The sequence below is a fragment of the Mytilus californianus genome, unplaced genomic scaffold (genome assembly GCF_021869535.1).
Source record: "Mytilus californianus isolate M0D057914Y unplaced genomic scaffold, xbMytCali1.0.p SCAF_14, whole genome shotgun sequence".
NCBI lineage: Eukaryota > Metazoa > Mollusca > Bivalvia > Mytilida > Mytilidae > Mytilus > Mytilus californianus.
This window is the reverse complement of record NW_026262626.1, coordinates 11,919,698-11,991,786: the sequence shown is the minus strand read 5'-3', so window position 1 is coordinate 11,991,786 and position 72,089 is coordinate 11,919,698. Positions and strand designations below refer to the sequence as shown.

General features: G+C 32.9%; 1 protein-coding gene across 1 annotated transcript; it reads right to left on the bottom strand.

Moving 5' to 3' along the window:
- Positions 1–59,633: 59,633 nt before the first annotated feature.
- On the bottom strand, positions 59,634–63,585 carry LOC127724893 (t-SNARE domain-containing protein 1-like). Its single transcript, XM_052231896.1, is given in 4 exon segments — positions 59,634–59,842; positions 59,845–59,873; positions 60,233–60,683; positions 63,468–63,585. Coding segments are annotated over 4 exon segments (807 nt in total).
- Between the last annotated feature and the right edge of the window lie 8,504 nt (positions 63,586–72,089).

The following is a 72,089-nucleotide window of genomic DNA, read 5'->3' as shown; positions in this document are numbered from 1 at the left end:
AATTAACTGTCAGTATAATCTTTTAAAAAACAAAGATGTCTGAGTTATCTCGCAAAAAAAGACTTTGTTGGGGAAAAAATTAAATCAAACGTAAAAAGTCTATTTGTAAAACAGTCCTGATAATACGATAAACCACATTTTAAATTCTAGATGAAATGTTTTTGAAATGAATTTGATTCCAATTTTTAGGTTTGCATGTTTTATTAATGATCTAGACTGATTTTTTTCTGCTTCTTTACAATCCAAGATATCAATAAAATTAATCTGGCAAAAAGATTTATTTGAAAGAAAAATCTAACTGGACTAATTAGAATAATCTTAATAGATTTTTGTGCATTCAATACAAATATATGACTATTTAGAATGTTTCCTTCATTATCTATTTCATTCAGTCATATCTTTGCAATTGAAACAAAACCAAAAAGACATATAGAAGTCCACGAACAGTCTGAAAGAATCGACAATAAGTATTAAATATGACAATGATTATCAATTCCAGGAAAGAAAAAAAAAGAAATGACTAAAACCAACGAGGTTCCTGTCTTTGGACTCGTTGTGTGAATAAACTTGTGCTAAAAGATCCCGTGTACCCCTTGTGTCGGAGGGGTGCTGTTTCATTGACATATACCCCACTAATTGTCCTTTTGTTTATGAGTCATTTTTAGCTTTTTCGACAAGCCCTGGATCTCAACTGATATAAAAAGACTAATACGTAAGCGTAACCATGCTCATAAGAAAGCCAAAACCCGGAACTTAGAATCTGACTGAATTAAATATAGACATTATGCTGGTACTCTCCGTTGCAACATACGGGTATCTGAAACACCCTTGTTGTCTGTTAGACCAAACAGATAAAGGACAGGGAACCAGTCAAATATAGACAACTAAGAAATGAGGTTGTAAATGCTGTCCCCAAGCTAAGAGACAGTATCTAATCCAGCTTCATAACACCTTAGCTGATAAGTCAGTCCCACCAGAAAAATGGTGGCGATAGCAAAAATATATGTAAATTCAACAATAGAAGTACTACTAATAGTCCTATTTAATCAAATGGGAAAATTTTAGTACATCCTATTGAAAAAACTACAGCTATTAATGAATTTTTCTGTTCTGTGTCAACATTCGACACAGAACCAGACTTACCGCAGATTCCTCCATTGGCCTCCTGTGTGCTGTCAGACATAATGGTCTCTGAGTAGGTTGTGATTGATCACTTCCAAATTCTTAACATTAATAAACCAGCAGGTTCTAACAAACTTCTACTAAAATTTCTTAAAGCAATTTTCTAATCGCTGGTTACACCTCTTACTCTGTTGTTAAATCAAAGCTTAGTCAGGAATAGTACCCAGTGATTGGAAACTAGCAAATATATCTGCCATGTACAAGGGCAAAGGTGAAAAAGATAATGTCACAAATTATAAACCTATATCAGTTACAAGTTGTGTTAGGTGAATGTTGGAAAAGATTGTTTTGAAATACTTACACAACTATATGATAATGATATTTTGATCGATCATCAGTCGGGTTTCAGAAAGTTGGATACAGAACACCTAAGTGTAATGTAATGCATTATATTACAATTACTTTGACAAAACCATGCATTTAATTACAATTACAAATTACATGAATTTATCAAAGTAATGCATTAAATTACAATTACTTTTGCAAAGTAATGCTTTGAATTACACATTACATTTGTAAATTTTATTATCAAGTGAAAAGAAAAATCAAACATTTTGAAAAACAACATGAAGTCACAAAATATTCTAGCATATACAATATATAACATTGTCAGCTTAGAAATGATGCAAGTGACTTAAATCAACTTCCTGGTACTGACCACTTGTCTGGTAGCTCAAGGTGTGCATTTGGCGATCCTATTGAAGATAACTTTAATTTTTTTATGTTTGTCCACCCTATACTTAACCGAGATATGAACATTTCGGTAGTATAAGGAAGTTCCTATTAAATATAAATCTTGATGTCCCGCACTATGGCAACCCAGATCTCAATATAGATGAAAATATTGAAATATTTCCAAATGTACAACAATATATTGAAGACACAAGAAGATTTCAATAATGTGAAAATGACTTGCATAATTTTGATATTTCTCCTTATCTTATACCACCAATGCTCCTTATTTCTCTAAATTGTGTTAACTTTTAATTACATTCCACTTTTCTTCTTCTGATCTAATATATAAATAATATCACTATAATTAGTTCCTTAATAAACACACTAAATATTAAATAACGTTTATACTATACATATAAATATTTGTGAAATAAAATATATATCAAAGTAAATGGGATGAACGTACGTATAGGTGGTATAATAGCTGTGCTGAAATATATTGATATTGTGGGAACATGTATATAAGATAAGTTATAAAGATAAATCATTTTTGTCACAGTGAGTCTGATACTATCAGGAAAAATCACTCTCTATTCCTCTTAGAGTGTTACCTTTTATTTTTAGAAACATACATATGATCTCTCTGTTCACTCGTGCACCGACTGAGGGTCCACTAAACTAGACTAACTGTTCTTGAGGCAATTGTTAGATCAGGGAGGGTTGCCTCCCCTGACTCACTGTAAGACTATTTGATGTATAAATTAACGTTATATGTAAAAGCCAATTATTATTCTATCCATCTTGTATGGGAAAGGATTTATATAAGCCGAGCATTTATCCAATCCCTTTGTTTGAATATAATTTATTCAAACAATAAAATCTCTAACTTGAGTTGAATTATCATTTTTTTTAAAGTCTCTCAATAGCTGTATGCAATATCTTACAAAAAGCTGTTGAATCAATATTTTTTTCCTAAAAACGACATTTATCATTTGACGTCGCTCCTTTCTCTTGGAATGAGGAGAAAAATAATTGAAAAGTCTGCATTGCTACATATTTCCATAAAACAAAAATTAAGTAAAACTGCAAAGCTTTTGTTTTTATTTATTTCAAAACTACGTTTGTACTTTATAAGAGTGAATAAATGGATATACGAATATATAAAGTTGCAATCTTAGACCCTTATTTTATCAATTTCATGCATACAGAAAACAACAACAACCAATATATACTTATTTCTTTTTTTTTCGAAGAATTCCAATGACTGGATCACGCCCTGCTCTTCTTACTTTTGTAACTTTATCCCAGTTAGGTTGCGGACTGAACATATGTAAATTTATATTTCCTACGATTAAGAAATCAAGATATAAAAGTTTCCTTCCGTTGTTTGATTTTGAGGTTGATTTGACTTGCCTTGTCGTCGGATTGTACTGGGAAAATGGATTGTGTAAAATCTCCAGAGCTTTTAAATTTGATTTGCACCAATCCAGAGCACAATCACTTGGTCGCACTAGTACAAAACGAGCATACTGTCCACAGTTGTAGATGTAGGCACTTTCAAAGAAAAGAACAGGATGTTCTGTGTCTACTTTAACTATTGAACTAGCTGCAGGCAGATTGCATTCATAAGAAGCTTTTCGGAATTCTAAATCATCCCTTAAAAAGTCTTCTCGCTTATATCTCTGATTAAGGGGAATCTTTTTGTTATATTTGAAGCTATCCACAATGTTTGACTGGCCTTTTTTTGCTTTTTTATTTGTGTTCGGTTGAATTTTATTCAAGTTAGTTTGTTCTGGATCAAAGTTCAACTTTTGCAATATTTTTTCCGATTCATGTATTTTTGTTGATTCTATTTGAGCTATACCAGTTCCTTTCTGTTGGACAAAACTATCATCATCAAATATTTCTGAAACGACAGCACAAAAAAGATGTCCAGCTATATAAGTTATGATTATGTTTTAAAAATTGTAACTTTACTTTGAATAAGAAAAAAATGATTTAACATTATGATTACTAATTAACAACTAAATCATCTTTTTAAAGTTTTTATTATACCCCCGCTTTAAAAAAAAGTGGGGGTATACTGTTTTACCTCTGTCCGTCCGTCCATCCGTCAGTCCGTCCATCCGTCCCATGAACATTTTTTGTCGCATCTTTCTCAGGAACTACATCATAAGGATTTCTGAAATTTGATTTCAGCGTTTATATAAGTCAGCTATACCGTGTGATGCGTTTTCAGATTCATCACTCAACAACTTCCTGTTTACCGAACACTTACATATTTTTACAATATTAAAACTATCCATATTTGGGCGGGGGTATCATCAGTGAGCAGTAGCTGGCAGTTTCACTTGTTGTGGTTAAAATTGGAACGAAAAGATGATTGCAATTGTTCATGTTGTTATCACTATTACTTAGCTTTTCAAATGTTATTCTCTTAAGGTATAAGATATTTTTAACCTATTGCTGTTTCCCCGTCCCAAATTTTTCACAAGGTGTGTGTTACAATATCATTTTCAATTTTTAAACGTATGCACATGTAAATTGGTGAGGATTTAAGTTGATCCCGTTGATTATGTCCCCAACATACATGACATACGCTGTGTTGCAATTTTATTATATATTTAAAGCTTTTTATCAATTGAAGATAACATTTAATACATTTGATGCGTCTTAAGCGATCTTTAGGTTAACCTCCATCATCGACACTCAAAACCTCAAAATTAAAAGCCGGGGTTTTATAGATAACTGACAAGTTATATAATTGTACTTGGTCATAAGATTGTTTGTTTTCCTAAAGAAGGTCGGTGGTTCTCTCCGGGCACTCCAGTCTCCTTCATCAATAAAAACCTGACCGCCACAATATAGCACAATAGTGCTGAAAATGACGTTAAAAACCAATCAGTCAATCAATCGACCAATATTTACTGTCGACTTAAGCCATGGTCCGACATGGGTATCTCGGGACCTTATAATCTATAAATACTTAATTAGGACTTGTGATTGAAATAATTATTACACTTTAGATACTTGTGATGTACTTATCGATAAAAGGTTAATATCTTGTGAAAAAAAGTATTTAAGAACCAAATAAATATTTTATCATAATCTTTATAAATCTATACTTTTTAATGGAGCATGAATTTTTTTTGAAAATACTAATTGATACTGTTGTTACGCGTCTGTTATCATATCTCACAATTTGAAGATATAAACTCTGTAAACATTATTCATTTTAAATCATTTAACAAAATATAATCAGATTCTTCGGTATGTTATCAATCATTTTCCACAGGTCTGCCTACTATAATGATAATTATTACTAGAAAATACCCGCGAAATATACTTTGGTTCATAATTTGAAGATATATAGTTTTGGTGTATGGCGATATTAAGATCTTAAATCTTTTTGAAGCGTGTCACAGAAGAAATACCACCACTCAATATGACACCCAAAAGAATAGTCTTCCCGACAAAAACGCGTTTGTGATCTAATCATAGGATATGTCATTGTTATAATCTGGATGCATAGCACTGATCAAAATACTATGTGTTTATAAATACCTTTAATTGGTGACATATAGAGTGGAAACTTACAGAACAATATTTTTTGCACCCCCCCCCCCCCCCCCCCCCCCGCCCCTAACATTAAATCCTTGATCCGCACCTGATTTCTGGTGTTTCCGTGCTCAGAATCACCCCCATACATGAGTGGGCTGAAAATTTTATGCATTAATATATGAATGGGGGTGGGTCACATTCCAGCCGCACCTCGGTACCCATTTTTAACAGAAAACTGAAGTAATCCCCCAACCTTTTCATGTTGAATTGATGCGGTTCCTCAGAAGGAAAAGTTCTTGATGTGTAAAATCTGTTGTTAAATTGCTGACAGCGTCAAGAGAATGTGTATCGCAAAGTGTTTCAGTGTAAGGTCAATATTTACCGTATCTGCTACGAAATAAAATTTAATTTTGCTGGGCAGACATGCAATGACGGAAATGATGACGGCACGTAAATTTCAGAGCCGAACGTCGTGAAGGACGGTCGATCCGAACTGGCTTTTTCCCGATTTTAACTCCCAAATACCCCCAATAAGATCTTGAAATGAACACATAATAAACTACGCTGGTCATTACCCCTTTGTGGTATAAACAATATTCGTGGATTTTATGTGAAAGAAGAAAACGCGACACCCAATTTCAACTCTATTCATTTAGTAATATAGATTATTGTGTTTGAAGAACCATCTCAAAGAATTAAAACGGCTTGTCAGTTGTTGATAGCAGAGTTTTGATATGAAAAGGAGATGAATTATCATTACTTGTGTAGTCTTTGAAGAATATTTATGCTACCAAAGCACGACATGTGTTCTATAATGCCTTCTATACGGTAACCTTTTAAGTTCAGATTATCCTTTTGATATAGTTCTGCTTACATTATCAAGCTCATCTCCCAAGTTAGAAACTTTATCTACAGTTTAATAGTAATTGCAGATAACACTAGTTAACTAATTTTGTTCTGAAATGGTCATTTTGATCTGGAACGGTCATTTTAATGAGAACAGATATAACAAGACTGAACAAGAAATTGTTTTGTCAATTTTAGTCTGAACCACTGAAGTAAACTCAGTACTGTTCAGACAATTCGCTTGCAGTCAATTAAGATTTACACGGACTAACCGAAACTATAAGTCGAAGACTGACAAAACAATAACGCAATCATTATGATAAATAACCCAAAAACAAGCAAACAAACAAACACAAACAGTTCAAAATACAACACTGAACAGTCAGAAACCTAAACATTGATGAACACAAACTATACTTGCATGTCTATTGTAAGGGGGAAAACCATTTGATTACACATAAACCTGTGTATGGATTTCGAATTATCGGCGATATGTATTATTATGATTTGGAAATTTAGTTCTAGAGCTTTAAAAATTGGAATGCCTCTGTTGAGTTACAGTGGAGATCACTTCTAACCTCTCATTAGAACTGTCAGAATAATCTGTCATAGAACTGTTCTAAACTGTCCTAGAACAGTTCTACCTAGAACAGTTCTTCCATAGAACTGTTCTAAGTAGAACTGTCAGAATCAGTTCTAGGTTGAACTGTCAGGACCAGTTCTAAGGGTAGAACTGTCTAAAACTGTTCTAAGTAGAACTGTCCAAATAAATTCAGTAGAACTGTCCAAATCAGTTCTAGTCGTAGAACTGTCAGCAGAACTGACCAAATCAGTTCTAACCGTAGAACTGTCAGCAGAACTGACTAAATCAGTTCTAACCGTAGAACTGTCAGCAGAACTGTCTTAAACTGTTCTAGCCGTAGAACTGACCGAACCTGTCAGAATTGTAGAACATATCTAAATGACGTCACTGCAACTTTTTAATATATATTATATTCTTTTGACTTATTTATATTTAAGACAAAGAGTTCTTAAAACTGTTCTATGGATAGAACTGACTAAATCAATTCTAGCCGTAGAACTGACCAAATCAGTTCTAATCGTAGAACTGTTCTAGTCGTAGAACTGTTCTAGCCGTATAACTGTTCTAGTCGTAGAACTGTCTAAAACTGTTCTAGGGTAGAACTGTCAAGATCAGTTCTAGGTAGAACTGTCTAAATCAGTTCTAGGTAGAACTGACCAAATCAGTTCTAGGTTAGAACTGTTCTAGCTAGAACTGTCTTAAAGGTGTCAGGATGACAGTTCTACATACAGTTCTCCTGACAGATTCTGACAGATTTGATGAGAAGTTAGAAGTGATCTCCACTGTAGTTTTTATTTGTCCTCATTGCATGATGAACAATATTCCTCTCTAAATAGACACACTTTTGTGTACCTTTTCTTTTCTTACATTACAATTTACCAAAATTACCTGTTAGCTCTTCTGCTATATACTTGTCTTTCTCTTCTTCTGATGTTTCATGTAATCCTTGAAGTTCGTTTCTCGTGTAAACCATGTTCTAGATTCAAATGCTGTTCACTGCGGGTATAGGGTATGTCATTGCTATAATTCGTATCTTTCTCCAAAGTATCATCATCACCCTCATTATCATCATCATCATCATCATAATCATCATCATCGACATCCTCCTCCTCCTCCCCTTCCTCCTCCTCGTCATCATCATCATCATTATCATCGTCGTCGTTGTCTGAATAGTGATGTGTATCTTTCACGCATCCATTCAAATGCATTGTGCAAATATTTAACATAAATTTCTCTGCTGGAATGATTAATCTTTTAGTTCCATAAGGTGAATGTTTTGGTAATTGTTTTGGTTGCATTTCAAACCATACTCCTTTTATACGTTTGTTGGCTGCAAGTGGTGCTCTAGCTGGCATCTCTGTGTTATTTCCAAGTAATTGGCCACTGTCACAGATTTTTCTCTTTGTTAACTACTTGTTACGGAAAATGATGTATTGCGTCGGTATGTGTACAAATCTGTGCCAGAGGAATCTATCTACTCTGAAATCAACATTATTATTCATTTATACTAGGGATGATACCGCTTTTCATAAAATTACATAAAAAAAAAAGTCCTGCAGAAGTTTTATTTTGAAAGTTTTATCCTAATATTCAAAATAATAATGAGATATATATTTTATATCATTGCGCAAATTTGGAAGAAAATATCGAATGCTATTTTTTAGAAATTCATTCTAAATGAAAGCAATCGACGATATTATTTTTAGCAAGAAGCGCGGAACCGCTTATGGAAAATCGGATTGTCACCTGTAATCATTTTTCACATTTTGCATTATTATTTTTTATTATCTTAATACATCAAATATTGATTTCAACACTATGCATGCTAAAGTCGGCAAAGGTTCAGTCAGTCTTCGAAATACATATTTGATAGCAAAATAAAAACGAATATGCGTCGTATCGTATAAATTGGTGGCTTGACTGATTTTGATTGATAAAGAAGATACCAAATGGCTAGATTTACCGAATATAAGTCTAAGACAGACACATTCAGGGCAAAAATACGAAATACAATTAGCTATCCACTTAGAATAACAGACAAACTAAATATGAGAAAAAACGAAAACGACAAAAAAAAACCAGAAGTAAAATCATGTAATATCGAGATGAGGGGAATGGTTTTATGATGTTTAATTGCTGTTATTGATGTGTACCCTGCATATCATTTAGTTCATTTAAGCAGTTCCATATCAAATGGATTTTACTATTATTAATAAACCCCTTTTGCTCATAAAGCTCTTGACGTGTTTCATTTCTTTTACATCCTTGGTTTCAAATGTTTGGCTCTGGGCGTTCCTGATAAAGGTAAATGAAGAAAAGCGCTTCGGACGTTTAAAATTTATAGATTGTTAATTTTTTTTAGATGAAATTACTTGTGTTCTTCAGTTCTTTGCAAAGGATAAGAAAGACCATGACCGATAAAACAATAAAACACTTTAAAAGAAAACTCAGCAACAATCTTGAAAAGCAAAATAAATGGTTATAAGTTCCTTTCTTACAATTGGTGTCTGTCCTTCTGTTGATAACCAGTTAGATAGGACAACATAAGAGTATGGTTTTGCTTTGAGAATAAATACGGGATAATTTTCGACGAACATAATCCACAGCGATCGAACAAATCATATAAAACTTTCGAAGAAATACATTAACAAAGAGTAATAATTCATCCCCTTCATTCAAATATATTCCTTTACAAGAAGAAGTCCTGTAAAATATAATCCTAATGGGAAATTCGGACCTGTTATTATTAAAATTCACATGATTTAGACTATAACAAAGCATTAGAGATTTAACGCACGTACTTTGCACTCGAAGCGAGCACGCTACTACAAGGCATCCAAACAAGTTTCTTCGGAAAGTTTGAAATAGTATTCTGTTTTCAATATCTGAAACATTTGATGATAAATATTCAGCTATAGAACTGTACATGCAGTACACATGCTACGTAATGTTTAAGATAGCTCGGGTCTTTTCCGCCATCTTGGGTTGTAAAATTGCAGGAAACAATCGATCTAGATCTTTAATAAAATATGCAAATTTAGCGAGAAGAAAGTAATTCATTTGTAAAAGTTTTCTACTAAATGAAGAAAATTATGTGTTTTATGATGTTTTTACGACTGTTTCTTACAAATACAGAATATGTTTTGTTTATTCAATTTTTTCAACTTTGCTATCTAACGGGGAGATACCTCAGATAAAGTTACTTTTATAAAGGAATGTGTTATGGATTACCTATTTCGTTTTGTAGAATGAAAACGAATCCTGTGACCCCAATTTTTCCTTTTATTTTCTAAACTCACATAATAAGAGCTATCTTCTCATATTTTATCTTTAAATTCTATGGTTAAGTTTTCTTTTAATCACACAAAATAGGAGTTTCCATGCATAATCTATACAAAATCTGACAATTTTGCTTAACCTGTAGCTTGGAAGGAAGCCTGGTGACCCATACGTTTTAATATTTTCTTAAGAAAAGCAGGATATAAACTACATGTTGTCAAATTATATGGATTTTTATTCAGACCCTCATCTACCTTAAAACTATGTGAAGACGTAAAACTGTTGACTTGGTCACACGGAAATATTTTGAGGTTTACTTTAATTTTCTTCTTGTGAAAATAAAGTGTTATCATATTCATGATATGTCTAGGGTTATCTTTTTCGTATTTACCTACAAGATATTAGTTTTATTTTAAATTATGATTATTCGTGGACTGTCTCGCCAGTGAATGATTATCAAATAACTTTGGTTAATATGGTTACTCAAGCGTATTTCTATTTTATACTTTTCTTGCCATGTGTAGTAGGGGATTGTGATCGCGATACGGGACCAAGTGGAATTACTGAATGTTTTCTGGAATCTTTGTATTATAATGAATATCAGTGGGGAACATGCATAACCAATGCATACATGCAAGAAAAGTCGGCAGGCAAATATAGTTGCAGGGATAGAACAAGCACATATTGTTACTACCAATGCATGCTAGAACTTCATGACATGGAGTCGGGATTAGTTTATGACGATTGCAACAATTTGCCCCTACCTTCGCCATGTTACAGTCCATCAGGATCAGACTGCTCTTGGTATCAGGATTGTTTAGAGAAAAAATTTAAATGCAACGGAACAGAAGACGACTATGCCGTTGCCTTTGCTACGAAATTTTGTAATTTATATTCACAAAGTTATCAAGACTTTTCACAAGAGGGACAACAGTGGATAGATGCCGTCAGAAAATGTCTTCAAGTTTCTTTAGTTCAAACTCTACGTCCATACTTACCTTTCACTTGTAAGGATGTGAAGCGAATAGCGTTTGACTCTCACACTCCATGTTATGTTCAACCAGTCCCAGAGTCTCCTTCAATTTCCATTTGCAATCTAGGTGCATCAGATTACTTCTCTGTATTTTGGACAGTCCAATCAAGCTTAAGAATGTCGACCGATTCGTCACTTCAAACAATCAGAAGCATGTTCGGAACTTTAAAAGAATGTACTGTATCTTTTCTTCCGAAGTTTAGTTTTGATGGACCCGTTCGATTAGTAAAACTAAAGTTGAAATATTTATTCATATTTGGTAGACGTCGTCGATCAATTTTGGATGATAGAATGCAAATTTTAAATAATTTCGTAAATTCAATAGCGAACAAACTTCACTGGCAGGAAAAAGGGGTTATTTGGTTTTCTGATCCTGAAATAAGTTCAAACATTTTTGCTTCAAACGAAACGTATATCGATATTTTTCTAACTGACCGAAATGTTTATGATCTTAACGCAAAAAACACAACTGTACCATCCAATCTGAACACTACGGTAAACGAGTTAAAGAAAATGACACAAACGGGCGATCTCAATGGCAATATAGGCGGTTTTTCTATCACGATTCTGTCTTCACAAGGATGCTTAGATGCAAACTGTGACAAATTGTTATTCAATATAACTGCAAATGATAATGGTATGGTATAGTTATTGTAGCAAAATTTAATGTTTTAGTGTATTCCCCTTTCAGTATGACAATAAGGGCATCTAGTATGATTATCAACAAGACAACTAACGACTAATGTACAAAGGTGTGAACAATTAAGGACCGGAGTATGGTCTTCAACAATGGAAAAAACCTGTATCGTAAAGTATGCTATAAAAATCTCGGGTACGAAAAAATGTGAGAGAATTCATTCATACTACAACAATAATAAAAAAAAAACAGCAGCCAACGAAAACCACTGTAATACAGGCTCAAAATGTGTCACTTTGTTTCTGTAAAATCATTTCCGAATGTGATGCATGTTTAATGACAAGAAGGGGTTAATAATAATATTTATTTATCATATCTATAAGTAGCCAGCGACAGGTTCAGGGGTAATGAATGATTTGATACATGTATTAAAAATGCGAGTTATTATCTTTTACCCTTGACTTCATAAAAGGAGATACAGTGTAGTTCAAATAGACGATAAAGCATACTTCCCGAAAGGAGATAAACGATTTGTTTGATATCTAGAACGGACAAATGAACTGATTGTAACGAAGGGTGACTTTTGCCGTTATTAAACAGTGGGAAATCTAGTGACAAAATATTACCTTCCCTGTAAATATTGAAAACTAGATCTTCTCAATGTTTGTCTCATTTTATCAAGGACGCTATCAATTATGAATTCACGGGAAAACGTTCTGGTAAATAGTAAAAATTGAAATAAGTTGAATAAAAACAAAACTTCCATTCAATGTTATCATTTCCCTCCTTAAGTAGCAAACGACGAGTACAGCAGGCTATAGAAGCTGCATGTAAAATTGGTTTAAAATGTTGCTATGCAATTTCAATTTATTTTTCTACTGGCTGTTTACCTTTCTGGAACATGCTAATTATCCGAATATATATACAGCTAGATCTGAGAAAGTCAGGGAAAAAATTTCAAAGGAATCGATTGATATGCAGCAAATATTTGCACTTTTCAAATTAAGTTACTAAGCAATTTCAAACGGACCTTATCTCGATGTAAACATTGAATGTGAATAGATCGAGAAAACCGCAAATACAATAACAAAAATCGAGACGACCTTTCCTTAAAATTGTATAAAAAGTAGTAAAAAGATACATACTTTATAAAAATAGTTATCTTTAATTTCTTAACCTGCACAGACAGACTTTTAGATTTTTTTATTCACAAAAAGACAATATTTTAATACTCTATTGAATGTACATGTGACCGGTGTGCTCGATACCTTAGGTGTGAACAAATTATTTTTCTTTGGGAACTTGTAACATACTAAGGACTTTGTGGAACACCCCGAAAATTGGTGACCCGAAAGATCTTTAAATTCGAATGTTCATGATTTTTTCCAATTTTTTTTATCAATATGCAGCAAAGATTGTCAGTTTTTAAATTTCAGTTTCACGAGCTTCTATTGCAATTATCGCGATAAATATTGAACATAAAATATCGCGTAATTGCATGTATATTTCTTATAGCACAGTTTAACAAATAATTTATTTAAAATGAACAATTATTATTTGGAAATAACTTTTGATCAGTATCGTCACCGGCATTGTTTTATTATTGACTTTCTTGATTCTATCATAAGAAGAGTGAATTTTCTTTTGTTTTCGTTCACTGGATATCCCACTGTAAAGATAACTGAAAAAAAAATATGTTTTGTAATGGATTTCTCGTGTCTTTTTAAAAAATCCATGTTCAGTCAACATTGGTGTAGTCGTATGACGCAAATACTTAACGAAAGTTCTAACGAATATAATTATAGATCTTTCTATATTCAAGGATGTACGTTCTATGTTTTCAAACAGTAGACAAACATATAATGACCACATCTCAGCTTCAAGCCTAATCTGATCAATTAACAGTTCTTATATGTATTGGCTAATTACTATACGCAACAACAAAAAACGGTAAAATATCTTGACTTCTAGTAAGTATATTCAACAATATATCTTTCTGTCCTTTCAACTGTGAAAATGATTAGATGTGGTAGAATTGCAAATAAAACAATTATCTACCTACTATCTAGAGACCAAAGAAGAAAAATGTAAATACCTATAGGTAACCGTACAGCCTGCAACAATGAACAAAAACCATACTGTGTAGTAAGCTCTTAAGGCCCGGCATGACAAAATGAGATACAATACGAAAGAGAACCCCGATTTATACCTAATTTAAAAACAATCAACGAAAAACAAGGATGATAGAAAGCAATCTCATAACACATAGAGAACTAATTTTTATACATTTACCAATCGCTTTCCACAGCGAGGGGTATACAGAGATTGGGGCATCCGTATGTCTGTATGTCCGTCCTTCCGTCTATTTGTTCGTCCGTTCGTTTATACTTTTGTCCAACTTATGTTTCCGCAACTGCATCCTGTGTAAAATTGTAGTTTGTAAAAAAATAGAATTTGCCAGTCTTACACAAAACTGCTATTTTGCCTTCATCACTTCTTTGTATACGACATCTAGTAACGCAATATCTTTTAGAGTAGGCATGTGGCTCATATATATCAACGCTCTAATTTATTATTTAGGCTTTTTTGACAGTGCGGAATTTTTGTTCAGCATGCTGCAATGCTTTACTGTGAGACGCAAAATTGCATATGTCATCGCACCGACATTTCACAGTCATGTACGAAATCCGTGGTTGTGTGCATGTTGTCACATGTGTCCCCATTGGTCTTATTTAAACTGCGGTCTGTTTGTCATTTGTATTACAATGGCTTATGTTTTTTACAGTTTCTATATCGAGTATATGTATCAAAGTTCACATTAAACTCTTTTAAAAGGGCGATTGGGCGTTTGTCATGTACAGTTGGTTTTTAAACAAATTAGAAAAGTAAATATAAATGTCATGATTCAGGTCGGAGATATCATCACAATGCTGGATCTTTTGATCGACATCGTGTTTCTTGAGTTGGGTGGACTGTTATTTCATCAACATACGTTATTCGACTAGTTACTAATTGTGCACATTTCTCGAATAACTGGTTTTTGTATTCATAGAAAGCAGCATTCATACATAATTTCTCTTCTAGATATAGTGATGATACCCTATCACTCGATATTGTCAATAGTGTTTGCATCTCATATATCCTAGTGAATATGAGATTAAAGATACTACCGGAACTAGAAAGTCTTTTCCCTATCCTAATCGTTTCCTCGATGTTGACATAGATGGATGATTTCGAACTAGAATCTATCACAAACTTTATGAATTCAATATACCGTGGTGTTTTGGAGAAAAGAAAAATTGATTAATTTGAGATAACCTTAGGAATAATTAGATATCAAAGCTAAAATCAGCGATTTTAATTCTTTTGACGTATCTCTAACGTGTTTTAATTTTAGCTTGGCCGACTTTAAGATTTTTAAGTTTCCAGTTCTAAGCAGTAACATACCTTCTGCCTACTAGTCTGGCGTTTATGTATCTAAAGTAATTCGTTACATTCGTGTATATTCATAGTATACGGAATGCACTGATCAGGGAATGCTCCTTACACGAAAATTGCTCCAACATAGTTATGCGGAAGAACGACTGAAGTTGACGCTAAATAAGTTTTATGGTCACCATCACGAATTAGTTGACCAATAAGATGTATCTTTCTCATTCATAAGTGACATATTTTCATAGGCTTGGATCTTAAGATTCCAGAATAATTGTCTGATCTGTTGATTTAGCGATTGAGTCCTTTTCCCAATTGTGACATTTTATTGAGTGTTGATTCGCTTGGAGGATGATGCATACATATCAGGAGCCGTCTACCCTGTAGACGCACCTAATATCCTTTTGGAGTTCATGTGTTTTACCTGAATTTGCATCTTCTTGGTGGATTTATGAGATTTTAACATCGGTAAACTAAAGAAACTATTTCCATGAAATATAATTAATGTTTGTTATTACAAATAGATATAGGAAGATGTGGTATGAGTGCCAATGAGACAACTCTCCATCCAAGTTATAATTTATAAAAGTAAACCATTATAGGTCAAGGTACGGCCTTCAACACGGAGCATTGGCTCACACCGAACAGCAAGCTATAAAGGGCCCCAAAAATTACTAGTGTAAAACCATTCAAACGGAAAAACCAACGGTCTAATCTATATAAAAGCGAGAAACGAGAAACACGTATGATCTACATAAACAGACGACAACTACTGTAATCAGATTCCTGACTTAGGACAGGTGCTAACATTTGCAGCGGGATTAAACGTTTTAATGGTACCAAACCTTCTCCCTTTTTGAAACAATAGTATAACATCACAACATAGAAAAACACGCTATAAAATATCAATTGGAAGGCTTAACTCAATCAAAAAACGTAAATAAACACACAATGAACGAATAAATTTCACCTGTGACACCTGAATGCAAATACACAGTTAATAAACATTATTATATTGATTTGTGCTTTTTTCATTTCTATATGCATTATATATTTCGTTTTAAATTTCTTTTTCAGGTGTCAAAGGAAATGGATTCTTGTGTGTTATGAACTTGCTGATTATGGTCGTCGGTATTATGGTATTCTTTTTATCACGAGGAAGTTAGTTACAATGGAGCCTACCGTGAATAAAAACAGCATACACACATCCATGTATTTGCAAATATTGTAACATTCATATTGGCGAAAATTTACTGTTAAGACATAGAACCTAAAAAGGCCAGTGGTATAGAATGAAAATAACACTTAATTGATTTCGTGCGTATAAATTTTCTAGAATACATTCCAAGGGCAATTGTATTAAACAAAGTATGTATGTAACCGACACGAGCATATACAAATGATCTGTATCTTGCAAGAATGTTGACAGTTTTCTGTTGTTAAGATAAGATTTACCTGTTTGCATTAATTTTTAAAAGATTTCAATTTTTTTCACTTTTAACGAAACACTAAGTGTTTCAAATCTGACTTGGAACAGTTTGCAATGGAAAACTTGATTTATTTACTTGAAAAACGTATAACATCATGTTACCTTTATCTTATCACCTTTTGTACTTATAAACAAAACGAGTGCCAATATTGGGACCGGATCAGGTTACCTTTTCGGTACATCTGTTTTCATCATTGGTGTTTGATATTATCTGCCTCAACAAAAAATAATTCCAAACAACAATCGATTTTGATTTTAACTTCAACCTCTATAATATGTATTATATTCGGTCGTTTTACTACTGTTTGATGTCCCACAATTATTTTACTGAACACACTATTCACACCATGTGTAGCTTTTCACTAGATGACATGTAATTATTATTTAACATTAATTTGGTTTCATTTATTATACATTTAGAAGTTAATGACATGTTTTCAATTAATGCTAAATGCCACTGGATGTACATTGCAGATATTAAAACACATATTTTATTGTTATTATTTTTTATATACAAACAATTTCCTACAACTCGCCAAAAAATCGTGTAATCTTATCTATGGAGAATACCTTTATAATTTAAAATTTCTGTGTATTAGTTGATCTAGATTATTGAAACTTTCGTTACTTAATTTGATTAAATTTTGTAACACTGTAAAGTAAGGCTAAAGTAGTTTACTGATGTTCAAATCTCGTAAATCCATTTATAGAAGAGACATATCAAGGTAACAAAGAAATGCCGAGGGAATCGAATGAATTCTTAAGGACCAAGACCTAGTAAATCGGTAAGATAAGCGTCTTCTGTTATGCATGTATCACCAGCCATCCACGGTGTAAATGAGAATTTTTTTTATAAAATTTAATATTTTGTTTTATTGCGACAGAGAGGCGGAAGAACCAAAGGGATACAAACACTCATTAGTCGATAAAAAATTGACAACACCATGACAAAAAAAAAACCGGAAACTACCAAAAGATAAACAACAGTATACAAAACAAAACATACATACAGAGGAACCCTAAAGACTGAGCATATGAGCAACACGAACCCCACAAAACAGGTGCTCCGGAAGGATCTTGGGATACTGTTTCACATGTTGTGTTGCTCATGTAATTAAAAACTTGGTAATAAGTCTAATTCTGTGATGTTACATACGAGAAAACGAGAACGGGATAGTGGTTACGACAATTGGAACATATCCATCGTCATGTGTGAAACAGATATTCCATTACGGTCAACCAACTCATCCTGGCCTCCATACGTTTTTCCTAGGAATGACACAAACATCACCACTTCCAACCCTTGAATTAGTTGTATCATTGTAAGCAGCAACTGCAAGTTCCGGATTATCGTATCAATTAGGAGATATAAACTTCATATGCAGAAGCTGTTGGAATGTTGTTACATTGAAATGTAAAGTTCACAATTAGGAAGCTGACATCATGCAAAACTAACAAAATTGGTAAACAAATCGTCTTTTCAACTCCTACAGTGGAGATCACTTCTAACCTCTCATTAGAACTGTCAGAATAATCTGTCATAGAACTGTTCTAAACTGTCCTAGAACAGTTCTACCCTAGAACTGTTCTAAGTAGAACTGTCAGAATCAGTTCTAGGTAGAACTGACTAAATCAGTTCTAGGTAGAACTGTCAGGATCAGTTCTAGGGTAGACCTGTCTAAAACTGTTCTAGGGAGAACTGTCCAAATCAGTTTTAACCGTAGAACTGTCAGCAGAACTGACTAAATCAGTCAGGACTGTAGAACAGTTCTAAATGACGTCACTGCAGTAAGTGCATCTTAGAATTTAGAAAAAAGATCAGTTCCAATTACTTAACTGTAAAGTAGAAGATTTTCTATATTTTTACTGATCAAACGTTACATGTAACGTTACAAATATCGAAGCGGATAGAAAGGTTATCCAACTTATCGGAGAAATATTTTTATATGATTGCATATAAACATCATGGTTTACCTTACTCCGTTCCCCGTTTTTAACAGTCTCTTCCTAAATATAACTCTGCATTTAATTCATGGAATTTTAATCGTAATTTACCTTGTTTGCCTTGGATTTACATTCTTGATTTAAGATTCTTTTTTGACAAATGTTCAAACGAAAATTGTACAGTGGATGGATTATAGGATATTAATGAAATACGTGTTGTATAAGTATGTACATTTGCACCATCTCGTCAATTTAGACAGACTTATCCATAACGATTACAAATGATATCTGGGAGTCTGGGACGTCAGAAAAATATACTCGATCTGAACATGAATGAAACATTTGCCATGGACGAAAATAGGCTACACACAAAATCAATCATTCCTCTTTGCCTTCTTCAAAATATTTTAACAGTATACTATTCCAAGAGGAAAACTTCTCATACATGTACTTTTCATTTTAAAGTATATGAATCAGTCATGCAGGAACATATATACTATTCCCAGAGTCATGTGAGTGTTGGATGATGCCGTTAAATAGTTTGTTTAAAACAACAAACCATTACGAACCACTGACTTTAGTGACGGTTCATAATTATGGATACAGCATGTACAGAGAGGAAATAATGGCACTCTAAATTGATGTGGACAAACTTTTGTAGTCATAGTGTTCCAAAGTTGGTTTCATCTTTATCATACGATCCGTCCTGATACATGATAAAGTGTAAACATGTTCAGTTTTGGTTGATGCGGTCAAATACTTTTGTTAAAACGACTCAGTCTGATATATCGAAAGTACTGAAATTTGCTTACGATTCAATATTTTGAATAAAAAGAGGACATGCTGGTACTCTAAATTGATGTGGAATTTTTTTTGTAGTCAGTGTGTTCCAATGTTGCTGTCATTTGAATTATACAATCCATCGTGATATGTATTAAGTGATTTACTATGCGGCTACATATATATATTAAGATTTACATAATAAAGTGCAAATATGGTCAGTTTTGGTTGATGCTGTCACATATGGTCAGTTTTGGTTGATGCTGTCAAATATGGTCAGTTTTGGTTGATGCGGACAAATAATTTTGTTATATGAGTCAGTCTGAGATATCAAAATTACTGAAATTAGTTTACGATTCAAAATTTTGAATAAAAAGTGGACATGCTGGCACTATAAACTGATGCGAGCATAATTTTGTAGTCATGTTGTCTTGATTAAAAATCTGAAATAAGACCGGCAAAATAGCAAAACTCTATATAAATTGCTATTTTGCCGAAGCCTTATATTTAAGACAAAGAGTTCTTAAAACTTATAAATCAATTCTAGCCGTAGAATTTATAAATCAATTCTAGCAGTAGAATTTATAAATCAATTCTAGCCGTAGAATTTATAAATCAATTCTAGTCGTAGAATTTATAAATCAATTCTAGTCGTAGAATTTATAAATCAATTCTAACCGTAGAACTGTTCTAGTCGTAGAACTGTTCTAGAAGTAGAACTGACCAAAGATTTAGTCAGTTCTAGGTAGAACTGTCTAAAACTGTTCTAAGGTAGAACTGTCAGGATCAGTTCTAGGTAGAACTTTCCAAATCAGTTCTAGGTAGAACTGACCAAATCAGTTCTAGGTTAGAACTGTTCTAGCTAGAACTGTCTAAAAGGTGTCAGGCTGACAGTTCTACATACTGTCCTAGAACAGTTCTCCTGACAGATTCTGACAGATTTAATGAGAGGTTAGAAGTGATCTCCACTGTATAAGGGATCAATTGGCAATTATAGTCATGTTTGTCTTATTTGTAGGTCTGATTTTGCTGAACATTTTTGTTGTTTGAAGTTTCTCTCTGTCTATTCTGGAAAAACACAAAAACTGGTAAAAATCATCTTTCCAGGGCAATAACTCCTATAAGAAATCGATTTATTTGTAGGTCTTACTTTGCTGAACATTTTCTGTTTGTGGTTTCTATCTACCATAGTCTCTGCGAAAAACTGAAAAAATTGGAAAAAAGGGCAATAACTCCAATAAAGATTCAATTGACAATTTTGGTCATGTTTGACTTATTTGTAGGTCTTACAGTCTGAAAATTTTTCTGTTTAAAGTGTTTGTTTCGGAAGAAAAAAACTTTAAAATTTAATAAAAATAGTCTTTCAAGGACAAAAACTCCTATCAAGGATCAATTTACGAATGCCATTCTAGACTTATTGGAAGATCTTACTTTGCTGAAATTTTTGCTGTTAAAAGTTTCTTTTCATCTATAATAGTTTTCATGATGATGATGATAACAACAAAAAACTGATAAATTTCACAAAAAAATATTATCTCAGTAATAACAGCAATAACGTAAAATTGGGTTGACTGATTCGTCTGAAAATTTCCCAACTTATAGATCTTGACTCGCTGATCATTTGTACGCAATCACATTTGTTCTAACTGTTTTAGATTAAAGACATAAGCCAAAAACTGCATTACCCTATATTCTAGTTTTATCCATGGCAGCAATGTCTGTTGACTAATCAGAATAAAAAGCACAAACTTTATACTAGATACCATAATGACCATTCATCCAAAATGTGGTTGAAATTTGTTCAGTTGTTTCAGAGGAGAAGATCTTGAAAAAAGTTAACGACAACGACGGACAAAACTTTTTGTTGTTTCGTCATATTAATCTGTACTATGGCCTCGCTGCAGGGTACGATTAGTTGAAAGACATAAAATATGTAATCTTAGTGGTTTTACCCGCTATTTGTTTTTTATATATCCCAGACTGCTCATAGATACTCAAATGCTTTGATGTTAGCTTAATGTTCCATGATCATTCAATTATTTATCATTCAATTAAAAACAAATGGTGCATTAAATGACTCGCATCTAATATAACTTGACAATACTACAACTGTTCATAAAATAAAACGGATTTTGAAAGGTGTATAATCAATGAATACATACAAATAAAATATTAGTGAAAAATTTGCACAATATACAAATATATCGAATGTTAAAGATAATGCGCTAGAATTATTTTTAGTATACACGGTCGACTACAGCAAATTATCACAATCATATTGCCATTAATATGAACGTTTTCAATAATTAAGAAACTAAGATTTCAACTCCCTCAGGCAAAGTTGAACTTAGATGGATTTTACTATTATGTTTAGGTCCTTTTTAGTAATAAAGCTCTTCAGCTGTTTTGATTCTAATACATTCTTGGCTTTCAAATATTGGACTTTAAGCGTTCCTGATGAATGTAAATGATAAAAAGCGCAACTGACGCATGACATTTACAAAGTGTTGTTTTCATTTTTTTTATTCAAATTAATACATTCATGTAAGAGGATGCAATCAAAAACCATGAGTCGTAAGAAGATGGTGAAATCTATCACCAAAAAGAAAGGAGGAAAAGAAAATTAGGAGCTTGAGTCCAAATAACTACAAACAGAACACTATAAGATAAGCATAACAAACTCAATAAAAAATCAGGGTGCACTCTGGTATTCCGGATAAATCCACAATTAAGTCTTCACAAATGACACTGTCGTATTACTCTTACTTTTTATTACGCTTTTTTCAGTTTGTAAACAGAGACTTTCGTTATACAACTTGAACAGAAACGATGTTAACATACAATGTTTTCTTGAATCTTTGCTTTCCTTGCCTTCAGTCTATTATAGTTTCAAATTAGATGATCATAAAGAGACGACAAAAAATGCCATTGAGGACTAAACATTTGGATGGAAAACAATTTTGATCAAAATTTTAAAAAAGACAACAAAGTCGTGGCAGTATCCGAAGAACAAGGATCAGTGTTTTATACGTGTCAATATATAACTAGTGTGAAGCTAACCGGCGTTAATATTCATACGCAATCTACAATGATCTCTTTAAATACCAAATAAAAAAAGACGCGGTATAATTGCCAACTAGGATTTTAACAACTATCGGTCACCGTACGACCTTCAACAATGAGGACAATCAATACCATATCGTACAGTAAGCTATAAAGGGCACCGACAGGACACTATTTGAAATAAATCAAAAGAAAAAAAAAACGACAGTCTGATCTATGCTAAAAACAATAAACGAAAACCACATATGGCAAAAAGACATTATCGACAACTGCTGAATTTAAGGCTCCCGACTTTGTGATATGCACATAACAAATGTGTCGTGTTTGAACATGTTTGGAAGCTCTCAATAAATATATATTAGACAGGATTCAGAACTTATTCAGTAAAATGATTATTATCTGTGAGAGGTTTCAGACTGATTATGAGTAGTTCCCTTCGCCATTGATGTTACGAACGAGCAATGCCTTGAAATTCAGGATATAGGTAAAATTACAACAATATATCTAATATTTGATCAGCCAGATGGAAAAAAGTGCTTACAAATGATTATGATATACTATATATCAATTTGCAATAATTTATAGTATAGGTTGCACTTCTGTAAATATAGACAATGCAATTTCCCATTGGAACTCCTTTTACGGCTAAAACTGTGCCACTTTTACTATGGCGTTTCATAGAAAATTATATCATAGAATGGAAAGTCCATATGCACTGCTATTTTTATCAAAAATCAAAACATAGGGCTGTTGGATATATTTTCAACATTTATATGCCCAAAAGTTCTACGAGTTTTACCTTAAACAAAAATTCTGTATTACCCCTCCCTTCACTTTGGGTCTTCTTCAGAATTCAATTTGGCCGCTATCCATGTGTATTTTTACTGGCAACATTCCCAAGTTATGTTTCTATGAAATGAAACATAGAGATCATATCTGGGAACCAGTACGGAAACAAAACCAAATATCTATGAATAGTATATATCTTCCCAAAAGAGGCCTTGTTTGTGAAACAGCTGTATTTACAAAGTGCAACCTAAAGGAGATATCCAAACTAAGATAAATTCCAACCTGCATTTAATTTGTTATGTCCTTCTATAAAACTTACTGCACAAATAATTCAACCTTATTAATCTTATTGTGTTTAGAGGTCAGAATTTTGAATAAGTTGCAATAGGTTGAGAGCAACACTTACAGTCAAGTCACAGTAAAAAGAAAAACGTTAGTATGTCAACAAAAATGTTAAATACATAACCAATACCACGTGACTGGAAAGAGTTGTTGATACAGGAACACATGTCACCTAACAGCAACTACTAGTAATTTGGATTTGTTTTTGGGCATGCGAATAAAAAAGTGCCGATCATAAGATTCTTTGCAAAAGATGTTTATTCACTTGTTATTGATCAGAAACTTTTTTTCCATATTTCACCACAAAGATGGGAAAAAAGTTTTAATATAGAAATTAATGATGAAAAATGGGAAAATGGTTATTCACTGGCTCTTAAATTGACTATAGAAAGTAAACTACAATCTTTCCAATACAAAATTTTACATAGAATTTATTGAAATATAGATTTTCAGATACTAATGAATATGCCAGTTGTCAATAGATAGAAACTAAAGAGCATAATGTACGGAAATAAAACATTTTTGGAGAAAATTTTCTAATTGGTGGTATTTTGTATTCGGAGTAAGAAAATTTTTGAATAAAAAAACAGTGTAATTTTTAGCGTTTTGAATTCTGATAACTTAGTTTTAAATTATTGTATTCTACAGGCAAAGTATTACATAAACTATGTAAAGTTCACAAAATTCGACAGACTGTTGTTATCTGTGCAAGCTTTCTTTCAGTATTTGAAAAGACGTTTGTCTATCTGTTAAATTATGTTAGCAACTCAATCTCAAAGATAGTTTGAGAGGTATATCTAAGATTTTACAAATAAGTAGTACAATTGAAAGAGTGATGCAAGATGTCGGAATGGCGTCAATTTTCATGATTTTTACGACTCTTTTATGCGTTCAGTTTGTTTAGAAGTAACTGAGATATTATTATTAATTAGAAAGTACACAAACTATGGATAATGTAAAACAGTTTTTGTTTTCCCTCGAAAGTCAAAAATATTGAAATGGCGGCCATTTTGATTCATAATAAATTTACCTCTAACTTAAATATGATTTGAGATATTACTCGCAAAGTTTTGAGATGGGTTGGTTCAAATAAGACCATGATAAAATCTCAAACTTCATAGATGGTCTAATGTCGGCCAATTTTACGACTTTTCCTTTATACGTTACAGTAAACCTCATTTTCTTTGGTTTCTTCTTGGCATGACCATGCGTGGACGTAACGTGTCTGGTATGACTAATTGTTTTTAATAACTATATCGGCTGTGTGAATCATACATACATGGATGACATCACTTTACGGGTTGACGCTATACCGTCCGGTTTGACTCATTACGGGGTGTGGGTAACTTATAAGGATAGATGATGTCTATGACTCCTACGGAGTGTGGCCAATTTAAAAAATAGATAACGTTAGTGACGTCATAGGTTATGCCCCCTCCGTCAGAGTGCCACGGATTTAAGGAAATATATATATATTAGGCCCCGAAATTTTAGATTTTACCTCTTTGTGATGAAGAACGTTGCTGATGTTGATAGAATTGACTAATTTATTTGAAAACTAAAATTACAGTGTCCAGGCAGAGAAAAAAAAAGCTTGTTAGGCATGTCTTTGGTGAATAGTTGTCTCATAGGCAATCGCATCACATCTCATTTATAGAGCAATAAGTTTTTTGATACAACGTCGAATCCACAAGTAGAAAAAACGTTGGTAAGGATAAAATCCTGGCAAATCATAAGTACTTCGTAGCATCATTTAATATTTAAATGAGCAACATATCCAAGGACTTACCTTGTTTGTATTGGATACTAAAACTTTACAATGCGCCGTACAAACAATGATACATTGTCGGCTTATCTGTATGTTCTGCCAAGGAATTGTCCGTTAGATGAACTAAGATTTTGTCCGCGGTGAATAAAGAAATATTGTGACACTGTTTACTCGCGTAGTGGCATTAATCATCTTTTGATTTCTTAAGAAATCAAAAGATCTTCTGCAAATTTTTAAATCTCGGTTATTCTCTGAAAAAAATGCTATCAAAACTTTGATTTTTCCATCCTTTACACCACCAAACCACAAAAAACAACGTCTGAAATAAAAAATTTCCAATGCTTACCTCCACGAAAAATGTTATCATACACTACGCTACAAATATTTGGTTTTGGGATATAATTCGGCATATTTTGTTATAAATGAGCCCGAAAATAAAACATGCCTCACTGCAGAACAAGTGATAAGTATGCTGGAGTTTTTGATACACAATACATTTTTTGAATTTGGAGGTTGTCGGCATTCCTATGCGAACCAACTGTGCACCTCTCCTAGCTGACCTTTACTTATTGTCATATTAGTCAGAGTTCCTTTAGACACTTGTTAAAAAAGACCAAAGAAGTTAGAGCATTTAATCTAACATACAGGTATATTGATTATGCAATTGAATATTGAAATTGAAGAGTTTGCAGCTAGCGCTGCTTCTCACACTTTGTAAAACGCCATCGGTGTCTGAGCGAATGCTCCAACGTTTTGTTTAAGAACGCCTCGTCCTTTTTTTCAATAAGTTTATCGAAAAGAACCAAGACCTAATGGATAAATATTCAGTATCTACTAAACAAACAAGCAAGTTTCTTCTGGTTGTATGACTTTTGACGTGACTCAATATTTGTGCATCTAACAATCGGATATTTGGCTTTGTGCGTTCCTGGTCCAGGTGGGTCTATAGGTGCGAATTAGACGTATTATTACAGTGTTGGTTTCATTTTGTTAACCATTGTATTTATATTTTACTTTATGTGTACTTTATCGGAAAAATGTATATTAGTACGGCATTATGTTTTAACATACTGTATGTACTATCAACTACAAAAACGTTTCTTGTGAGCGTCTTTGAAAGATTTAATATCAACTGCAATGGCTTTCTTGATGGCGTTTTTGTCAGATCTATTTGTATGTGTGCTTGATTATTATAGTTAGTTTGATGTTTTGTCTGTGATGTATGTTTCTGTTCAGAAACTTTTCTGTAGAAACTTAAAAAAAAATTATTAACTACATTCCACTCTTTTTTCTTTAATTGAAGCGATTGCCATTGTGACAAAAAATAAATTCTGAGAAAGTTAATGAGCGTATAAATCCTTTTAACTCTAGCTGTGCATTCTAAAAAGCAGTTTAATTTAACTGCCATGGAGAAATCAGTAAAATATAAATACCTGTGTAATTTAACACAGCTTAATTAATTTCTTCAAAACATATGTAACATTAACAGAGATTATCGAGTTTCCTTATTAATTGGATTAATGTACAGAACATTGAATGGAATAAATCAAATGACATAAATGAATTTTAGGTAAATCAGGGATTAGCACGTTTACTGTCTAAGGTGTTCGAATAATCGAATACTGGTAGGATTTTCATGTAATCGATTACTCTGGTTTTTGTTTGTAATCGATTGCTTTAATATCAAATGTAACTATATTTGTCTTTTGTTACCGTCAATGACATGCTACAGATATTTTAAAAAGTCACACACAATTACATGTATGCTGCTGAACATATTTAAAGTGGAATTTTGAACTTTTCAAATACATCAGTTAACATTCTCTGATATATCAAGAATTGCAAAGGTTTCTTTATACTCTTGGATAATTTTGTCTCATTTATGTCCCTTTACTTCCTTTAAATCATGACAGATTTTTGTTTACAATTCAAAATTAAGTGTCTTTCTGTTGACTGCTGTACTCCAATTTTTTACATTTTTCTGTTTGCTTTGCTCACACATTGCTGTCAATATGATGGAATGCTATGCAACTGCCATGCAATTAAGAGGTTTAGCTAGCTATAAAACCATGTTTAATCCACTATTTTCTACATAAGGAAATACCTGTACCAAGTCAGGAATAGGACAGTTATTTTCAATTCGTTTGATGTGTTTGAGCTTTTGGTTTGCATTTTGATAAAGGACTTTCCATAACTATCTCAAATCTCGCAATAACGTGATATTGCATACTTTGCTATAAAATGTCCTTGTTCAAAATAGTTACTAAAAGTATATCATCCATGAATTTAATTATGGAATGCATAAAATTTTCGAAAGTCTAGACTATTCAAATAATTTTTTTTTTTATCAAATTGCATGTTTTGTTACAATTACTCATTATAAAAGTAGGGAGATGAGGTATGATTGCCAATGAGACAACTATCCACCAAAGTTCAAATAGAGTGGATGTAAGTAATTATAGGCAACCGTACGGCCTTCAACAATCAGAAAAACCCATACGATGTAGTCGGCTATTAAAGGCTCCGACATGAAAAATATGTAACAATTCAATTGAGAAAACTAACAGCCTAATTTATAACAAAACAATTAACGAAAAACAAATATGACAGACATCAGACATGAACCAACGAAAACCACTGAACTACAAGCCCCTGACTTAGGACAGGCACATAACGAATGTGGCAGGGTTAAATATGTTTGTGAGCGTTCAACCCTCCAAGCTTTATCTTATCGAGAAAATCTTGAAAATATAACGCAGATAGAATTTAAAAGCATGAATAAAGATCTGAATGCTCTAAGTTGTAATTTGTATTGCATTAGTAGTTGAATCAATGAAAATGTTTGTCAATACAAGGATTCGACTGAACATGCAATCAAATCATGAGACACTGAACTTAAATTGTGGTGCATGACATAAAACCAGTGTAACGAAGTTTAAAACAATAAAATAGTGATTGTAACGCATTTTTGGTGCACAACATCTTACGAATTAATTTCCCTTTTTCTCCTTGAATTAAAACGTCTTGCATTTATATGGTATATTAAAAATGCAATTCATGTAGGTCATCAAGTTCATAAACGAGGTAGCATTCGAATACGTAATGACACTTTTATTGACAACACGTTTGGGATTGTTAAGAGTCGTTATGTGTCCTTTCCCTCAGCGGCCGTATTGGACCAAGGGATGAAAAGACAACATTGGTTTACGTGAATCTCGTACAATATTTCACATACGGTCATGTATGCAATTATTGTCTATTCAAAGATTTTGCTCTAAAGGTAGAAAGTAAAATAAGTAAAATAATGAACTCAAAGGAAATTTCAAAACGGAGAGTCATTTATCGAATGGATATACCAAAAGCTCAAACACATCAAACGAATAGAAAACAACTGTCATATTCCTGACTTGGTATAGACATTTTCTTACGTAGAAAATGGTAGATTAAACCTGGTGTTATAGCTATCTAAACCTCTCACTTGTATAAATAAAGACAACAGTAGTATACCGCTATTCCAAATTCATTAAATCGATTGGGAAAAAAACAAATCCAGGTTACAAACTAAAACTGAGGGAAACACATCAAATATAAGAGAAAAACAACGACACAACAGAAACTCAACACTAAAATGCAACACACACAGAAACGAACTAAAATATAACAATGACCATTTTCCTGACTTGGTACAGGACATTTAAATAAAAAATTGTGGGTTGAATCTGGTTTTGTGGCTAGCCAAACCTCCCGCTTTTATGGCAATGACAGTCCCATAGAATCAATTATATTAACAACGATGTGTGATCAAAATTTACAGACATAATAGACCATCCGGTGATATGTAAGGTTTGTTATGTCAGTAATACTGAAATATCTCACAGTTGGAAGTTGAAACTTGAAAGATATCAATATAACAAGAAAGGTAGCATAAATATACAATTATAGATGTACATGTATAAAAAAAATTGACTTAACCCTAACTACTAGTATTATACTCGTTTATGTTCACTTAAAAACGTTTATCTATCTTATGAAATCATGGATACAAAAAATAAAAAAAGTAAAAAAAGTAAAATACATTGTCGGTCTTTAATTTCGTTTACAATTTTAAAAATGAGTCGTTAATTTAGCTCAGTTTTGATAATGATCCGCACACACACATAAAACAGAGGATCTCCCTCAAAACTTCTACTCTAAGAATATACAGGAACTGAAAAGAGTCGTTATCTACCTCTAACTGTGTTTGGAATATTATTCAAATAAGTGGTATGTCCTGCAATACAAACATTAACGTTTCTTTGCCGTTCATTAATCTCGACTTCTCCATGTTCTCATTATACCTTTTATAATCTTTTGATTTTTACAATATGAAAAGCTATCTTGCAGAAGCAACGTATGACGTACTGGAATTCGTTACGATAATTGTCGGTCACAATAGCATTCTTCAATTATAATCTAAAAATTACAGATTTATTTGAAAATGAGGTACTAGTACTCGAATTTATTTTAGACTTCAACATCTCTCATGGTTTCGATCTTCTGCTTTACATGATGAAATAACAAAGGGAGGGATCTGTAAATACCAGCTATAATCCACGAACAATATATCTATTGATCAATTGTCGATTTTGCCTTCGTTTATTAGGAATTTTGTTCTATTTTAAGTAATAAGTCAAACGATTCCATCTAATTTAAAAGTGTGTACATCATTTCAAGTTGATTATTATTTGCTTAACGTTCTGTGGACTATATTCTATGCATATTCACGATTATATAATAAAAAATTGAGGTTAGCAGGTTTTGCCTAAAGGTAGAAGTTTGGTCGATCTTATTGTTCATTTAACATATTTCAAAGAGAGCTCATGCACTGAATAAAACTATTCACGTGTAGGGTTAAGTCCATATATGATATTAAAAGTCGTAAATTTGTTAGTTCAATGACGTCTGAACCAGAATAAATATGTAAATAAAAGACTGGATTATGTTTTAAAGTAAGTTAGCAATTCACTGTTGTTAAATAATTTTCAAAACAAACAATTAATAAAACCTGTCAAAAGGATTGTATATGTTCAAGTTATACTGTTTTCATGAGATAAAAAGGAAGATACATGTTCAAACTGGACAGTCGAAATCACCAGTTTAGGAAACATAAATTGTATGATCATGTGGACAAATCGAACAAATAAACATTTAAATATAATCCAAATTATCGAACCACTGCATAAATATAGATAACTTAACATTAGGCACCTGAAAGGAAAAAGGACCATATAAAATGTGTGTTACCTGTAATAAAATGAGTTAGAAATTAAAACATATCACACTCACAACAAAATGTGCACTAGATATCTAGATATGTCTGCCTATCAATTACATATAATAGTAACAGGAGTTTGGGGAATGAACAGCCTTTTTCTATATGTCATGTTTTTTTTTTATGTTTTGATATTAATTAGTAAATATTCCTTGATATATGAACTCTTTTTCATCTATTTAATGTTTTATTGTTTTTTCAGTACATTTTTACAAAAAGGTAGTTTTATAATGATGTCCTTCTAATTTTATTTTCCATAAAGCAGGAAAACTAAACATTGAAATATTGGATATTTGTTCGCCTCCGGCACATTTTATGCACCAAATTTCCAATTAATCAAACAAAAAGTAAAATAAGAAAGAAAAAAACAATCTCCAAGGAAAATTCAAAACAGAAAGTCCGTTATCAAATGGCAAAATCAAAAGCTCAAACACATCAAATGAATGAAATATAACTGTCATATTCCTGACTTGGTACAGGCATTTCCTTATGTAGAAAATGGTGGATTAAACCTGGTTTTATAGCTAGGACGTGTGTCTACTCAAAAAATACTTATTGTTTCGTTTCTGCTGTTGGTGTGTATGTACTAGTATTCAACTTTCCCGAAATTTAAAAGTTTCACCTTAGAAGCTGTAATTTTGAAAAGTCCATTGCTGATGACGAAAGTTGACATGAAACGCATGCGCTGTATTAACCTAAATGTAATGCTTGCATCTTGAAGTCCGATAAGTTCGATTATTGTTCAAAACTGATAAAATTTGTTACAAATACTGGACATTTTTCGAACTATTTACTGCTATAATTGTAAAATCGTATTGATTAAATCAAGAACACTTTAAATAAGATAAAATGTTACGGAATATATTTACTGAAATAATAATTTAAGAAATAGTATATGCATACTGTCTGCTAATAGTAAAGATCTAAACGTGCGTATGGCGTTGGCCTGGGCTGATATGCATAAAACCACCTAAGTTAAGATATCCAATCGTAGTACTAATTTATCGTAGGACATGTAGAAAAATCCGTCCGTTCAGAACAAATCTTAACTTTTAAGTAGTTTTATGCATAGCAGCCCTGATATTTTTAATGAGGTTTTTTTATATCATGTTGATTTGAGATAATTATATTCTGCTTATTACTAAACCGATATTTACTAGCAAAAATTAACAATTCGTAGAACTCTGATTTCTTGTTCTAATTCAAAGCCAAATAAGCTAAGATTCTACTACAAACTGCGTCTTTTTATCGGATAGTTTAATAATGCGATTTTGTTTTCTTTAAATGAGTCCTGTAATCGAACGAATACTCGTCAATACTGAAATTTAGCATGTTACATGTACATTAGGAATATCGAATTATTTACGTCTTTTTAAATCAAGGAATATGTTTTAACAATATTTTAGGGCGTGATAGTAGGAAGATATTGATCTTGTTTAAAGTATCACGAAAATGTGATTAACAAATTTAACTGTCCCAACTCAAAAAACTATAATTAGAATTTCATGCCATTGATTTAGCATAAATCGTTCATAAAAGTTTGTTATCTAAGATTTTCAAAATCAATTTCTGTCGCACAATTTTCTGTTAAACAATTAAAATATTCGTTAACTTGAAAAAATTTTAGTCAGCTGGATGAGTGTGGTCTATAGGCACGATAAGGTAAGTATCATTTTTATTGCATATTACTTGAAATGTCTAGAAAGTATCACAACAAATATGAGAAAATAGAATAACACAGTTGAAAATTAAAAAGTCAGTTTACCTGCCTTGTTCGGCAATATCTTTAAGTGAATAATAAATACAAATAAATTAATAAAAACATAAGAATATAAGTTGTTTAATACTTAAAATTAAATATAATTTTACTATTATTGCATAATAATTAGTTTGGTTTTTAAACAAAGGAGAGTTTTGGGTTGGTTTTTTTTTGTCGTATCTAAGCTGTTTCTGAAAAAAAGCAACGTTTGAGTTCTGCAAACATCTTCTAAATTACGAATTGATTGACACAATTTTAGAAATAACAAAATTTCTAGTCCAATACACGCCCATTTGATTTCGCGATTTTCAAATATATTTGTGGTTAAATAAGAAAGATCCAAGTTTTACGTATTCGCATCGATTTATTTTCGTTGGTTTACAGTATTCAGTAGCTGTTCAGACACTTTAGTATGTTGTTTTTAAGTGCAGGTAAGTAACATCTACTAAACAGTCTGAACATAGACTGCGCGGAATGATCTTAATTAACTATTCTAACATGACGTTCTTCAAACGCTTTGAGTACACACCCGTGGTAAAATATGAATATATTGTTTGGGCTGTTCCGATCGTACTCCCGCGTCATATGCTTTTTTATGAATGAGCTACCCGACGTCATAGTACGATGACGTAAGAATATAAGCATTTTACGGGAAACTACACGCTTGTGAAACCGAAAATCATTACAACAAGGAAACGTAAACAAACGATGCTAAAATGTTTTATATAAGCCATTTTTTGTATACATATAAGACATATAAGTACAATTATCATTTATATTCATCAAAACCTATCTAAATATGTTATTGTAAATAATTTAAGCATGTCATTTATTCAGTTTGCTCCGGTCTTTAACGTCAATTTGATAGTGCGTTTATTTATGGGAACGGCAAATAATGCCTTCATCTAGAGCGCTTCGATCCAAAACAATTGCCGTATTTGTCCTATTAGAATCGAAATAATTCATGGGGGCTTGAATATATCGTGATTTTACGACGGGTTGTCCCTTTGTGCCGATATTTTAACCCTCGCTATCGCTCAGGGTAAAATATTTGTCATAAAGGTCCAACCCGTGGTAAAATCACGATATATTCAAGCCCCCATGAATTATTTCTTAATTAGCACATTGTCTGAACAGAATTGAATTTACCGCAGTGGAGAAGTCTGTCAATTTACAGGCAGGCATTACTAAATAATTTATTGTTCAGTCTTTTAAGAACTGATCTGAGATCAAAATCACCGTTTTAGTTCAAAATTGGTTACTAGTGGCTATAAATACAGGTATAAAACAAATTATTTAATATAAAGATACGTATATAATACGTCGTATATAATTTTGCAATACAGTATGTCTAATACAATTTGACAAAATACAGACACCTGACTGCATGGTGCTATCTAAAATGTAGATGTCTCATGATTAATTTTGTAGAGATATGTTTCCAGTCAGAATATGTGGAATCAAGCAATGGAGTGATTTCAATTCTATTTACTCTTTCTTTATCAAAACTTTAAACATATAGAACTGTATGAAAAATTTTCTTCCATCACATTTTCACATGAGAAATTTGAATATTTTTAATTTTAAAATTTTATCTTTGATTTAAACATTGTTTTTTCAATATTATAAACAACTGTCATACAAGTGGGAGGTTTAGCTAGTTATAAAACCAGGTTTAACCCACCATTTTTCTCGGAAATGCCTGTACCAGTTCAGAAATATGGCAGTTGTTTTTCTTTGTTCTGTTGATTGAAAACGCTGGATTTTATCAGTTTTTTTTTCGGACTTCCCGTTTTTGTATTTGCCATGGAGTTCGGTATATTTTCAAATATTAGTCTGAAATATGGCTTTGTTAATGTAGAAATTTGTTAACATATATTTTCTCTTCATTATATACCGTATAGCCGATTATTTTCGCGGAGTGTAAATTTTCGCTTTTTTTCGCGGATAGAACAAATTCGCCAATATAAATTCCGCCTATTTAAAAGTGCACACGCAATGGTATTGTATAAAAGTTTTGAATCCGCCAAAATACTAACCGCAAAAATATTTTGTATACCTTATTCGGTGAAAATCGCGAAAATAACCCGCTATACGGTTCTGTATAAAAATAAATGTGTTCTATTCCAAGATTTTTGTCTATATTTTTTGTTTGACTATTTATCATTCACTTATTCAGTTTTATGGGTTTTTTTTAATAACTTTTTGACACTTCTAGTTTTTTATATGTTTCTTTTGGCTTTGGGCAAATTTAACCATAACCCTTCGTAAATGTCAAATTAATTTAGTTATTAGTTGAAAAGGATTAATTTATATTATAATCTTTCGAAACGCTGCATTGTCTACCGAGGTTTGCCTGTAGGGATGAATGAGATGAAATGGATTAGGAATCAATTTGTTAATCTCCGGGAGGAAGGTGTCCATATCAACACAGTGATTGTTGCTAGTGCGTCTTAAATAAAAGTCAGATCAGATGCATTAAAAGTGTACTAGATACAACTTTTTTGTCAATCTAAAACTTTGCCGACTTGCATAAAAAATGAAGCTTGAATTTTTACCATTCAACTATTTGCCTTGAGAATTTACAACAATATTTCATCGTGAATATTTGAAAAGTAGAAACGTTAAAATTGCTTTATATATTTATTAAAAAACCGATACATGTGATACAATTAAATATATTTTTTTAAATTAATTTCAATATTTAGTTTTTAATCAATTAAAGAAGCCTTGGTGGTCGAGTGGTGTCGGTATAGTTCAACTAGTGCATAATTAGCCTGTTAACATTGAGGTTATGCGTTCGAACCCCGCACTTGGCAAGTGCGTTCGACTGCATTCTTTATTAACTAGAATTGTCAGTTTTGATGGCGATGTCGTTAATTCTTGCAGGCATTCCGGCTTTCTCCACTAATAAACACAGACCTCAACAAATGGCCAATAGTGCTGAAAGTGGCGTAATACACAAATCAATTAATTAATTAATAATGGGGTAAATTACTCATCTAAAGTGATCACTATTCTGTCAATTCTGAGGTTTTGAGTTCGAACCCTGCTCATTGTGAAGACCGTTCGACTCCAAACTTAATTTAAAAGAAGGATTGTCATTTTTCTACCGGTGTTCGGTCGTTCTCTGTGCGTACTCCGGCTTTCTCCACTATTAAAAACTGTCCATCATGGTATAGCCACTGTTACGGTTAACACAGAAAAACAAACAAAAATAACAAAATTTATAAAAAGGAGTTTGTTGGTAAACTTTTGGATGCAAAGGATGCTACAAATGATTTTTGCTGTTGCAAGTTTACTTGATGAAATACATTTGTATGTTTTAAGGAATACTGTATAGTGCATTTTTAAAAAGAAATGGTAAATTAGGTTCAAAACGATATCTATGAAAACATTATTGATGATGACAAAACATGTCAAAGGATTTATATTTACCAAACCTTAAAACTTATAAGATAAACTAACATTTAATAAACAAATACAAAAGCTGAAAATTATGCTTTTTTAATACAATATTCGCATTTTGGAAATATGCACGTCTATCCGCTTTAAACTATAACAATATAATATTTTTATTCCTAATAATAGGAAAAACATCGATAAGAACTTTTGTCCCCTTGATTTCGAAAAAAATAATGTATTATGAATATGTGCAATGACATCACCTGACGTACGTAAGACATTAGCTAATAATAGTGAAGATTGTCTTATATATTCGCTGTGAAAATAGGAAGAGTAAAACAACGAGACAAAAACAACCATTAGTCGAATAAAAACAGACGACACAATGGCCAAAATGAAAACAACGAAAAGACAAAGAATAGTCCACAAAACACTAGTGTTACACAGAAAACTAAATATTGCGCAACAATAACCCTGACAGGATCATGTTTGGACTCCGGGGTTCCAGAAGAGTAAGCAGTTCCCTCTCCACTGGAGGCATATGTCGTGTAACTCACTGCATGAAAAAAATTCGATGACAAGTCGCATTTCTATGATATCACAATTGAGGAAAAAGTAAAATAGCAAAAATATTGAACTCCAAGGAAAATTCAAAACGGAAAGTCCTTTATCAAATGATAAATCAAAAGCTCAAACACATCAAACCTACTGCAAGAGAATGAGATTTTTGTTACGTCAAATGGAATATATCCGTAAACATCTGTGACACAAATATTACATAACGGTCAACTTAATCATGATGACTCCCTTAAAACTTTCGAAAGGATGATTTCAACTTTCCGTTTGGCATCCTTGGCTCATTGGTTTCCTTGTTAGCAGGAATCCTCTTTCAGGAAATCATGATAGCAAACGTGACAATATAGTTTCAACTAGAAGATATTTACTCCTTATGCAGGCCCTGTTGAAATTTTGTACAAATACATCGAAAACTTACAATGGGAAAATTGAAATCAACGCTGTAGTCATAAGGTTTAGTTCTCAACATACACGCATTGTCAATTTCTAGCTGTAAGTCAATAACTGAAGAAAACTTATCTGCATCTGTGGTATCCTTTATCTGAAGTTTATCGGGATAATGTGATCAACATAGTCACTTACCTTTGACATATTGAGTGAAAGGATAGTAGCTGTAAAGCGGTACGTACTGTTAAAGACTGCTGTATTAAAGTTAGCTATTAAGAATTAAGGAACAAATTAAAAATTCAAACATATTACATTGAAGGAAAAACTGAAAGAACTGGCAATTTTTTCTCATTTTCATATTCTTTCATTCATATAGAGATATGAGTAATAACTTAACTCAAAAAGATATATTCCACACATAATGTTTTTCAAAGATCTAAATGTAAGTGGATTTTCCTTTTTGGTAAACTTATTATAAAAAGACTGTTAAAAATGGCTAATTATTCTACAGTGCCATCACAGTATACTATTGTGTAACTGACCAAATGTTTACATCATATTAATTATAAAATAAACGTAAAATTTCACTATTTCTGCAGTTCCAAGTGCCTTCGTTTATAAATTGCCAAATGTTTATCTTAGTTTTGATTCCTAAGAAGTTCTTTACCACTAGCCCAGTAACCAGTACTTCGGTACTGGCATGACAATACGGATAGTGTTTGATTAAAATTTGCTGTTGTAAAATTTTGAAATTATTTTTGATTTAGGAATATTTCTCCCTCATGCAAAGCTCTGATTCCTTGTACGGATTTGGCTTTGTTTTATGTCCTTTTTTGTTTAATTTGCTAATCAACGTTTGCATTAGGATTTTGATTTTCATATATGTTGGCCTCGAGCATTACTGAAGAGACATTGATTATCGAAATGTGCATCTGGTACAGTTAAATTTGTACCGTAAATGTTGTTTTTACGAAACCTATAAAACAAAATCTACTGGTATTACACTTACGTGAAGTTGTATGTAAATAAAATCTAGCTGCGGAACCGTAGCTCTTTGGTCCTAATGATATTTTTATACAATTTGCGGACCATAGATCTGCATAGGACCGTAGCAGCTAGATTATTCATGTTATCCTGGATGTTAATCTTGATATATAATAGAAACAGTCTTGGTGAAGAGTTATCTCATTGACAATCTTACAACATCTTCTTGAATTGCTATCTACATCTTGTAAGCTAATTTTCCTTTACAATTTGACTAGTAGTGAACATATGGCGAAGCGCATATATACGGAAATAAAACACATTTATTTTAAAACCAGTTGTTGGCATGATTCGGGTCATGTTCTTCACATATATTTTATCATGGTATGATACTAAACCCCTAACGGGAGGGATTGTGCTTAATTTTCATATGATGAAGACATAATCTTTTAATCAGTTTGATTAAGGTCTGGAGCTGGCATGTCAGTAACTGCTAGTAGTCCTTTGTTGATTTATGTATCATTGTCATTTTTCTTAGTTTCTTTTGTTACCTATTCTGACATTGGACCCGCATTCGGACTTCTTTTAAAATGAGTTTTACTGTGCGTATTGATGTGTGTTTGTTTATTCTACATAGGCTAGAGGTATAGGGGGAGGGTTGAGATCTCACAAAACACATTTAACCCCGACGCATTTTTGCGCCTGTCCCAAGTCAGGAGCCTCTGGCCTTTGTTAGTCTTGTATGTTTTTTAATTTTAGTTCATTGATATGTTTTTGAGGTTAGTGTGTCGTCCATTTTCATTGAACTTGTACACATTTTTGTTTAGGGTCCAACTGAAGCCCGCCCCTGGGTGCGGGATTTTCTCGATGTGTTGAAGACCTATTGGTGGACTTTGGCTGTTTTCTGCTTTTTGGTCGGGTTGTTTTCTCTTTGACACATTCCCCATTTCCATTCTCAATTTTATATTCTGTTCTTATTTTACGACATTTCATATTAATTGAATATAGGTAGGAAGACAAGCCTAGATATATATTTGTCTTTAAACTTTCGTTACTGAAGGAAGTTATATTATCTTTATTTGCACGATATAACATTGATCTAGTATCTGATGACACAGCATGTATCGTATTATGAAACTAATTATGTCAAGAATAAAGACTGACGTGACCAATAAATTCTATATAAGGATATTGAATATAACGAAGATGATACAGGGTATCTTCATTTTCTTGAACATTAAACAGCTGAATAATTAAAGCACGAAGCTTACAAATTTTAAATTAATACTGTCTGTCTCGATGTCTATTTTGCAGGAAAAATAAAATGAACATATCTGACACAGTCTGTCATGGGGGAAGCGATATTCATTAGTCTTGTGATAGTGTACTCGCCTCGAGTGAGAGATGCTCCTGGGTGAAACAAATGCTTTATTTGATTTTGCTGTTTCTCCGCCAAGGACGCAACATTTTTCTATTAAAAACACCAAAAACTGCAAAGAGTCCTTATATGGTTTCTGGAAGGTTGTTGTATTACTGACAATTATACTACAGGTCTTGATTTTACAGATTTTCATGTTGAATAAGAGTCTCAAACAAACAAAAACAAAACACATTAAGTGTTTGAATTTTACGTCGATGATTTAATAAAAAAAACTTTTTTTATATATTTATTACGAATCTATAATGTATTATCGACAAATAATATTTCAGTCAGTGATTGTTGATCGCAAAAAATTAACTTTCAAGACTGCTGTCGAAGTTAACCGGATATTGACATTGATAAACAATCAACACAGAGCACGTAAAGCACGTGACAAATAATTGAATTGATAGAGCCAAGATATTTGTTTTCTGCATATTTTCCATGCGTTCTCATTTGTTAATTAAACTTTTCCTTAACAGTTGTTAAATGATTTGTTGTATTAAATTTATTCTAAAAGAATCAGTTATTACTATGTACCTTCCATTGCACGCTGGTTTACCTTCCGCGAGTTCTAACTAGAGGTCTCGTATTTAAGGTCACTTCATACGGTCAAAAGTTACTTCTACTATAAAACCCTCTTATTGTTTCAAATTGATTATAAAAATATTTTATTATTTACTTCTTCATTAGTTGATAGGCGCGATCAAAATTATTCACGATCTAATATTGCAACCCATTCTTTATGCCTCAAATATATAGACACAGTATTAGGGAATATTTAGAGTGATGCACATTACTGTAATACATTGTCACTTGCGTTTCACCAGACTACACTGACGATATGCTCTTTCGACGTTTAACGGAGGAATCCGGTGTTCACCGAAGTCATATCAAAAATTGCATACTTATAGTATTTAATCGGTCATGTGGTCAAGTATTGTCTTCATTTCTTTGGTTGAAAACCAAACGTATTTTAAAAATGTTATTTAAGAATTGAATGCTTCTTTTTATAATTTTATTGGGTTGTAAAAACGTTGACAGAAGCACATTTGGTATGAAGCACTTCATACTAAAAATGTACGGATGATCAACGCGTTTACAACCCTATAAAGTTATAAAAAGAAGCATTCAATTCTTATACTACAACCATGAATTTAAGAGTTATATCTAGGTTTTCGTTTGTATTTTCATGCATTGTTTTAACATAGTCAATGATAAAACATGCAGTCATAGCTGTTGTATTTTATCCGGAAATAAGATATGATATTGGAGTGTCTTCCGATTGGTGTCAGCCAATGAAAATTGCGGATTCTAATGAAACATACATTTTGTGTACATGTAATATACATGTAATGTACATTTAATTTACATGAAATGTAATTATAATGAAATTACGATTTGCTTCGATAGACTAAAAACAATATATCATATAGAGTTTTGATTTCAATGACAGATGACGCTTATCCTGTCTACCCACTCGGTCTCGCTCAGTTTAGAGTTCATGAGATTCCATATGTTCCTTTTAGGTTTTTATCATTCTTTGTATATTCAAAATGAATTTACTAGTTATGAACATCTTTTAAACTTTTTATTTCACTAATTAATTTCGAGATAAAACACTGTGTACATGTACACATCTATAATACAAAATTGCATTTTTTAAAGTATTTGATTTCATATAATATGAGGTTGACTGAAATAAAACACTAGGCCAGTATTGAGTTTTAAATATTTCAGGTTTTTTTTTCAATTGAGTTGGATATATTCTAACCGCTATTGACCATCTAACAGTTATTTTTTATCAATTCTGAAAGCAACGAGTAACCACCATTGCCTTACAAGCATCCTTAACTACTGTCAAATCAACTGGAACCACATGCACAATTGGCTATTGCTAATCTTCCAATGTAAATGATAACTCCCAAATATATTTTGCCTTGTGAATTTCCTGCTCCAAAATATATTTTGCTTTGTAAGTTTTCTACTCTCGAAAATATTTTGCATTTTGAGTTTTTCCTCCTAAATTATATTTACTTTGTGTTTTTTTCTGCTTGTGCACGTTTTATCCATACATCTGTTTTTTAGTAATAGATTTCTGCAGCTCCTATATTTCACTCTGAACTAATTCATGTAGTAATATTGAGTTTAACTCAACTGACTTCTTATTTTCTGCATATATCAATAGTTTGCAACACAAATACACGGCATATTATAACAATTAGGAAAGCATATTTCTGCAGTTTAATGTGTCCCTATACTAATATTTATTCCTCTCCGTTTTAACATGATATAAACGAATGAACATTCAATATCCTTTAAAGAAGTTTAATTTTTGTGAAGTGCAAGTTTTCACCTATTGTTCCTACGTAATTAATAAGCATATTACGAATGAGATGAGTCAATTACAGTAACTATGGATGTTTTTATGACGTTTACTTAATACTACCAGTACAGATCAGGCAGGACCGGTATTACATTGTAGTCTATAGAAATACCACCTTTTACTCAATTCAGGAGAATAGAAGCTAGTTAATTATTTTTCTCTTTTACATTGTTTCAAATTTTCGTATACTTCTTTCTTGTTAAACTGGCCCAGTAAAAAGGCCTTACCATGCTTACGGTGATACTTATCAATTGTTTACAACCTTTTTCTTTTGTGATTTAGAAGATAGTTGTCTCATTGGCAACCGTACCACATCTCCTGATATATTATCTTGTTCAACCTTCAATATAGATCTCTTTTTTTTTTATCTTTTTCAACCTTCAATATAGATCTACTTATGTTTATCTTGTTCAACCTTCAATATAGATCTCCTTATTTTTATCTTGTTCAACCTTCAATATAGATCTCCTTATTTTTATCTTGTTCAACCTCCAATATAGATTTCCATAGTTTTATCTTGTCCAACCTTTAATATAGATCTCCTTATTTCTTTATTGTTCAACCTTCAATATAGATCTCCTTATGTTTATCTTGTTCAACCTTCAATATAGATCTCCTTATTTTTATCTTGTTCAACCTTCAATATAGATCTCCTTATTTTTATCTTGTTCAACCTCCAATATAAATTTCCTTATTTTTTTCTTGTTCAACCTCCAATATAGATTTCCATAGTTTTATCTTGTCTAACCTCCAATATAGATCTCCTTATTTCTATATTGTTCAACCTTCAATATAGATCTCCTTATTTTTATCTTGTTCAACCTCCACTATAGATCTCCTAATTTTAATCTTGTTCAACCTCCAATATAGATCTCCTTATTTTTATCTTGTTCAAACTTCAATAGAGATCTCCTTATTTGTATTTTGTTCAACCTCCATTATAGATCTCCTTATTTTTATCTTGTTCAAAAATAAATCTCCTTATTTATATCTTGTTCAACCTTCAATATAGGTCTCCTTTTTTTTTTATCTTGTTCAACCTTCAATATAGATCTCCTTATTTTATTTTGTTCAATCTCCTATATAGGTCTCCATAGTTCTATCTTGTTCAACCTTCAATATAGATCTCCTTATTTTTATTTTGTTCAACCTTTAATACAGATCTCCTTATTTTATCTTGTTCAACCTCCACTATAGATCTTTTAATTTTAATCTTGTTCAACCTCCAATATAGATATCTTTATTTTTATCTTGTTCAACCTTCAATATAGATCTCCTTATTTGTATTTTGTTCAACCTCCATTATAGATCTCCTTATTTTTATCTTGTTCAAAAATAGATCTCCTTATTTATATCTTGTTCAACCTTCAATATAGGTCTCCTTTTTTTTATCTTGTTCAACCTTCAATATAGATCTCCTTATTTTATTTTGTTCAACCTCCTTTATAGGTCTCCTTTTTTTTATCTTGTTCAACCTTCAATATAGATCTCCTTGTTTTTATTTTGTTCAACCTCCTATAAAGATCTCCTTTTTTTTTATCTTGTTCAACCTTCAATATAGATCTTCTTATTTCTATCTTGTTTAACCTCCAATATAGATCTCTTTATTTTTATCTTGCTGAACCTTCAATATGGATCTCCTTATTTTTATCTTAAACCTTCAATAAAGAACTCCTTATTCTTATCTTGTTAGCGAAATGGTTTGTATTCGTGGAAATTTGATATCGTGGATTTGCAAAACACTTCATACTAGCCTGTACAAAATTGTTACTTCTTAAAACATATAAATTCGTGGTTATCTATACCCACGAATAATAATGAATTCACAGTAACTATATATATAGATATATAAGAAGATGTGGTATGAGTGCCAATGAGACAACTCTCCATCCAAGTCAAAATTTATGTATATATATGCGTCTAAACAAGTGACAACTCTACGACAGATCCATTGAATTGATCACCAGTGAATGTGATACACGGCTGAAAACACATATTATATTCATAATTGCTCTAAATATCAGCACAACAATGTTAAATCTGCAAATGCGGAAGCAAATGTTTATTCTTCCCTCGCCGGGATTCGAACTCATGCTATTTGGATATCGTAGCAACACCGCCTGCACTGTGTCCAGCACTCTAGACCACTCGGCCACCTAGAATGAACCAAAAATTCAGCTTTCGGTGGCCTAGTGTTACCTTTCCTCGTCAGTAGAATCTAGAGTTGTAACACAGGACATGATATATTAGGCATATCTATAATACTAAAATAACAAGGTCAAATTTTTTAGCTGGCATGGGGTAAAAACGACGAATCAAAAAATTAAATTTTATATATAACTAATATAGGACAATGGTGTTGATTATTCATCACGCAACACAAACCTAAAAATTACACCATGCCAGGCCCTTTTGTTTTCCACATAATCAATATTGCCAACAATTATAAACAAGTTCCGGGTCGAATCCGATACCGATTCCAATAGTATACATGTTACATGTTACCTGTAATCTAATCTGTACGTTTCGCGTCTGTCAGGCGCAACACCAAACGATTTATTTAGGATTTGGTTACACGGGTCATAATCACACCTGAACTTCGTCACTATACAGAGATTGACAATACTACAATACTAAATTCAATCATTGACCACAAAAAAATATCTGCAAGTAGTTTCAGGTTCAAGATAGTAAGAAAACCAGGCGGATTCAAAGAGAAAGATTTTAAAAGCAGAGAAAACTGCACTTTATCAAATGAAAGTACGAATACTAAAAATAAGGCGTATGTACTTTAATTCAGTCACGAACCCGAGGTGTCGCGGGTGTGTTCTAGTATATATGTATATTAAAGGGCACAATACTATTCATTTCAATTTCTCATTGCTTCATCACGCAACACAAACCTAAAGATGACTATATGACAAATTAAGGAAACTAATATCCGAACGACAAAACAGTTCATTCTACACTTTATAAATGCAGGTTGCTGTGGGAGTATTCTTACAATTTAAGTCTGCTTAAACATGTTAAAGAAAATGCTAATGGGATTTTATGAATAAACAATGCAAACGTTAACTGTGTCTTTATCGTTAATTGTTTTTTGTCAACTTGACATTTTTGTAAATTCGGTGTCAGCAAAAATTATTTCTTTTATCTGAGTGTATAAATAGATTGTTTAAGCCTTCTTTGTTATTTATTGATATTCGAATATATGCATCTTTTTGTATTTCACACGTTTATAGAATACATCTATGAAAAACGTTAAAAACAAAACTACTTTGTTACGTCAGAGGAGCGACGGAAATATTGGTTTTAATCTGACAGCAATATTAATTTTCAAAAAAATGCATCAAAATAGTTATGAACCCTTATAAGGTTAGTCCCGACACTTTGTTTTACATTTATAGTTTAACGAGATGTTTTTACAACAAACAAGTTATCGTACCACACGTGAAAAAGTGCACATGATGCACTTACTGTGACATTTTAAACACAACACAAGTTTATTTATTTTTTCCCTTGAAACTTTTTCGTTAATGCACATTTCAGGTAATACACTTCAACTGTGTTAATTGTGATAAAAATCAAATAAGCGTTTTAGGGACCTTTAAGGATTAATAGTACTTAGAACTTCGGAAGGACAGACAGACGGACGGACAGAGTGGTTCATACATGCTCAAACTTTGTTTGCCAAAGGAGGGTGTTGGGTATTATAAACATTTAGGCACTTGAATTTCTATTGCATATTAATGGGGTGGTACTTGTGTATACGTTTAACCACGCTACATTTTTTATATATTTGTCCCACGTCACAGGTCATTTTGTGGCCCTTTATAGATTGCTGGTCAGTGTGAACCTAAGCTCCGCGTTAACGGCCGTACCGTAATCTATAACTCCTCACATTAACGACATTGTGTATTGGATGGAGAGTTGTCTCATTGGTCCTTTAGGGTATATCAGTCATTTTAAACACAGTTCCAACACATGCAAATCATATAAAAAGGGGATTTCAATCATATGTCCCTATACAAAAGCATTAGTTGTCCAACAAAAGGGGTCCAACCCCCAGAAGAGTTTGAAGCTCTGATTCTGTGAAATTGAGGCTCCTTTTCCTGCTTATAACTAAATCTTTGTAGGTTGACAAATTATCAGAATGATTTATCAACAATGAACATTCGAAGTATTTATAGCAAGAATGCCCGATTTTATCCTTTAATCTTATTTTGACCGATACAGTGACAGATTGAATTCAACTCACTTTTCATCATTCTATTCTTTTTATCTTTTTCTCCATTTTGTATTTGAATTTGCATATGCATATTGGTGTATTATTAATAGATTATTTATATAAATTACACTTATTTTTCATATTAATTTTGCAAATTATCTAATTATGGAATAATCAATACGGTCAGTAGTTCATGGGAAACACATACTACATTTACATGAATTTTTTCATAAATCCATGTTTTATATTTAAAAATTTAAAGAACTTGCGACAGGTTTAGGATATCTTTGCTATGATCATTCTAAGACAGCTTCGAGGCAAAGTCTGAGATATGTCGTAAGATAGTCATAGGAGGATCATAAGACATGTCCTAAGATATATCTTATGACAGGTCTTAGGATAGCTTCGTGAAACCGGCCCATGGTATTTTGATGAGTTTTTACAATACCTCTCGGTCAATGCCACTGCTGATGAACGATTCGCACATAGGATATTACTAGTCTGTGCTGGCATGAAACATCAAATTGATACATTATTTTCTGTTAATTTACTATTCATTAAATGTACCATAATTCATCGAAACGCTTTGGGACCCCAAAGCATAGTTGACTTTATCCAGATTTGGAACAACTTTTTAGATTCTTTTGTTTTCAATGTTTTTTTTTTTATTTGGCCATCAACAACTGAGCACCACCAATTAGTCGTATGTAGACAAAACCGCTCGTCTGGTGTACTTAATCATGAGCCAAGTATCTGTAATAGGGTGTTTGTGTACTATCTTATTTTGGAAACTTTGAATCGATAAACAATAAAAGTGTAAGTATTGTAAAATATTTTCTTTTTACTTGTCGATTAATCTTTAGCAGCAAAACATGTACATACATACAGCTACGAGGATAAACCCCCATTTCACGAGGAAAATCAATCATTTAATATTTCCTGTTAGTTGATTGTATTAAGGAGAACATTTTACAACGAAAGACATATGCTTGGCTTTCACATTCACAAGCAGCATATTCAGATAGGAAATTGCAATTTCCAATAATTTGCTTTACATATACGACATGTACCAAAGCACTTTTCTGATTTATCAGTTCGCTTATCTTACTCTTATCGTTAAAGTACACGAAATATAGAAATAAATATTTCAATTTCAATGTTAATAAAATTGAGAATGGAAATGGGAATGTGTCAAAGAGACAACAACCCGACCAAAGAGCAGAAAACAGCCGTAGGCCACCAATGGGTCTTCAACACAGCGATAAAATCCCGCACCCGGAGGCGCGCTTCAGCTGGCACCTCAACAAACATGTGTACTAGTTCAATGAAAATGGATGTATTATACTTTAAATAATTGTCAATAACAATTTTAAATGCTATTGATGACAATTTTGAAAATATTACATTTGTATCGAAGGACATTTTGAAGTGTCATGTGTTTTCTGTAATACAATATGTAGGTTTACTTCTATAAGAATGTACTTCTAATGCATTTTTTGAATAAATACTCAAAATTTGCCGAAATATATCGAAATTGGAGAGTTCATTTATCTTCAGACTCTATGATTTGCCCGGGTCATGATAACTTTCGGAAATAGAAATATTGGTTTTCCCTTACAGTTTACACACTAAGGTTTGATACTGTCAATTTAAGTGAAGATTTAAATAATTTGGTAAAAACTAGATCTGGTATGAAATAGACTCATCGGAACTTGGTTAACTTTGACTATATATGTACAAATTGTATCATACTTTTACCTAATAGTCTTATATAAGTCATTTCCATTCAGGATAAAAGTCATTCGTCACAACTCGGCCGATTCCGTACCTCCGATCCGAGGTTAGCCGATAGGGATAAGACTTCTTTAAAACTAAATAAAAGGAATGATTTTCTCCTACCATATCAATATTTCCTATAAAATGAGTAAATCATCTTAGGACGTATCTTTGTCCCAAATGGATTTACCAAGGATGTCGTAACTTAGAATAAACTCATAGGAATCGTCCTAACTTTAGGACACACATTTAGGCGTCTTGAGATAGTCTTAGTATGGTCCTAACTTTAGGTTATATTTTATGATAGTTAATTTGTAAACAAATACGACCGCAACCTATCTAGGGAGCAGTATTATTAATATTAAAGAATATTTACTTGAAAAAAAAATAAAACACAAAAAATAAAAAGATTCAGAAAAAAAGTGTCCACGATTCCACAAGCGCCTGTAATCCGTAAGAAATAATTTATGAACTTTGTATTTATATGAAAGATGCGACATTTGTCTTTGAACTCTGTAAAGTATGAAGCCATGACACTTCGAATTAAACTCACTCAAAATTATATAATGATAGCTACCGATTATCTTTTATTATTATTAGTTTTCACTATCTATAAATAATTTGTTTAATTGGGTGTCTTCTGGCTATTCCTACATTTTATATTTTACTATTCTGGCTATTCCTACATGGGAGATTATGGGAAGAACAATAGATGTTGTTATTGCAAAATATGTTGTTTTAGTCATTAGTGTCTAATTATGTCACAGGTAACTTTACCTGTGGAAATTATATAAATATAACTATTTATATGAAATTTATGTAAAAAAAATGGTTGTCTTTTTTTTTGTTTGAAAACATGTATCAAGTGTTATAAGTAAGTGTTTCTAATATGGAATTTCTTGAAAATAAGACCATTTAAAAGAAAAGGTAGTTAAAGCATTTAGTAGACTGGAAAATAAAATTATTTAAAAGAACAAGTAGTAAAAGCATTTAGACTAAAAGTCTGGAAAAGAAACTATTTGAAAGAAAAGGTAGTTAAAGCATTTGATAGTAACCTACACTTTCAACTTTAGCTTCAAAGATTTAATTAATTTCATTATTTGAAAAATAAAAATGATTTTTTAAACAAAAACAGAAGGTTTCCAAAAAAGGGAAAATACAGAGAAATACATGACAGACTTTATGACGCCTTTATCTAAATCCATTGGATGTTGGACGTGTACTGATTGATATTTTAGTCTTAGATGCATGATTTTTTTTATTAGTTGTTATTGGCTTTGAACTAGCTGTCAGTGACTGCGAGTACTCTCAGATCTGTACTTAGTGTCATTTTGTTGTGCGGATTTATAAGTACCCGTCCACGTCCACTCTGTGTTTTTGTAAGATGTATTTCTATTTGTATCCATCTGATGAGTTAAACCTTTTTCAACCGATTTTTATAGTTTGTTCTTATGTTGTACTGTTACACCACTGTCCCAGGTTAGGGGAGGGTTGGCGCCTTCAAACGAGTTTAACCCCACCACATTCTGTATGTGCCGTACGTCGACCTAAAATTGTTAAGGAGAAGGTCCGGTAAGGGCTGATTTCGGCCTAAAACTCGAAGTACATTTGATGAAAGATTTTTGACATTTTCTAAACACTCAAGTGTCTACTTCAGTCGATTCAATTAGTTAATGTAAAAGATTTGAACTGATTTGGTCATTAAAGACGCATAAATTCAAGCTTAAATATGAAAAATCTATCAAATATGCCACAAAACGTCACTTTTCAGATGGTTTTTGTCTAAAATGGAAGTGGCCGCATTCGTGTTCAGTCTCAACCTTTATATATGTTATGTATCGTCATCAAATACAACATATATTTAAATATTAATTAAGACTGAACACAAGTGCGGCCACTTTCATTTTAGACAAAAACCGTCTCAAAATAAGCACAAATGCAAAAATTGTGAAGATTTCAGTAATTTTGCCTGAATTAATGATGCTAGTACTTGATACATGTGCATTGTATTGTAAAAAAACAGCCCATATTTATGTAACAAAAGTATTCTCCTTTCCAATAAATAGCTAACAGTTTATATATTTAACAAATTTTGAAATGCTATATCTTGGGGCCAAAAAGGGGTCTATCCAGGCCTACTCCTTTCTGTGTCATTTGGTCTCTTGTGGAGAGTTGTCTCATTTGCAATCATACCACATCTTTTAATTTTTATATTCGAACACTGAAAACAAGGTTACAGAATGATAAACTTACGCGAGTCCAGTATAGGGATGCTGCTTCTCATCTACTGCACATTGATTAAGACTTTCTATTCCCTTGTGTGTTCAATTTAGTGCAATGTTTTACTGTGTTAGTGTCTGTTTTAATGTCAATTTAGTGTACTTTTCGGTGCTTTGTTTGAATGAATAATTACAACCATTTTAATATATTTATATTTCAAATGATATTATTTACTTGTATATATTAATATTTTCACCTAAATAAATTCAATTGCTTGTGAATGACCTTGTGCCTATGGTTTCATATTGTGCTTGTGAATATTATTTACACAAAATGTGCTATGAAACTGTTAAATAAAATATTGTAATAGAAACTATTCTTTTTCTTTATTTTTCACAAAATTTACGTGGATTTACCTTGGTTCATTAGTTTAGTGTTGTTACAACACAATCCTACATAATCCCATTGTTTACATAAAAATTCTGGGAACTCCAACATAAAATTTTACTATTTTACCTGTAAAATTCAAAATGTAGGAATAGCCAGAATGAACCGTTTAATTGATATATCAAACGTTGCTTATTTTTGTTTCATAAAGTTTGAATGAACAATGATAAGATAAATAATATTTATTATCTTTATAATAATACTAATAATATTTCTAATTTTTAATCTCATAATTATTTACTACCGGTGAAAATCGATGCATTCTTAAACATTTATTTTTTTTTCTTTACACTAACACTTATGACAGTTGTTAGGTCATCCTAGCTAAGATATGCCTAATATAGCTTCGATGTGCATGCTGAGCCATGTCGTAAGTAGATCCTAGTATTATTCTTATATGTTTCCAAGATGGATCTTAGGGCAAATCCTAGGAAAAACATTGATAAAACAGGCTCCTGGTTTTTTTACGTCCCAAGTTTTTTTGGACGAACAAATATTATCAATAAATACAATAAATATGTCTTGTAAGGTAGGGATAAGCTGGAATATAGAAATTATTTAGGATTATTTAATATTTCGCCAAGATTTTTCTTGTGCAAATGCCGAAATGGCCTTGTTCTCCACAATCTTCCTTAATGTATAAATGCATTAGAAAAGCTGCAGATTTTTTTTTAACTGCACAAGTTCAGGATTTTTCTTTAGTAGGTAACGTGCCCTCGAAGGTTTAATGGTACACTCTAATCTCGAACTTTATATATATAATATAAACAATGACGAAGTAAATAACAGTGTAGTCTCATGTTCAAAACCAATTCCTCTATCTCAAACACTGGTTATTCCAACCACAAACAAAAAAGGGGTACACCAGATCAACTATCTTCCACACAAACACAAAAATCTCGACAAATGCGACGTCGTAACGTCTTTGAAGTTTTTAGTAAACTCGGTTCCAAAGGGGTCGCAGCAAAGAAGATTAGTGCTATTGCTGAGAGAGTCTTGGAGGCTCTTAGAAGCCCTGACGTCCTAAACCAAGTCATACCTATACTATCTTAAAAGTGACAATCTCGTCCTTGATAGATGACAAAATTCAAACTAGTGTTGATGAACATATCAAACCATTCAATGAAAAAATTCAAGAACAGAGGAATAATTGAAAAAAAAATAAACAAAAAATCTGTATTCAGTTCCTAAAAATAGAGAAGATACAGGGTTCAGTTCACCAACAGGCAATAACTACAGGGGAACAAAATAAAGAAATTGATTTGCTCTATCAAAAAGTTCAAAAACTAGAAGATAGAATGGAAAACCAAAAACAATACTCTAGGAGAACAAGGTTAAGATTTAATAACATACATGTATCTGTTCCAGTATAGATGAACGAGGTCGTATACAACATCCAGTCAATACAGATGAGTTGGTTTTAAAGGTATGAAACAACAAACTCTGGTTTAATCTAACTTTAAAAGATATAAGTCGATCTCATACGATTAGAAAGGCTAGAAACGGTAAAGGTCAGGTTATTGTCCGTTCCGTGTCGTATCGCGTGCGTCACCATGTCTACAGTAATAAAAAGCACTTAAAGGAGAACCTGATGGCATCTTCATTATTGAAAATAGTACAGGACTGAACTGGTAACTAGACTTGCGCAGCTCAAGTATAGTGGTGGAATACATACTATTGGACAGCAGACGGAAGAATATTTGTTATGAAAACGCATGCCATTAGACGGAAAATAATAGAACATTTTGATGATATCAGTCGGATTGAACATGCTCAGACTGCCACAAACTCTAGTGATCAAAATGAAGAGGGTGGTGAGGATTGAATAAACTTTACAGGACAAAGCAACAAATACAATACTGAGATCGATAACTTATTTCAACCTTGAGAAAGAAAGTTTTATGTGATGTACATGTACTTTCCACTAACAAATGTCTGTCTATGCTCTATCTTACACATATATATTGAACCGCAAAAGAAACGTCGTATTTTTCGAAAACTCAAATTTTCAAAAACATTGAAAAAAAATATTTATTTATTTTGGTTTAGGTAAATTACCTTTAAATGATGCTAAGATTATGTTTAAATCTCCGTTACGGCTGACTGCGTTCATTAATTCGGTCGTCCTAATATTGGTTTCGCTGGGTCCATGGGACACGTTCCGCAGTCAAATTTCATGATGATGATATACACGTTGAATCCGTGCCTCATTCGGGGTATTTAAGAGGTGCGAAGATTTTGTGTCCTCATTATCTGTTTGATGCAGTACTGATGTCACTACTGAACCCACGGCAAAGAGAACATGCAATAGGACGTTTGAATGCTAGACAGCGGCCTCAAGTCGTTGCAAATGCATTTAACTGCAATATACGCATCATCCAACGTCTACGTGAACGCTACAATGCAACAAGCAGTACAAATGATCGTCCACGTACTGGTCGCCCCAGAGTAACAACATTGCGTCAGGATCGCTACATCTTACGGCAACATCTGCAGAACCGGTTCCTATGCGCAACTCATACTGCTCGTCAGACAATAGGCATTAACCAGAGACCAATTAGTGATGATACAGTCCGGCGTCGATTGAATTCTCGTAACTTGAGTTGTCGTCGTTCTGTCAGAGGTCCTATTCTCACACCACGTCATCGCCGTGAACGACTACAGTGGGCCACCCATCGACAACATTGGCGACATCAGCAGTGAAGGACGGTTATCTTTTCAGACGAAAGCCGTTACTGCATTTCAAATGATAACTGCATGATGGAAAGAGATCCATGGGGAGGTCCAAGCATTATGGTATGGGGTGGAATCGGCTTGAACCATAAATTAGGGCCTGTTGTCTGTCAGAATCTTGGACCAGGTAGAGGAAATGGTGTCAATGCAGCCCGGTATACAAATCAAGTTCTACGACCACATGTTGTGCCACATTTTGCACGCTATCAAAACAACACTTTCCAGCATGACAATGCACGTGCGCATACTGCAAGAGCTACAAGGGACTTTCTACAGCAAAACAACATTACAATTATGCCTTGGCCCGCTCTTAGTCCGCACTTAAATCCCATAGAACATCCATGGGACGAGATTCAGAGAAAACTAAATGACGTCCACCCAAGACCGACAACTGCTGTGGAACTTCATGCATCTTTTCTGCAGGTGTGGGCTAGGATTCCATTGCACTTTATCAACCGTCTGATTCATTCCATGTACAGGAGATGCCGGCCGTTATCAACGCTAATGGAAGACACACACGCTACTGAATGGTGACCTGTATTAATTGATCCTGTCATATGGTGGTGAAAAACTTTATCAATGAACAGTGAATGAACCGAAATGATGTGAATTTGTTAAATAACAAGGATTTTTATACGCCCATTCAATAAAAAATATAGCATTCATTATTGCATCATTTTTGCCTCAAATTACTGCGACGTTTCTTTTGCGGTTCAGTATATGTGTGTATGTATATGCATATGTATATAACCTCTATTGTTTTACAAAAAAATGTATATATCACTGTCCTATATATTTTGACATACCCCATGTCACCCTAAAAACAAAGGGAAAAAAAGAATAAAAAAATATTTCCTGCAAAAGAAAACTAAAAACTGAAGAAAATAAAATTGTTAAAATGAAAATTTTTTACTGTTCTTTATCTAATATATGATATATGTGATTTGGTAAATTACATTTGATTAATTCTAAAAGTCTGTACTGATGAAAGTTGCTTAAATAATAACAACTACAAATTTCGAATGTACACCGTCAGTATTATTAAAACGATATCAATGGTTAGGTATTGACATTCAAAGGTAACCAAAATACTAAAAGTCTGAAGGCCTCTTTCTGTTTACTGTAAAACCGAGCAATTTTCAAAAATCTCTAATCGAGTATGACCGCATTGAAAACAAATATTGTATATATTCATAAGGCAGGAGCCGGTAACAAGAGGCATTCTTATGTCTTACGAACGTCTAAAGATCGTCTTAAGATTTAAGAGTGTAACAAGACCCAAACTCAGACCTATCTTAGAATGATTGACAGCCCTTAATGTATTAAAAGTGCATGATTTAAGAACGATTCTTAGGTCTACCTTAAAGCGATCTTACTAATTCCGGTAACACTAAATCATTCTTAAATTTTGGTCAGTTATTAAGTGTTCTTAAATCAAACTTAGCGACTTAGGGGTGTACCAAGAACAATTCGCAATAGCTTCGCTTGATATTTTTGTAAGAGTGGTCCCGACTTCTCTTAGCTGCACATTCACTTGTTAATAATATAATAAAATGGCGTTGCTACTGTATGTACAACTGAGACAACGTGTACAACAGCAAGAATTCACTAGAAAATTGTTCAGGGATCGAACAAATCCTTTGGATTTTATGACAGACCAACAAATTAAATAATAAAGTCTTATCGTCTTGATAGACAGAGTATTTACGCTTTATGTGGGGAACTTCAAGCTGTTCTAGAAAAACCAACAAGGAGGTCACAATCTCTACCGGTGTCTCTTCAAGTCATGATAGCGTTGAGGTATTACGCAAGTGGAAGTTATATGGGTGTGATTGGGGATGCCCATGGCGTTCGCAAGATGACAGTTTCTCGTTGCGTCAACATTATTTCCAAAACTTTAGCGAACAATATAAGAAACTATGTGAAATTTCCGATGTCTGTGGACGAAAGACAAGCAGTTATGTTTGACTTTTATGAAATAAAAGAATTCCCTCTGGTACTCGGAGCAGTTGATAGAACTCTAATTCCAATTAAGGCACCATCTGTCGACTAACACTTATACGTATGTAGAAAAGGGTACCACGCTCTTAATATACAATGTATATGCAACGCCAAAAATCAATTCCTCAATGTAGTAGCACGTTGGGCAGGTTCGACCAATGATGATCACATATGGAATAATTGTAATTTATCCCTTGCGTTTGAGTCCGGACAGATACAGAATGGGTGGTTACTTGGAGACAGTGCCTATGGACTGAAGCCTTGGTTGTTGACACCTGTCCTGTCCCCAACAACCGCCGCGGAGAGAAAATACAACATAGCTTATAGATCCACTCGCTCGGTAATAGAAAGAACATATGGAATTTGGAAGATTCGGTTTCGTTGTCTTTTCAGAGGACTTACACTTTCCCCAGTGAGAAATTTGAATGTTATCTTAGCAACAGCAGGATTGCATAATAAGTGCATGGAGAAGAATATACCCCTTCCGACAGAAGAAATGGAAATAGACGATATACTGCCTGGAGATGATGATCGCAATGAAGGACAGATGGACAGCAATGATGGCAGAAGATTGCGGGATCAGCTGATTCAGTCAGTGTTTGGTGATGAATAAACTTTAATATGACTTCAATCAACAAACAAATCTGAGTCTATATCTGAATATCTATGATTTAGTGTTGTGTGTGAAATAAATTGATTCTGATTTATATGATTGTCTATTTAAATGCACTTTCATTTATTTATTTATTTATCCCCCAAAAATTACCTTCACATTTGACCTATGACCTTTGAAAAGAACGGTCTCCTAGTTCACAATGATAAAACATCCACATTAAAATATGACCTTGATTGATTGTTTGTTGCTTTACGTCCAGTCGGAAATCAAAAGGCGTGTAAATATATTTTTGTACCAATATAAAAAAAAGAAGATGTGGTATGATTGCCAATGAGAAACTCTCCACAAGAGACCAAAATGACACAGAAATTAACAACTATAGGTCACCGTACGGCCTTCAACAATGAACAAAGCCCATACCGCATAGTCAGCCATAAAAGGCCCCGAAATGACAATGTAAAACAATTCAAACGAGCAAACTAACGGCCTTATTTATGTATATTGATTTCAATTCAACTTTGCAGTAACGTAGAACTTGTCATACTGATATAATTTTTTTGTAATTTACATTTGCAAAATAAAAGTAAAAATCAGCAAAAAAAGGACCTGTAATAGGTCACAACTCCACCATAAGTACTTTAATTTTGATGAAACTTTGCAGTCAGATTGATAATTTTTGCAATTTTATAGATTACCTAAGATGTCTTTTAGTTTTCTAGGTAATAGCCATGCTTGACATGTTATGTCAAAATCAAATTCCCGAAGGGTTGTTTTTGCCAATTTTCCATTTGTTTGGCTGATCATTTGTAGGTAACGACTTTTCAATATCTGCGATTGTTTGGTGCATATTTGACCCAGAAATGAGTCTGACCTTATATTCTATTTTTAGCCATGTGAGGACATATAATTCACAAACTATAATCTAGAAAACCTACGATACTGTTGTCAGATCATTAAAGATGGCATAATTTGGAATTAATATTGATTCACTCATAGGGTCTTTGCATCAGAAATTTATTCTAAAACCAGTTGTTGGCATGATACGGGTTATGTTCTTCTCATATATTTTATGATGGTATGATACTAAACCCCTAACGGGAGGGATTGTGCTTGATTTTCATTTGATGATAACATAATCTTTCAGTCAGTTTAATTGTGGTCTGGAGCTGGCATGTCAGTAACTGATAGTAATCCTTTGTGAATTTATGTATCATTGTCATTTAGCTTAGTTTCTTTTGTTACCTATTTTGACATCGGACTAGGACTTCTTTTAAACTGAGTTTTACTGTGGGTATTGCTGTGTGTTTGTTTATTCTACATAGGCTAGAGGTAAAGGGGAGGGTTGAGATCTCACAAAACATGTTTAACCCCGCTGCATTTTGCGCCTGTCCCAAGTCAGGATCCTCTGGCCTGTGTTAGTCTTGTGTGTTTTTTTTTTTTTTTTAATTTAATTTTATTTATCTATTTCGGAGTTTAGTGTGAAGTCCATTTTCACTGAACTAGTATACATTTTTGTTTCGGGGCCAGCTGAAGCCAACCTCCGGTTGCGGGATTTTCTCGCTGTGTTGAAGACCCATTGGTGGCCTTGGGCTGTTTTCTGCTCTTTGGTCGGGTTGTTGTCTCTTTGACACATTCCCCATTTACATTCTCAATTTTAACCTAAGGTTCATTTATTCCAAGTTTATAAAAAAAGTGTTCAGCTGTTTCAGAGAAGAAAATCTTTCAAGAAAAGTAAACAGATGATGTATGGACAACGGACGGAAAAGTATGACAATAGTTCACGGTGAATTTTTGTCAGCTGGGCTAAAAAAAGATGTCAATCATCAGCAACAGTAAAACTAAAACCTTAATTTCAAACAATTTATTGGTATTCTCTGAAAAACCAATATTTTTTAACAGAATATAAATTCAACAAACTATTCCTCTGTAAAACCTATACTTATAAAATTATTTCAAATGTATAACATGACATATGTAATCTTTTACATACATGTAACCATTAAACTTAACAGTAACAAAAACAAATAAACACAACAGATGAGAAATACTTTCAATAACAGTTATAAAACAAAACAGGTTCCCTGAATATGATATACATGTATTGCAATTTTGGAACGTACATATTTGTACTGTAAAAAGCATAAAAAATTAAATAAAACAAAAACAGTCTCTACTAGGGATATCCACCCTAACACATCATATACATACAAGTATACATAATACTTGTATCAATAAGGACATCATACGTTCACATTAGTACTATGTACTGTACCAAAAACAAACTAGAGAAAAACTAAATATTTAAAAGTGATGAAATAAGCCTTTGATGGAAATTTTTTAATGTAATAGATAAATCATGTGTTATTTGAATAAAACAATCTGTTTGTTGGTGTTGCTGAATACAAATAGAATTTTCACTGGATACTGATGAGGTGCCACTTGAAAAACACTTTGTGGACTCGTCAGAAGGCATGTATACATGTAATGGTAGAAAGTGCTCTACAGATTTGTCAATGATCATATTGTCTTTATCATCAGCTATGAAGATCAGCAAATTTTCACAATAGAACATAGTTCCACATTTTTCAACCAATTTGAAACAGATAAATAAAGTAATTTTTAATATACAATTATAATACATGTACATGTATACCTCAATACATGCATGTCTACATTGTTTAACAATATACATTTTGTACATGTAGTGCAACTTGCAAATAGACTTGGTCCTGACTTTGTACAGGTTATGGAGTTATTATTTGATTTTTATGGGCGACTAGGATGAAATAATGTGTGCTGCATTTTGTCTAAGTTATAATCTCTGACCGGCCTTTTTATTTTTCATACTATTCGGTCCTGTTTATCCTAACTTTTTACTCAAAACTCTTGTCCTGCCTTTTTTCAATATCATTCGTCAGAAGGCATGTATACATGTAATGGTAGAAAGTGCTCTACAGATTTGTCAATGATCATATTGTCTTTATCATCAGCTATGTAGATCAGCAAATTTTCACAATAGAACATAGTTCCACATTTTTCAACCAATTTGAAACAGATAAATAAAGTAATTTTTAATATACAATTATAATACATGTACATGTATACCTCAATACATGCATGTCTACATTGTTTAACAATATACATTTTGTACATGTAGTGCAACTTGCAAATAGAATTGGTCCTGACTTTGTACAGGTTATGGAGTTATTATTTGATTTTTATGGGCGACTAGGATGAAATAATGTGTGCTGCATTTTGTCTAAGTTATAATCTCTGACCGGCCTTTTTATTTTTCATACTATTCGGTCCTGTTTATCCTAACTTTTTACTCAAAACTCTTGTCCTGCCTTTTTTCAATATCATTCGTCAGAAGGCATGTATACATGTAATGGTAGAAAGTGCTCTACAGATTTGTCAATGATCATATTGTCTTTATCATCAGCTATGTAGATCAGCAAATTTTCACAATAGAACATAGTTCCACATTTTTCAACCAATTTGAAACAGATAAATAAAGTAATTTTTAATATACAATTATAATACATGTACATGTATACCTCAATACATGCATGTCTACATTGTTTAACAATATACATTTTGTACATGTAGTGCAACTTGCAAATAGAATTGGTCCTGACTTTGTACAGGTTATGGAGTTATTATTTGATTTTTATGGGCGACTAGGATGAAATAATGTGTGCTGCATTTTGTCTAAGTTATAATCTCTGACCGGCCTTTTTATTTTTCATACTATTCGGTCCTGTTTATCCTAACTTTTTACTCAAAACTCTTGTCCTGCCTTTTTTCAATATCATTCTAGCCCCCCCCCCCCCCCCCCCCCCCCCAAAAAAAAATATATAAACGGTAGCTCTCTTACAAAATACAAATACAAATAAATGGTTAAGACTTATTGCATATATAATAATATTAACAGACATAATCTCAAACATGTGTATTTTCTTAGGTAAGACTTACTTCATTTCACAATTTAAAAAGTTGTGGAACACTTCCAGAATATTGAAAGCTGCCTGATGCCTGTGTAAACTTGGATGGTTCAACATATTCATCTCCAACCTTGGGATCATGTTTTTCTACAAGCTTTGATAATTTTTCATCGATACTACTCTCAACTTGAAGTTTGTCTTTGTCAACATTCAAGTGTTCTATTTCAATTTCTAATCGCTTTTTTATACCCCCAATCTGTCCTTCTCTATACTGAGCCTATCATTTTCAACCTTAATAACACTTTGTGTTTCTGATCTCAAATCGTCATCATCAATAATAATTTTGTTTTGTTTGATTGTACTTGCTGTCCCTGACTGTGTTCGCACTTTATTAACACATAATCTTTTATTATCCAAACATTCTTGAGATTGTTTTTTTCTCTCCTACTTTTCTCTCCCTCACGGACTACTTGCTGAAGTTGTTGATCAATTGCTTTTTCTCTCTCAGTTCTCTCATCTACTGCAGATTCATTTAGATCTTCGTGGGATGTTGATGCATTCTTACCTTCAAGTTCAATAGAATATGTTTCATCCTCATCAGAATCAAGTTATTCATGACAACTAAGATTTACTGACCTTGTATCAATATTATCGGTGTCTATGGTTTGAGGAAGGAATGAATCTAGCTCTGTACAAAGCCCTTCTACAGCAGTTGCACCCATGATGTTCAAAACTCTTTCTTCAAGTGGTGTAAAATGTTCCACAACTTGGGGTCCACCGCCTGTTGCAGAACTTTCCCTTAGTTGCTTGGCTTTTCTCCCTTTTGTTATGCTGGACCAATCTTGCCACTTTTTTCTCATATCATCGGACGATCTCTTATGGTCCCCCACTGCACTGTCTTTTGCCGCTATTGTGCCCCACAACTTTTTCTTCCTCTCGTTTGTTACTGTATCTGTGAGTTTGCCAAGGAGGAGGATTTTATTCTTTTCAACCTCGTCGACTAGTATCTCTAATTCATCAGAATTAAAGTTTGGTTTCCTTGGCTTGGCGGGCTGTTTCCCCCTTTGATTTTTTATTCTGAGCCATGCTGTTGTTAGAATGAACCGTTAGAATTGAATGGGTAGTTGATTATTGTGCGCATTTTACCGTTCATTAAAACGTTTGTATGATTCATTTGAGGCGGTTCTAATTTCGTTGTGAGGAACCTAACACGGAGACGCTGGAAAATTATTAAGAAGTCGTAACTTGAAAACTATTACGATGCAACTTAAGAGAGAAATAAGACCGATCTACGAACAACCTAAGGGAGCTTTGGTTTACACTCTTTGAATTATCTTAGGATTATCTTATCTTCCCCTTAATTCAATACTCTCGATCTCTCTTAATAAAATTTCTTGTTACCGGCCCCAGGTCCGTTACGTGGAAAGTGATTTATAACTAGACTGTAACTGTTCTCAATATACGTTCAATTTAAATAACATAATTTCAATGTATATTTAGAAGTCTATTTTTTCTTCTTTTTTTTTTCTTTCTTTTTTTTTGAACATATAATTAAGTGTACACGACAACATCCTTAAGGTTTCATGATGTATAATGTATATGTATAATTACAAGGATTGTATACATAACTATATGCTATTGTTTTATTACAGCTTCAAGCTAATCTAAAATACTCGTCCATATATCTCAAATTATTCGTACATTATGATAATTTGGTAGTCTACATGTACGTTCGTCGTGGCATTATTATGTTCACTTATCACATTTACAAAAAACACAGAACATATTTGAATTTAATTGTTTTCATATATTGACCGAAATAGCCAATAGTTTATTTTTATTTTGTTTGCCAATTAATTCTATCTTTATATCAAAATCCCAAAATTTCTCTATTATTCGTAGATTCAAATTTGATAGAATGTCTAACATAAACTGGTTCTTCTTGCACTTCTTACTTCTTTGAAATTGCTTATTTGGCCATTTGGCAACTACTCATTTTTATTAGATTTGTACCTTTATGTGTGTGATATGTGTGGTTTGCTGGTAAGCATTTGTTCAGATAGCTGCTTTGTGACAATCTATGCTGGTTTTATCGATCCAAATGGGTAATAGCATTGATCATTATCGGGCAGCTATTGGACGAAAGAGGAGCCATTGTGGATTCATTAGGAAGCAACCATTTTTGTCTGAGTCAAAAAATTTAACACTATAAGGTATGGGGAAAATCTGGATTCAGAATATTTTTTTTTGTTATCTGCTTGACCACAATATTTTTTTTCATCAAATTGGGGATCAATATTTTTTTAGGAAAAAACCATCCCTCCTTCCCTTGAAGTTAAATGGTCGTTCCCTTAATCTACATAATAATACTTTCATATACATTTTATTAACTAATTTTCGATGCTCATTTCTCGTCTTCTTTTTGCCTGCTCTTCTAAGCTCGAATATAAATATTGACATTGTGTTTCTGTTGTTTGTACTCCAGGGGCCTGTTTATCGAAGCGCTCTTAGGACTACTTAGGACTAGGACATGTCCTAAGATGATCTTAGGACGCATCCATGTCCTAAGTGCGTTTTTCAAACATATCGTAACTTAGGAAAAGTCACAGGAATCGTCCTGACTTTAGGACACCCAAGTAGGTGTCTTAAGATGGTCTTAGGATGATCCTAACTTTATGATATATTTTATGATGATTAATTTTGTAAACAAATACGTACGCCGCTATATATGGATCCCCCTTTTTTAAATATTTTTCTATTTTCACTTATTTAATGTGTTCTTGCTCTTATCCAAAAGATATTACAAAAACAGTAGAATATATATATATATATATATGACACCCCTCTATTCATATTTTTACGTGGCAAATAAGAATATATAAAAGACTTAAAATAAATGGACATAGGTTAAATATTAAAGAATATTTACTTTAAAAAAGGTTCAAGAAAAAGGAGGTCCATTACCCAAACGCATGTGATCCGTAATGAAATAGTTTATGTATTCCGTATTTTTATAAAAGATGCACGAGCTTTGCCTTTGAACTCCGTCAAGTATAAAACCGTGACACTTCGAACTAAACTCACTCAAAAATAATGATCGTTACCGATTGTGTTTTATTAGTTTTCACTGTCTGAGGCCAAGCCGAGGTTGACAATGTTTTTCAAAGGGTAACAATCTGTCTATCACCCTCTCAGCTATGTGTTATTTAATTTATTATACTGAATGTTCTGTTATTTTTATCTGGAAAAAATATTGCAACTTTATGTGAATTATTGACTGAATTATATCATGATATACTTTGATAATAACCAACTTTCATTGGCATTTCTGTTTAAGATAACGAAAATAAAGATACTGTCTCATGTACACATCTACCCGACATGCTTTTTCAAATTTGATACATATTTCATATGAAATGGAGAAAATACAACAAGAAAACAGAAATATTTTTTATCAATTCTTTAATAAGAGAAAAAACAAAGGTCACATACATTTAGTATATAACTATATATGAAACAATTCAACATAGAATTAAATTTAACTGTCTGTCAGAATAAAATTCAACAAAGAATAAAATTTAACTGTTTAGTTGGTGAAACAATTCAATTTTGAAAATCATTTGTGAATGTTGAAATTTACCACACTGTTAGTAATATTCGGACATAAATTAATTGTGTGAGTGTTCCACCATGGCTGGACATTGTTCATGGACAGCTGAAAATTTGAAGAAAAAGCTGGATGAGGTAAGGTTTCCTTGTTTTGGTTATCAGGAACACAAACATTTTGCGGCGCAACCGTAATATCCATAGGCATGACAGGAATTTCTTCCAATGTGTTTTTATGAAAATAAAGCTTCTATTTCAGCTGCACTGAGCCCAAGTAATGGCTGTGCATCAGGTGTAGTCTCAGTTATATTGTGATCACCTTCAGACTGAAGTTCATGATTAATATTGTCACTTTGAAGCATATTATTCAAACTGTCAGACATCTCACGTTGCTTGTTTTCGCTTAGTCTTTTAGAATAACTACGGATAGAGGCTTCACTCCAATGTCCACTGGCTCTCATTATGTGCCTAGTTTCTATGCCTGCTTCATCCATTGCAGTAATGGATGTTGCACGTATAGAGTGATTCGTGTACCTTCTAGAAAGTTTAGCCTTCTCGGAAATTTCAGGCATCATTACTGCTAAACTGTTTTCCCCTATAGGAGCTTTACAATACCATGGTGTGTCACTTATATCAAAGGAATCCTTTGTGCGCTGCCATAAATCATTTATTTTTCTTTAAGTTAACGACGACTGCCTTGAACACATCATTTGAACCGGTGAATTGAACATCCTTTGTAATGTCTATGGAACAATGTTCTTTCAAATATTTTGACAATCCGTACCTATAATTAGTGAGGGTAGACTTTTTCAAGTGATTCCCGTCAGTTTTTCGTAACGAAGCAAAAAACAGTCTCAGTTTTTCATTCAATTTTGGTTTAGCAAATGTTTCAAATTCATTATTTTCGCCGAGGAAACCACGGAAAATCTTTAAACTGTGTGCTATGCATCTTTTTGTTGACTTTGAGTCTTTTAACTCCAGTAAATCAGATATATCATCCTCTGAAACTTCAGCAAACATGTCGCCTATTGTTTTTGTTTAAAATCGGTGTCATTTAGGATCTTACAGCTATTTGCTTATCTTCGTTACTTTCAAGCGCACATGTGACAGTTATAAAATCTGGTTACCAATTGAAGAAACCAGTTGAGGCTCTGCACGAGAGGGTAACATTCAAAAAAATTGTCACCCGCTCAGTTATGTGATAGAGTAAATTAACACCCTCGTATGAGCCGATCAAAATATTGCATTTTTACGTGAAGTATAATAATATATAAATAACACATAGCTGAGAGGGTGATAGAGCAGATTGTTACCCCGAAAAAACATTGTCAACTGAGGCGAAGCCAAGGTTGACAATGTCTTTTCGAGGGGTAACAATCTGCTCTATCACCCTCTCAGATATGTGTTATTTAATTTATTATACTGAATGTTCTGTTATTACTGTCGATTAAATTTCAAATTCAAAGTAATAAACTATGACGTCTTGTACATAACAACCATCCGTATTTAATAAAGCGCACACTTGATCAAGCGTCTCCGTAAAGGGTAATAGAGTATTTGCCATATGATAGAGTCGTATTTAATAAAGCGCACACTTGATCAAGCGTCTCCGTGAAAGGTAATAGAGTATTTGCCATAGGATCGAGTCGTAATTAATAAAGCGCACACTCTGTGAAGGGTAATCAAGTAAATTAACACCCTCGTATTAGCCAATCAAAATATGGCATTTTTACGTGAAGTATAATAATAATAATTCTAATTTTTAATCTAGTAATTATTTACTACTAGTGAAATTCAATGCATTCTTAAACATTTAAAATTTTTGAATTCCTATTTTTTTTTACGCTAATACTTAGGACAGCGGTTAGGACATACTAGCTAAGATAGTCCTAAGATAGCTTCGATGTGCATGCTGAGACATGTCGTAAGTCGGTCCTAACATTATCCTAATTTATTCCTAAGAAAAGTCTTAGGGCAAATCCTAGGACAGCTTCGATAAACAGGCCCCTTGCAGGCCCCGAAGTGAATATATCGAGTACACCTTCAAGTAACACTAATAATATCCTTTCAGTATGTAATAATAATAAACGCAGTGTTAGAAATAAACTAGAACGCCTGAAGAATTTCACTGATGAATACGATGTTATTACTATAACAGAAACGCACTTAAATTCAAATGTAGATAACGAAGAAATTTATCTTGGAACATTCTCAAAAAATTTAATCCGAAAAGATAGAAACAATTCTGGTGGTGGCATCCTCATCTATACAAAAGATGATATAGCAGTACGAAAACTTGAACTTGAGAACCAAATTCGGATGCGGTGACATAAATTGTGATCTATTGACAGACGCGAATAATAAATGGCTTGACATAGTTAATATGTTTAATTTCAAAAATATTATCACCAAACAAGCAGGGATTATGCATCACAGTATCTGTTGGATCCTATTATTATAATTAGTGATACTATGAATTCAATTAGTTCAGACGTTCTTAATATACCTTCTGAAATAAACGATCATAATGCAGCTGTAGCATTAATCGAGTAACCAAAATCCACAAATCATTCGTTTAACAGAGAAGTTTGGGTGTACGGCAGAAGTGATAAGGAAGGTTTTCGGATTTAATTGACTGGAATGCGATATTTCCCGACATGGAGGATGTTGACGAAATGTGTAATACATTCACAGAAAAATTTCTCCAGGTAGCAAAGGACACATTCGTAACCGTACGAAATAATGATAAACCATGGTTTACGAATGTACTGCGAAAAGAAATCCGTAAACGCAACAGATTTAGGAAAAAAGCTTTAAAATCGAAAAAAGAATCCGATATGATTGAATACAAGCAGCAGAGAAACAAGGTTAATAATCTTAAAAAAAAAATTCAAAGGAAAATTTTGAAAAAATCTAGATATTAAGGTGGTACCGAACACCTCTACTAAAATTAATTTGGCTAGTTTAATTTTCATAAAATTTTGACAAAATATTTACTTTGACCCTTTGACAAAAATATAAAAAATTCAAAAGACTTGAACCACACACTTTATCGGAAAAAAATCATTGGCTATATAGCAGTTTGACAAACACTAATTTTGATCATTGAGAAGCTTGATATTTCCTTAAAAATAGAACGTGATTAAAACGTTCAGCTGATTTTTACAGAGTTATCTCCCTGTAGTGTTATGTACCACCTTAAGATATTATTTTAGAAAATATATCAAATCAAAAAACCTACTGGAAAATTATGAAAATGCTCATAAAATCAAATAAAGGTTCATGTAATATCAATCCACTTCAAAATATAATAAAAGATGAAAGTCTAGATGATATTGTCTATGATGACAATGAGAAATGCGAACTTTTGAACAAATATTTTAGTTTAATTTCTTTATTAGAAGAAGAATCTGTACTGAGTGCCAATGAAAACGCAACACTTGTAAATTACAAATATTTAAAAAAATAAATTTTTAAATGATGACCTATATCGGTTTGAAAATGAATTGTCAGACTTCTTTCGGCAACTTTACGCTTGAATGATTTTACGTGCTTGGGTACAGAAAAGGGGGATGGTCGAGTGCACCGCTATTTTACGCACGCGTGATTTTCTCATGTTTGTTTTGGAAAGCCTTGCTTAAGAATTGAAATTCCTCATCCTTTTTTGTAAGCCACTGCAATAAACTAAGCCGTAGATGCCAAGACTTTCAGACTACCAGAGACATGAAGTTTGGGGCATGGTGCAAGGAGGCATTTCAAGTCGTAAAATTGCACGCAGAATGCAGTGTTCGGCCTCAACAATTACCAGACTCATCCAAAGATTCAACCAAACTGGGTCTTTGAATGATAGGCCACGTCCCGGAAGACAGAGAGCAAATACTGCCCAACAGGACCGATACATTCGTCTTCAGCACCTGAGAGATCGTCCAATCAGCACGACAGACTGTCGGCGTCCATAGGATACAAATTGGAGCAAACACGGTAAGACGCCATGGTAACATGCTGACAGCAGTACGACGCCAAAATTGCCTTAGATGGACACAACAGCGTCAGATATGGTCACACAGGCAATGGACAACTGTCTTATTGACGGATGAATCAAGATACTGGACATCTTCGCCGTAATGATAGACGAACTCGTATGTGGAGACGAAGAGGAAAACGCTATGCAGATTCATGTATCCAAGAGACAGATCGTTGGGGTGGTGGTAGTGTCATGGTATGGGGAGGAATATCGTTCAACCATAAAACTCCACTCATCACTATCAATGGCAATATAAACGCCTAACGCTACAAAGATGAAGTTTTACGGCCGACCGTTATGCCGTTTATGGCTAAGCATCAAGATATTAATCTTTTTCAACAAGATAACGCGCGTGCACATTCCTCACGACTCACAACTGCGTTCAACAATAACAACCATGTTCAGACATTACCATGGCCAGCCTTTTCGCCGAATTTGAGTCCAATTGAACACTTATGGGATAAAATTGGACAAGCCGTAAGACGACGACAGCCACCACCAGTTACGCTGCGCCAACTTGAAAATGCATTGCGGGAAGAATGGACAAACACTCCACAACACCATATCCGACGTCTGGTCAGGTCAATGCCACGTCGTTGTAGAGATTGCGTTGCAGCACGCGATGGACACACATTCGTTATTGAGACTGTGAGTTAGTGAATTGTAGCGTTGTGTTGCATGAACGCATTGCATTCGAATCGTGGTAATTGAACATTTTTGTTTGACTTTTATCTTTAGATAAACCCATTAACTGTCATTAACAATTACTGTAAAGAAAACATTAGTTTGTATAAAAATGTTATTTTTAAAAAACAAAGTGTTGCGTTTTCATTGGCAATCAGTATATTATCATTTACTTCGACACTTCTCTCAATTATTCGAGTGATGATAGATTGCAAATACAAACTGTAATCGATCATGACCTGAAAATTCTAGATAAATGGTCAAAAAGATGACTCATGTCATGCAATCCAGATATAACTGAAATTATGCTTTTCTCGAATATCGAAGTACCACATATGAATTTTACGTTTGATGGGCAAGATATTCCAATCACCGATTCCCACAAACACCTTGGAGTTACACTAAGTAACGATGCAATATGGAATAAGCACATCGATAACATTGTAAATAAACTCATCATAGATACCAGGATTGAAATTTTGTATTTGCGCCAGAAGCGCTTGTACTTAGTATATCAAAATCTATATAAATACATTACGTAAGCTAAAGTACAGACTTAGCAAGTCAAACTTAGAAAAATTATACTTAGTATATATACGACCGATTTATGAATATGCCAGTGAAGTTTGGAATAATTGTGGAATTTGTAATACTAACAAACTAGAAAAATTGCAACTTTAAACTGCAAGAATAGTAAGTTGCAGACCAATATTTACAAATAAAAAATAATATTTATAAAGACATTGGAAGGGAATCTCTTCAAAACCGTCGCAGAAGAAGAAAACTGCAAATGCTTTACAATGCGTATAACGAAAAAGCCCCTAATTATCTTTGTGAATTGATTCCGCTGTCGATACTAAGTACAACTACATATCCTTTAAGAAATGGTGAAAATATTATGTTACTTTTTTTGTAGACTTTCGATAAGTAGTGATTCGTTTATCCCATCAACTATTAGGGAATGGAATAGATTGGATATATCCGTGCGAAAAACAGAAACTTTATCAAATTTTAAAAATAAATTAAAGAAGAGTTCTACAGTAGGTAATAAAACGGTGCCTAGTTACTATGCATTTGGTCAAAGAAACCTCAATATTATTTTAACGCAATTCAGATGTTCAGCTACATTCCTTAATTTTGATCTATTTCAAATAAATATTTTATCAGATCCATCTTGTTGCTGTGGGTTTCCCCGCGAAGATTCTAATCATTTCTTCTTTAAATGTCCTTTATATATACAAACTTACAACCTGATGTTCAGTGGTTGTCGTTTGTTGATGTGGTTCATAAGTGTTTCTCGTTTCTCGTTTTTTATATAGATTAAACCGTTGGTTTTCCTGTTTGAATGGTTTTACACTAGTCATTTTGGGACCCTTTATAGCTTGCTGTTCGGTGTGAGCCAAGGTTCCATTTTGAAGGCCGAACTTTGACCTATAATGGTTTACTTTTACAAATTGTGACTTGAATGGAGAGTTGTCTCATTGGCACTCATACCACATCTTCTTATATCTATTTACGTCACATTCTTAGAAATAGACTTAGTTGGTTATAAGTTGACCTTGTGCTAGATCTAGAGATTTTAACATCTGGCAGTATAAATCTGACAAATGAGAAAAATGACGAAATACTTAATATAAATGTTTTTGATTATATAAAAAAAGACCAAAAGGTTACTTGTTTAATCATGTGTATGAGCTGAATGTAGTGATCCACACACACACACACACACACACACACACACTCACACACATGCATATTTTTTTTCTTTCTTACTATCTTTCCTTTTTCTATACTGTTTCTTAATTAAAGAGGTTATATTGTGTACTAATAAATTTGATATTTGCATGCTATGAAATACTATGGTCGAATATTGTATGTTAGGAGAAGAAGACCTAAGTTGGACTAACGTGTGTCTAATCCTTTTTGTGAGGTTTTTGTTTTTTTGCAAATAAAATATGTTTAAACTAAAGTCGAAGTTACATTGTTTTATGATTTATATCTTTAAAACCGTTCTTCAGTACTTCAATGTTTTGTATGTAAATTGAGCATACAGTAGTCTAGAAACCTAGAACACATGACAAAATAACCACGCTGAAGTACGTCCATTATTCATTTTTCATTATTCAAAATTCAATAATGAATAATGAAATAGTTCACTATTCACTATTCAATATCAAGTGATGAATAATGAATAATGAAATAGTTTATGTTTCATTATTCAAGTTAAAGCGGTGAATAGTGAAATAAAAATAAAAAAATTGACTGTGACATTTTAGCTATATCCCGTATTTCTAAATTAGTCTTTTTGGTGTTATCTAACAAATATTCAAATTGATATCAGAAAAAATAAATAAAAACACTCTTTAAATTCTAATTAGATTTATTTATCTGGTTCCTAGTTTCGGAGGATAAACTAGTGGGTTTTCCTAACTATTTTTAACAGGAATTCCTTGGTTCAATGTATGGACGACCTGAATACCAAAACATATATTTATAAATTAAAATACTCTACGTGGTCTTTTTTTATTTTCACTGGACCTTTGCTATTCTTCATCCACTAATTATAGATATAACAAGTCAATTGTTCAGCAATGACCATTAGAGGGGTTACGGAGGACCTAAATGCCAAAATACGCGTGAAAATTAAGAAATAGCCAATTTTGAATAATGAAATGGATATTTTGAATAATGGAATGGACTGCTGCGACCCTTTAGCCCCTAATTATAGATATACCTTTTACCTCATTCGAAAGCTTATTAAGAGAGGAACAAAAGGTACATAGTCAATATGTTCCGCAACGCATATTAGAGGAGTAACGAAGGACCTAAATATCGAAATACGCGTGAACATTAAGAAATAGCTTATTTTGAATAATGGAATGGACTGCTGCAACCCGTCAGCCCCTAATCAAGGAAAAATTTATACACCAAATTAAAGCCTATTGATAGAGGAATAAACTGAGTATAAACGATATGTGCCGCAATGACCATTAGAGGGGTTACGGAGGACCTAAATGCCAAAATACGCGTGAAAATTAAGAAATAGTCAATTTTGAATAATGAAATGGATATTTTGAATAATGGAATGGACTGCTGCGACCCTTTAGCCCCTAATTATAGATATACCTTTTACCTCATTCGAAAGCTTATTAAGAGAGGAACAAAAGGTACATAGTCAATATGTTCCGCAACGCATATTAGAGGAGTAACGAAGGACCTAAATATCGAAATACGCGTGAACATTAAGAAATAGCTTATTTTGAATAATGGAATGGACTGCTGCAACCCGTCAGCCCCTAATCAAGGAAAAATTTATACACCAAATTAAAGCCTATTGATAGAGGAATAAACTGAGTATAAACGATATGTGCCGCAATGACCATTAGAGGGGTTACGGAGGACCTAAATGCCAAAATACGCGTGAAAATTAAGAAATAGCCAATTTTGAACCCCTCTAATGGTCATTGCGGCACATATCGTTTATACTCAGTTTATTCCTCTATCAATAAACTTTAATTTGGTGTATAAATTTTTCCTTGATTAGGGGCTGACGGGTTGCAGCAGTCCATTCCATTATTCAAAATAAGCTATTTCTTAATGTTCACGCGTATTTCGATATTTAGGTCCTTCGTTACTCCTCTAATATGCGTTGCGGAACATATTGACTATATACCTTTTGTTCCTCTCTTAATAAGCTTTCGAATGAGGTAAAAGGTATATCTATAATTAGGGGCTAAAGGGTCGCAGCAGTCCATTCCATTATTCAAAATATCCATTTCATTATTCAAAATTGGCTATTTCTTAATTTTCACGCGTATTTTGGCATTTAGGTCCTCCGTAACCCCTCTAATGGTCATTGCGGCACATATCGTTTATACTCAGTTTATTCCTCTATCAATAAACTTTAATTTGGTGTATAAATTTTTCCTTGATTAGGGGCTGACGGGTTGTAGCAGTCCATTCCATTATTCAAAATAAGCTATTTCTTAATGTTCACGCGTATTTCGATATTTAGGTCCTTCGTTACTCCTCTAATATGCGTTGCGGAACATATTGACTATATACCTTTTGTTCCTCTCTTAATAAGCTTTCGAATGAGGTAAAAGGTATATCTATAATTAGAGGTTAAAGGGTCGCAGCAGTCCATTCCATTATTCAAAATATCCATTTCATTATTCA